Raw genomic sequence first — 72,089 nt, forward strand, 5'->3', positions numbered from 1 at the left:
GGAAAGGTTGAAGGAGGTATTCGAAGGTGGTTATGTATAGCGTGTGCAAGGGGGCTAAGCCCAAAGTAAACTTTTTAAAGCTATTAATTTTAAATTTTAAAAAAAACGTGTTGCAGTTGCTGTAGTCGACGAGGAGTGCATAGGGAAAGGAAGACCAGGTGTTGGCACCATGCAGAGGGTGGCGGGCTAGTTTTGGAAGGCCAGTGAATAGGATGAGGAGAAGCCACCACTTAGGCGTGCATGAGGACGAGAGGGATACAAAGGGGTGGCCAGTTGCATTAAGCCGGGGGTCGGGCCAGTTGAGAGGAGAAGCGACCAATAGCGAGGTCGCTATTGGCCAGAGCTGCAGAGGGAGCAGGAGGAGACAAGCCACGAGGTGGCGCAGCTGTGGCAAAGACAAGGAGGGGCGGCACTGAGTGGAGCTGGGTGGCCGACCACAGGGGAGAGCCGCCAAAAGGCAGCACTGCAGTTGGTGGTGAGGAGAGAAGGGTTGCAAGGGTGTTGGGGGCTGCAGTTAAGAGGCAAGCCGCCTTGGTTGGAAGGGATGAATCCGTAAGCAGGAAGGGGAGGTTTGTTAAAGCCTAGCCAGGCTTGGTGAGGGGCGTAGAGGGCTGGACTGCAGAGGAGAGAAGGGTCTCTCACCATACGAAGAACCGCCATGTGCAGTAGGGGTTGGCCATCGGTCGACGAGGAGTTGCACTTGGAGGATGGAGGCTTGAGGAGCATCACAGGGGCGTGGGATGTAGTTTAGGTCGGTTGTCGGGCCGGAGTTGAGGAAAAGAGAGTCGAAGGGAGTGGGCAAGAAAGAAGGTCAAGGGGAAAGTGGCCTCCAAGGCTCCTCAAAGAAGGATATCAGAGCTGCAAGTAAAAACAGAGGCAGGAAAGCATTGAAAGCATTGACCACTTGCCGTTTTGTTCTTCTTGTTACCTACCACGGACTGGCCAAATGTTGCATTAAAGGAAATTTTTTATACGTTTCCATCATTGTACACCCTCCTTGGGAGCTTTTGTCTACCTGATATAGGTTACATCTATCCGTGAATTTATCACTCTTTTTTCTCTCTCTCTCTCTCTTATCTATTGGTCCAGTGTATGTGAAGGCGATGGTGCATATGTGCTTTCTATATGGATGTTGGTGTGTACAAGTCTGCAAGCTTGAAGATAGACGGGTATATGTCAAGGATTGGGTAGGAATTTGAGTGTCGATTGTTATTGGACTGCCTATATGTCACATGGTACTCTACAGTGTTATAGATGGAGGCTATCTGAACTACTTTGCAATCGGATCTATCTAGTCAGGGTTGGTCGGGATTGGGCTTGGACAATAGCTGTTTGCAGATTGTGTATTTGGATGTGTGTTTGCTAGGGGATAGGGGTGTTGTGAGATCACTGATCTATATAGAGGCATCGAGTTTATGCGCTGGTGGTTTTCCCATTTCCCCCTTTCCAACGAGTGTTTGAAGGGGTTCTCAAAGCATTGTAGCTTGGGTAGCCATGGCTTTCTCTTATCCGGAGTTTCATGGAAGAAGTGATGAAGATGTTGAAGACTTTTTGGAAAAGCTGGAGGTTGCCTGCATTAGCAATCAGATTCATGACCCGGCGCAGATGTTACGTCTTCTCCAAATTTGTTTCAAGAGTGATGCACGAGTTTGGTCCAAAGCATGTGAAGAGGAGTTGCGTGTGGTTGATCCACCTGTAAGATTGAGTTGGGACAATCTAAGGCATGGATTGGAAGTGGAGTTTGTGAAGATAGAAGATCCTGAAAAAGTGTGGCAAGATGTACAAGGTTTGGTGCAGAAGGAAGGTGAGCCAGTAGATGCGTACATACATAAGTTTTCATTGGCATGGGAGCGGATGTGTAAGGCCTCATCACCACAGGTACCTCCACCTGACATGATGAAGAAGGACAGATTCTTGGCTGGTCTTTGGGAGAATATACATTGGAGAGTGGAGCTAAAGAAGCCTAGGACATATGAAGATGCATCAGAGGTGGCAAGGAACAGAGAGTGGAAGCTGAGGCAAATGAGCCAGCTAGGAGTAGAGTTTTACCCATGAGGTCTGAATTTCAACCTATGGATTCTTTTCAAGGTCGCATGCCAGCGGTTCATCATGAACCAGTGGTTCCTGTTACTCCTCAGGTTATGCCAGTAGTGGTCACTACAGCAGTGCAAGATGATGGGCTAAGGCAAGACATGAGGCAAGTGGTAGATTTAATGAAGAATCTCAGCCTAAACCTGCTAGGTCAAGTGGGAAATAATCGAGGTCGAGGGAGGTTTGCAAATCAGCCAGGAGGTGAAGAAAGGCCTAGGAATGGTGTTAGACAAAGCAATGGTAGGTTTTGGAGGCAAACGCCCACATGTTATAATTGTGGAGAGTTGGGCCACATCAGCCCGCAATGTGATAAGCCACCAAGGATGGGGGGAGACATGTATCCATTGCCAAGACAAGTTTGGGTGTTGTAGATGTGTGGCACAAAAGAAAAAATTTGGGACAAGGTTATGTGGATGGTGGAGCCCAAATATGTGTCATAACACACTCATGTGTTGAGAAGATGGGTCTTCCAGTGGCTGGGGTGTCAGGCTTACGGATTAGATTGGCAAACCATCAAAAAGTAAAATGTTTGGGTGTTGTAAAGATCTTAGAAGTGGAGGCGTATGATGCAAAGGTGGTGGTTGATTTTCATGTGATGCCATCGGGGTTGGGAGCATATCCTATTATATTGGGTAGACGTGCAGTGGGAGCTGTTCAAGATTGGCGACGTGGTACGATTAGCCTCTATGGAAAGACAGGTGCCAAGAAGCTATATAATATGGACACAAGGAAACGATTGGAAGAGCTTTATGAAGATGAAAATGAGTATAGTGATGAAGACTATTCCACAGTGACTGATGAGGACAGTGAAAGTACCACCAGCAGTGATGACATACTGATGTTGCATTTCTTTTGATGGACAAAGAAATCCAGGAGTATGGTTTAGTTGCATTTGCAAATGAGGTTGAGGATGAAAGTGAAGGGCCTTATGAATTGATTGAAGGGCTAATGCAAACCAAGGTCGAATGGTCAAAGAAGCAGGAATTGATGACACAAATGATCAGTGGAGACCTCTCAGCTACGGAGAAGGAGATATATTTGCATATGCTAGCTAGTTTTCCTGATTTGTTCATCACTTTATATGAAGAGATTAGAGGGTTAAAGGGTGAAGAGATGCATATAGAGTTGAAAGAAGGTGCTAAGCCAGTGCGGCAAAGGCTAAGAAGGATGGGTCAAGAGCAGATGGAAGCCTCGCGGGAAGAGGTGGACAAGTTATTGAAGGCACGGTTCATAGTCCCAATGGAGACCACAGAATGGGTGAGTCCAGTAGTAGTCAGTCCAAAGAAGGATGGGAAGTGGAGGATTTGTGTAGATTTTAAACCCTTAAATGCAGCCACTAAGAAGAACCCATATCCTCTTCCATTCATTGATCAGATCTTGGATTCAGTGGCTGGCTATGAGAGGTACAGTGTGTGTGATGGTTTTTCAGGCTATTTTCAATTGAAGATTGCTCTTAAAGACCGAACAAAGACAACTTTTATTACGCCATGGGGCTGTTATTGCTACACAGTATTGCCATTTAGGTTGTCAAATGGACCATCCTTTTATCAAGAGAGAGCAAATTGGGTGTTGGAACCATTCATTGGTAGTTATGTTAAAGCTTTTATGGACGATTTCTGTGTCTACAGCAGTAGGGCTGAACACCATGAAAAGCTGCATATGGTATTGGCTCGATATGATGAATGTGGAGGACAACTAAATCCAAAGAAATGTCATCTAGCATAGCCAAGGGTGAAGTTATTGGGCCATATGGTGTCAAAAAATGGCATTGAGGCTGATCCAGACAAGGTTAAGTCTATTATTCTTCTTCCATCACCTACGAGTACAAAGCAATTGGCAACTTTTATACACAAACTAAAGTACGTGGCGCGGTTTATTCAATTGTCTTCACAGCTTCTTTATCCATTACAAAAAGTGGCCAAGCATGATATTGCAATGGGATGATAAGTGTGAAGAACTGTTTCAAGAGGTGAAAGAGGTGTTAGGGAGGTTGTCAGCCATGCAGGCTCTTGATTGGGAAAAAGTGTTTTATGTAAATGCATCAGTAGGGGGTGATGCCATTGGATCCATGCTATTCCAAAAGGGGAAGGGCAGCCATTATATGAGGCCAATGTATTGTGCAAGCCAAGTGAAAGCAGAGAGAAAGTTCTCGGAAGTAGAGCTAGTGATGGCCAATGTAATATTTGCTTGTCGATGATTTTGTCATTACTTGCTACCACGACCTTTTGTTTTCTTGACGAGTTATGCCTTTTTGCCACAGCTAATTAATGGCACTAACATGTCAAATGTGGTGAAGAAATGGGTAATTGAGCTGCAAGAGTTTGAGTTCTCTTTTCTAGTGGAAGACAGTACAAGGGCTACCCTAGCTGATTTGCTGACTTATAAGGAGAATCCCCTTCTTGTTAAGGAACAGGTGGTGAGAAAGGTAGTTGAGGTAGTGCCACAGATCAGCAATGCACATGTGTGTTTTTTGATGGCTCATACAAAAAGAGCCATGATGCAGCTTCGAGGGGTATAGCACTTCATGATCCAGAGGGGAAGCTAGTATGCAAGAGAGGGTTCAAATTGGATGCTCATACTAACAATGAGGCTGAATATGCTACTTTGGAATCTGATTACACATTTGTCTGAAGCATGGGATTAGAAGGTTGAGCATAAAAGGTGATGCCTTGTTAGTGGTGAAGCAAGTGTTGGGTGTGTGGAAGAGCAAGAACACCTCATTGAAGGAAATGTGTTTCAGAATTAAAGGCCTGTTAAAAAAGTTTGAAGCATGGAGCATCAGACACATAGAACGTGCTCTAAATGGAGAGGCACATGAAGCAACTCAAAGCATGATTGGGGAGCTATTTGTGTTGAGGACCAATTTACCTCTTTATCATGGCCGGGAAAGTTTGGCTCAAGAAGAGGAGTTTTTGTTAACAGGAATCATTCCAAAGGATATTCAAAAGTCCAAGAAGTATGGTTTTGTGCAAAGAGCATACACGTACAAATTGATTGGTGATGTCTTGTACATGAAAGGGGCTGATCTCGTGTTGAGACGTGTACCTTGGTGGGAGGAGCTTTACAGAGTATTGGAAGAGAATCATGAAGGCGCATGTGGCGGGCATTTTGCTCTAAAGATCACCTTGCATAAGATCTTGCAATAGGGGTATGTATGGCAAAAGGCTATAGATGGGCAGAGGCTATAGCAGTAAAATAGATCACCGCAAAGGATGTGGCAAAAATTTTGTATGATGAAATATGTTGCAAGTTTGGGGTGCCACTAGAGCTACTTTCAGATAAGGGGCCAGGCTTTAGAGCTAAACTGCTACACTTTTTATGCGCGAAGAAGATGAAGATTAGGCATCAGCATACCACTCCTTATTACCCGCACTATAATGGCTTAAATGAAAGATTCAATGGTGAGTTGGTACGAATTCTTTCGAAAGTGACAGAGCATCAAGGAAAGAATTAGGACTTGGAATTGCCTAGTGCATTATGGTCTTACCGTACTTCGGTGAAGACAAGGACAGGGTTTACTCCATTTCATTTGGTGTATGGAAAGGAAGCACTATTTCCTATGGAAGTAGATTTTCCTGCAATAAAGATGTTAGAGAAGTTGCTTGGGCCACCTAGTGATGCATTCAAAGAGAGGCTCTTATAGTTACAAGAGGTTCAACTGGATAGGATGAGTGCATTGAAACATTATGGACAGATGCAGGATAAGGCTTTGACAAAGATAAATGAAAAGGTCAAAAGTAAGCGTATCAAGAATCATGACTTGGTTTTGCGCTACAACAGTAAGCTGGACAACACCTTCCAAAAGAAGTTTCAAATTAAGTGGGAAGGCCCTTTCAAGGTAGTGGAGTGTTTTTCGAATGGTACATATCAATTGGATAACCTGGATGGAGTTCTACATAAGTCAAGGGTAAATGGATTGCATCTTAAATTGTATCATGCTAGGTTAATGATGGTGGAGCAAGATGAGCTGTCTATGGAGCAAGTAATGTATGTGAAGGATGAGGAGACCTGTGACGCGGCCAGTCTCATATCTCTTTTTGCTGCTGCTGATCATGAATGATCTAACATGCTAGGGCATGGGCAAACTATGTCAGTATTTTTTTGGAGCAAGTGATTGCGCATATATACATACCTATGCATGATGCATTGAATAAAGGGTTGCCCATTTTCCAGAGCCAGGTGGTTACGTGGGGCCCACATGTGTACAGGTAGGACAGCGTGTACATAGTGCATCGATTTTCATCGTCACCAGTACCAATGTGTTTTTTCTATAATAATGAGGAGTTCATAGCGCGTAAAACTTCTCGAGGAAGCTATCCGTGGGCCGACGACATGAGGTAAGCAGGTGCGTCAGATGGCATCCAGTGGCATCAAGAGGTCGAATGGGGTCAATACATGCACGTGGATGGGTACGGGCACAACGTGTATGTTTTCTTGTGATAATTATGTAAAGAGGTCATCATGAGGACCATCTTTTGGGGCCACTTCAGGTGGTTGCGGGATGCATTATTGAAAAAAGCTGAGTGCCAGGTGTGCGGATGATGCAAAATGGTGACAACTATGCACTGCGAGGCCTTTTTTTGGCCTGTTCGGGATCCGTTTGAGGTCAACTAAAAGGCCAAAGGTTCCCAAGTAATAAAGCTAAGTGTGAGAACTGAAAAACAAGAGAGAAGACCAGAAAAAGAGTGGAGAGAAGAGGAGGAACAGCCGCAACTGTGTTTTTGCTGTTTTTGGAGCCTGTTTTGGCCGTAAACTGCTCATCCAAGGTCGGATTTGAGTACTTTGACATTGTAGACTGGGGTTTTGGGCCGTTCCGAACGTGATGGCACTATAAATTTTTCCAAATTCATCACTGTTTTTCTGCTTTTTTGGCTGTGTAAGTTTCTCCTATGAGCAAAGCTTCTGCTCCTATTTGTGATTGTATTTGACATATTTTACCCATTTTGTGTGAGCTATTTACCCCATTGGTGTTGGCCCAAGCTTAATTGTATCTAAACATCAGAAATTATCCTCTTTTGAGATGAGTTTTTTGGGTGTGTGTATGTGTGTGTCTCTCTGTGTGGAGTGGATAAATGGGTAGTCTCTCTCCTCTCACTCCATAGGTGTGTTCTCTGTCTCGGCTAGGTGGTTGTGTAAGCCGCGTGGTGCCCCATAGTGTGTGTGTCTATCATCCCAAGAGTGTGTGTCGGGTCATTATAGAGGCATTCTGTGTATTTCCATCCCGCCCACAAGGCCCATCACTCTAGGGCTATCGATCTTTCCATTGCACACTAAGTAATACACTCTCTATTGTGCCTTGAGCTTCCTTCGTCTAATTCCAACAAAAAGGTTCCAAAGTTAAAGACACAAAGAAGAGCATCTTCGAGCAGGGAACCTAACACAAGATGGATTTGGAGAAAAAAGGAGCACTTATCTTCTCCACAAACTGTAAAATTGATGAAGCAGTGGAGAGTTAAGTCTCAAAACACTCAACCACAATAGTTTATCAATGAAAAACCAAGATACCAATGGTGAGTTAAATCTCAACAACCGTCATCATTGATACCGACAGCTCAGGAATTCAATGTGCCAAAGCATCCTGACGGTACAATAAAGCAAAGAGCACACAAGCTACAAGATTTACTCATTGGGAAATAGCAACACGAAACCTCGACCACAGAAACCCTTGAGTTGATTACTCAAGACCCAACTCTTGCACAACATAATGGTTTAAATTGCATTGATCTTTGAAGCATAGTAGAGCCAACCAAGGCTATGCATGGACACGATTGTTCAACCCATACACACAGTCGTCCCGAAGTACTCCATCTAGGAGGGGTGGAAGAGAACTTCACTAATTAAGGGCAATTTTGAAGAGGGAGAAAAAAGTTAGATGTTAACGTGTGATATTTTGCAAAATTACCTAATAATGCCCTTAAAAAATCATCCTCAGGGGAATTTTAAATTATAACATGTCCTCGATGAGTGTAAATAGTGTATATAGTATCATAACATACATCAAAAATTAGCATTTTTTGCTTATTTTCATCATTTTTCTTGATATTGGAGTTTAAAAATGAAGAAATCCACCAAAAAATAATAAAATAGTATTCTTTAATGGATTTTCTTAATTATTGATTTTCACTTTGCTTTTTTAATGCATTTTATTATTTTCTTTGATTTTTTCAATAAACAGGTCAAAAAATAATAATAAATAGCAATTGAGCTCATCTTCAGAAGTTGAAGATACGCTGATGATCAGAAGAACAAGGCGGACAGGCACAAAAAAGTTCAATCAAAACGACAGATGGAAACGGGAAGCCTAAATTAGGCCGCCAAGGCCTACTTTTGCAAACTCTTGCAGAATGAGCTAACGGAATCGGATTGAAGAAATTTTTGAGTCTAACGTAGATTTCACGGCCTAGTAGGACTAATAGGGGAATATGGGAAAAATTAGTTTGGGAAGTCCGAGTAAAGATATCCAAAGTAGCCCAAAATCACCTCATTTCCATTAGTCACTCTTCGAGGAGAGAGCTTTCTGTCTTCTTCCCGCGCGATTTCTGGAGTCTACAGTCATCTATTTACAGCGTCGTCTCACACGAGACATGAGGGATAATTTTTAAACTTGTCAATGAACATTTCTATATAGCCGGGTAGCAAGTCTACGCTCGGAAAAAAACCCTAGAAACCCAATTGTGCACAAAGTCCTACAACAAAAAACTGACGATAGCAGCCTGTCCGCTCAAACGAATTGGACGAGACTTGAACTGTAGCATGTCCCTAGATAATAGAACATTTTCATATCATTAGATGACCATTTGGCAGGGGTCGAGGGGGTCCCAAGTAAATAATTTAAGTTTTTGCCACATGCTAGAATTGAATTCTGACTCCAAGGACAGCTTATAGATGAGGTCTATACAGAATATACCTAAATGGTTTCATGAAAACAGTCAAGGCAAGCTCTCAAACATCAGAATACATCTCAAAGGCTACAAAGCATCAAATTTGACATATGAAGTCAAACTGACTCCGAATGGGCCAAAACTGGATGAGTAGCATCAGGACTATGTAGCGGACAAGTTCATAGCTTCAAAAGTGACTAACCAACTCTACATGCCAAGTAGTCACAAAAGTTGGTGATTTCAGAGTCGACGAGAGCACGAAGTGATTCCAACATGACCAAACTTTACCAAATTCAATTTAGGACTTGTTTTAGATGTATTAAAGATGTTTAGATCATCAAATTGTCAATTCTTGCAAAAAAAAAGTGACTACTATAAATAATTACAATTATTTACTTTTATGCTTGTTTAGATTGAAAATGATCTCTTCACTTCACCTATCACTTGTACACATCTATTACATGCCACATGTCAAGTATGAGCCAAAATGATCAAGAAAAACTTTGAATTTGTCAAAAAACGCACTTAAGTCTTTTCAATCCAATTTTTGAGTTAAATGTCACATTTTTTTTATCCAAATCATCCCATATCTCACACAAGACTCTACATCATGCCTGAAACAAGTTGCAACAAAAAATGTACAAATAGATGAAAAAGTTAATAATCGCGATTATTTACTTTTTTACCAAAATGGATGCAATTTGCAACTTTGCCCTATGGGATCAAAAAACATGATGTCCCAAGCCCACTAATCAAGTTTGAGCGAGTTTGGATCTCAAAAACTCAAAATCTCTTTATATCTACTGTTCAGAGTCTAAAAGCCTAGATCTAGAACCATATCCACCCAGTGCACTCAAATGAACCCACATTTCACTCAGAGTACCTAAATGCCATATGTTTCAAGCATGTGATGTCAAAAATGCAAAAAGTTGAAAAAAAATCCTAGCCGTAAATAATCGCGATTATTTACTTTCGTTGCAAATTTTGCCTGGACTATATGATTTTGATCTCTACATGTTTTTATGCATCTATGCATGCTCCAAAATTGATTTGAAGCAGAATGGAAATCATTTACCAACCATTCAGACTCAGGGCATTTCAGAGCGAAATTCGCAGAATTTTCTAACTTTGACACTGTATTCACCTAACAAGAGCAATGCAAGCGGCTGAGAAGGCAAGGAAAAGGGTGTCTCAGAAAGATAAGCTACAAGATCTGCCACCGTACCAGTTAGGTCCAAGCTCAGTAAAAACGGAAAAGGCAACCTACTTGTCCAAAGAGCAGCTCGAAGAAAACAACACCACGGTCTTCACTGGCAGATTCAAGAGTGAAGAAGGACACCGGGTAGAATTGCAAATGCTACCTAAGGAGGTTTATGATGTATCTGCAAAGCCAGACACCAAAGAAGCCAACAGAAGTCTGGGGCTTTGAGATCTCTACGACCAGGAACCATGCGGAGTGGATTTCCAGAAAGCATATGAATTGCTATCCACGATCAAAGAAGATGGATTGGTCCAAATCACAGATCAAGAAGGGCAAAAGGTTGAAGTGGTGATCACTAAATATATAGTGGCCGAGGCACTGAAGCTACCAATAGAAGGAATGACAATGCGGGCCACGGATAGAAAGACAATAGGTACTTTTACCAAGGATACTACTGCTGCCACATTTTTTTATCTCATCCAAAGACAAGTGAAGGATCCACATCGCCTCTACCATCAACATTTCCACTTCCTCTCAAAGAGACCGCCACAGTACGCAACTCCAAATCGTGTAGTTGTGACTACTTTCACTCAAGTATTGAAGTCGACAACCAGGCAAGCAATAGATCATGCATAGTACATGCTTACAACACTGAAGGGCACGAAGAAAGAGAGAAAGATGACATATTTGGGCGCTCCAGAAGTGCTAACAAGAATAGCATGTCATGCTATTGGAACGGCCGACAACTTGACGCCAGCCCCAGATCAAAACACATGGATCATTTCAGCTCAACCTTCTCTGCGGATCGCTTGATCAACAAAAAGAGTATATAAATCAGATGAGGAATCTTCACAAAGTTCCCATGAAGCCCACAACATTGAAAGCTCTGACAATGAAGAAACCAGTGCAAGGAGGGAAGCAATGAAAAAGAAAGCAGTGGCAGCTCACCGAGAGGAACCGCAGCAAAAAAGGGCTAGATTTGAAAGAGAAAAGCAAACATAGGAAAGGAGCCGCCAAGATACAGGTGAAGACCCCGAAAAATGGAGTCCAAGGGAGGTCAAGGGACCAAGAACCAAGAACCCTGCAAAGAAGGTTCCAGAGGATCCCAAAGATTTACTCGAGCGGATGTATGCAGAAGCAAAAGCTTTAAAGATTAAAGAAGCTCTCGAAGCTCAAAGAAAATCAATGGAAGAAGCGGCTAAGCAGCAAAGACAAGCAAAAGCTGCACAACAAAGCGAGTTACATCCTGATCAAGCAGAGATGTCTCCAACACCCTCTTCACCAACTACGGAACAAGAAGATTAGTCCATGTAGAGTCCAAGGCCTTCACCAACAGATAAATCTAATGAAGGCGACGCAGCAAAGGAAAAAGAACCTGAGCAATAGGAAGAAGCTAATTTCCAACAACCCAAGGAAGCCAAAACAGCTAAAGTAGGACCTTCCTCTACAACAGCTCAAGCGAAAACACCTGAGGCATGCACGAAACCTAAAGAAAAAGCGGCTACACCTGCAAGCTAAGTGCTATGTGAGCAAATGGGTGGAGGCTAAAGCACTTCTAGATAACACTGCTAGGTCTACTGACTTATTTATTTATGAGAATATCATTTGCCACTACGGTTGTCCTATTGAAATAGTGTCATACCATGGCACTCATTACATTAATGATATGATGGAAATCCTCATGGAGATGTTTTGAGTCAAACACAAGAAATTAACACCATATTATCCCGGATGAAATGGCTAGACTGAGAGCAGTAAAAACCATCAAAACCATCCTCACTAAGATTGTTCAGAAGGAACCACGTCAATGGGATGCTAGACTTCAGACAACATTATGGACATATTGCACTGCTTACAGAGTCACTATAGGAATGAATCCATTTAAATTGGTTTATGGAACAAAAGTAGTAGTGCCCATGGAATTTATAATTCCAAGTTTACACCTGCTAGTTGAGTAGGAGATGGATTTTAACGAGAACCTAAAGCAACGATTGGATGATCTGCTACAGTTAAATGAGATTAGACAGAGGGCTTTATTGAAACCAGAAGTGGTGCAACAAAGAAGGAAGAATTGGCATGACAGTAGGATCAAAATGAGAGAGTTCTAGTGAGATGACTTGGTATTGCTATACCAGTCCAAAGTGGGACCAAAGAAGTCGAATCTAAAAATAACTTGGTCATGGCCCTATGAGGTAGATTGGGTATTCTCAAACGGGACAGTGAGACTTAGAGATTTGTCAGGTCTACTATTGCCTGGAGTGTACAATGGGATCAAGATTAAGTTATATTATTCCAAAATAGAGGAGGTTCCAGCTAAACTAGAACCAGAACCAGAACCTCAAGGGAAACTACTAGATTTGCTCTATGTCAATTCAATTATGCATCCAGTCAAGGAGTCAGCTTGAATACCAATTTTGGCCTTTTAGTCAGAGTCTGTAGCTCTAGCACGAGTGCAAATTTCAATCATCCAATCAGTCCAATTAGGGACAACCGACCCATTCAACGCTAACCAATTGCAAGTGGCAAATGCAAAAAAACAACAAGGATCTTGACTTGGTCATTGAAATAGAGCATGTACATAATATAGGATTTATTTTCTACTGATGAGGACGAGTCATAAATAAGTTTTGAAGCATCAAAATTGCTAATACATCAAAGGACAAGAGAGCTGGAAACAGAAAGAGGTTCAAAAGCAATTTCAAGCCCTTGGGAGACGATTAAGGCATGTATCAAAAAAGTGAGGGATTGGTTGTAAAGAGGTAACTAGTTTGAATAAGTGGTCTTCTTTTTTAACTTTTCTATACATAAAAGGCCTAATTCTAGGGGAACGGGATTTATGTAAAGGGTGATCCTTTAAATATTTTAGAATACTTTTCATGAGTTTTGAGTGTTTCTTAGGGTCGTGGATAACCCTCATATGAGAAATTCGTTAAAAAGTAGTATCTTCCTGAAAAACAAGATTAATCAAGGGTGAGTGAACTTGGATTAACCTGCAACCCTAAAACCAACAGAGGCAACAGACTACAATAGCAGTGAGAATGAATCCGTTCTATAGTAAAAGACAAACCACCTAATTATAGACAATGGGTCACCCAAAACACTATAGACCAAAAATGTTCTAAAGCCAATGTGTCAGTCCGTCAGTAACTTGTGAGAGCCTTGTGTTTAGCACGTGTGTTCCTGTATTAAACTTAATACATATACACAAAGAACATAATCGTTCAAAAGACAGCTGGCTTTAGAGAAAAGAACAGAGATTAACACAAAAATGACTCAGTTTTAGATTCATTTTTGTACACTACAGTAAGAATGAAGCATCATTCTAGTATTTTTATACAAGAATTTGTTGAGTTCTAAAGGTCATATAGGTATGAGCAGCCAGGATCTTCAATGCCAGACACAGTAAAGCCAAGATACTCTCAAGAAAAGATAATATTCTCACGTGCATCCATATAACCAAAACAATAGATCCCTTAGCTTTGAATACGTTTATAGGTGTCAATGAACCTATCAATTGTTATCCTTGTTCTAGTTAAATTTTTTTAAACTTAAACTACTATCTCAAAAAAATTTATTTGTGTGTGGATTGTGTAATCATCAGAAGGCCATCATGCCATAACCTTGTCCCATTATCTTGCCAAACCATCAATATTGAAAAGAACGTAATGATTTAGTAATACCCATGAGTCAAAAGCTAAATGAAGGCATCATTCAATGATCACTGTAAAGCTACATCTAAGTATGCCCATTTTCCATCAAGTCCATAATCATAGAGGATCAAAACTCCCAACATGAAACCATCCAAGGATGATCCAGCACAAAGCATTTAATGTTACTTTTCAAAGCAAACCATCATCTTGGGGGCTCAAGGATTCTATCAAAAGATCAAGCTAGACTAATATGTTAAAAACAAATACCATAAGTGCCACATATGTATAGCAATACCATAGGAGAAGTATGATCCAAAGACCGGTATGTAATGCAATATGATTTTTTTCTTAAACAAATAGAATGCATAGAAGTATCACATTAGAGCAACATCAATAGTCCATTCAGAATTCAGTCAATCATCCAAAATTTTATATCTACTGTTCCCAGGCAAGAAACCAAAGCAGTTTTCACATTCTTCGGATCGGCAATCTAAAAACCACTATCCTCGGAAAGAGTTTTTAAGAACATGACTTCCACTAATCCTCACACTAGGTGTACCATCATGGTAGCTATCACAAAGTTACATGTTACACTTAATGTAGGTCGGGCATCGAATCCCTTACCTGTTGAAATATGTTTGCAGGAGGTTTCCATCATCATCCCTCGATATTTGCATTGAGATCAACCTAGCTAGCTACAGATCTGCACCATATCTTAATATGCAAGAGTGAGGAGTCTACAAACTCCAAAGGGTTGCTTAGTAGCCAAGGCTTCATGCCTCTACAAGGAGAGAGAGAGAGAGAGAGAGAGAGAGAGAGAGAGAGAGAGAGAGAGAGAGAGAGTAGGTAGATAGTGAGAAACCATAATAGGAAAGGATCTGCTGTCGATGTCGCGAATGCAAAGGGTCTCAGGTAAATTCTAACGTAGGGGGAGAGGGAAAAAAAATTTAATGCAGAAGATGGGATGCAGCAACCAGGACACACTTTTAATAGTGGTAGCTAGTGAGGAAGTTCCCACCATAATATCATAGGAGGTCAACTTAAAAAAATGTGTGCCCACTAAAAGTGGGTAAATAACATCATTAAAAAACCACTGGAATGATCAACAAATTGAATCCCTAGTCTTACATTCAAAAAAAGGCATCACAACATCCAGAGTCAGTAAGTATGGCCCAAGACTTTAGATTGAATGAGAGCTAGGAGCTAGTAGGGACATTCATCCCAAGGTGGAGACTTCAGCAATATGATTAGAGCTTAGTAAACTGCTTTGGATTTCCTATGAAATGAAAGTTTCAACAAAAAAGCCCTCAAGGGGTATCGATGACAAGTGTGTGTTTGTGTGTGTGAGAGAGAGATGAAATGAAGTGTTATGTTAAACATCTTCAAAAGGCCAAAATGACCTATGAAACCCAAAAGGTTACAATTTTTGAGAATCTAATAAAATATAAAATTGTAGGACACTATGGGAGGAGCGGACTACGAGCTCTCTAGCAAAAAAAAAAGGTACAATTTTACGAGAGATCAAGAGTGTAAAAAACATCATCATCATTGTCGGGATTGGCGAGATATAATTTCATGATAGTCGTTGTTGAATCTCGCCAATGGGTCCTCCATGGTAAGTACTTTGATTAGGAGTCTCCTATGCTACAGTAGAGTAGTCCTTATCTTCTACTGTAGACTCCAGCGATGACGTGATGCTCCTGGTATTCATGGGCGTTTGGATCTCCTGAGCTCAAGGGCTTGGTCAATCAATGTAGCTGTGGTACAGATGGACTCCAAATTCTATTGTGGTGGTTGCTCCTCTGGCTGCATACTAGCCCATAGTAGTTCGTTTAACGAAGTCTGTGGTTTGTCTCTAGGACCGTCTCTCTTTGGCAGGCTATGTGGCAGCAGCCATTGCCATTAAAAAGCTCAACATTTTTTAAATCAACGATGATTTCTAGTGCCACGTAGGGCACTAGCGCTCGAAATTTAACTGTGGGTCTCTCTTCATCGAATACACTCAATAGACCCTCTCTGTGTCTGTGAAACTCTACAAACCACGGCATCTCTAATCCTAGTATCTCATAACTCTAGGCATTGCTCCAAAACCCTCTCTCAAAGAACAGTGAATACGTTGAGTATCTCATAGTCCATCGAAAAATGGCATATATAATACAACTCTATCATAGGCTCCATATAACATAAATGACATGTCCTAATTGACTCGAGCATATGTCTGACAATGGCATATATAATGCAACTCTATCTGTGGCTCCATATCACATATTTGACATGTCCTAGCCCCATTAATATTCCTCTAAATCTATCAATCTCAATCTCAAGATTATGTGAAGATGTGCACATCTTACCATTAGCACATCTTATCCCATGAGGTAAATGGGTGTCCATGTAGCTAGGTCTGGTCACAAAACCATCCTTCATAGAATGGTGAAGGTGCTCATTGTAGAAAGCCCCACCTCATGTGCCGGCTCTATCGATGTGAAACTGGTGTCTAATTGATTCAATCTTGACTCTGGCAAATATCTGTTCGTGTGACAAAATGAAATGTAATAGCGTCTTCTAAAGGCCAACATGACCTATCTCATCAGAGTTACATCACGGTGAATCTCATACAAGGTCTTAAAGAAACTAACTAGACAAAAGCACTACTACAATTATAAAAGGTGGGTATCAAGAGGCTGAGAGGTACATATACAAAAGGTGGACGTATATCTCACGGAACAGATACGAGATGTTGAATATGTATATGTCAAAAATGGAAATGGCTTGCATTGGTCAGTGCATGACTCCTCCCAAGTGAGGGTTTGCGCAGAGCGTAGATACACAAGGGACAAAAACACAAATTACACCATAGAAAAATATTAAATGCACTAAAACAATAGGTGTTGCTTGGAAAAGGATGGCTGTAGAGGCAATTGGCAAGGTATTGATACAAAGTGTATATCCTTTCCTTTGCAACAAAGGAATTAAAAGATTCAAAAGTGAAAAAATTTACTTAGATGTGCTTGATCTTTGGCAACAGAAAGGAGCTGATAATGTATATATAGGAGACCTCTAGGGATGCTCAATAGAGCGTATTTCCTAGAGGAAGGACAATATTGCTAAGATATGAAGACCACGAATACTGAGTGATTAATTTGGCACAAGAATTTGTGCCAATTAATAGATTATGATCTAGTAGTCAAAAGGGCATACTCAGATGGAACCCTAGTGATGGCGTAGGCTCTAGCAGCACCCACCCAAGGACTATCGCGCCTCATTAACTTCCCACTCCCGGCTAGATGAGATAGCCTCCCAGGTCATCTCACCCTCTCTAGGCCAGGACAATAGGGCACCCAACATTTGGGCCTCGGGAGCATTACCTCATCATTCCCTCGTTCACAACAACTCCCCCCCCTTTCTGCATGCATTCGGCCCAAGCGCACTGCACCATCTGCATTGTCTCCACGAGTCTGAAGGATTGTTCTCCGAGTTCGTGCTACCTCCTGATAGCATAGACCGCCTGATAAATATTCACCATGAGGCCGGGTTCTTCACGCAACCCCCCTCCCTGCGCACCAACAAGGGTATCTGCTGGGGGTGTTGAAGGCTATGCCACTGCAACCGCCCCTCAACCTACCAGAGACGATCAACATTCTCGAGGCAGAAGCCCTGCTCCAGCAAGCCATCAACAGACTTCAGGAGGTAAGCCTGTCGTCATCTTACTTGTTGTTCAAATCTGTAAAACACTCCCAAGGAGACGATGCAAGGAAAGCAAGGTTGGACAGGTGCTATATAAGTTTGGGCGTAGCCAAAGTCTACAATAGAGTCAAAGCAAAGCCGAGGCTCACCTCTTGTGCCTCGGACCACTACCCTTTAGTCATAACCCTAGATGATAAGCATTCCAAAATATCAGGAACCACTGGTTTCATACAGATTCCTCTCTCTTCCAGCTAGAAGAAGTTCAAAACAATGTTAAGGCCATGTGGGTTAATGCTTTCTCAAAGGGAGACTTGCCTGCTAGATCTTGGTCCAAGGCTGTAGCCAACACTCAGAAAATTCTAATGTCATTCCGAAAGAGGGTCACTGAAATAAGACAACATAGGAAAGATCAGGTATACATTCAACTCATAGTGTTGGAAGCCTTCTCCAACGAGCAGTCGGAGATACAAGACAAAATTAGTACTCTTCGTCACCAGTTAAGAATGGAGGAGGACCTCACCCTTCTTCACACAGCGGCCTTGTTTAGGGATTGGTGGGCAAGCCAGTTGGATAAGCCCACTAAAGCAATGTTTAAATCCCTCAGAAAAAAACGCCAAAGAGACATGATTTCGTTGCTTGCTACTGAAACAAGCCTGGGCCACCACCCAGGAGGAGAACATCCTGCTAGTCCACACTCATTTCTCTAATCTTTTCAGTGCGATGGAGTGCTTCAACCAGGCCAAAACTAGAGCTAGAGAGTAGATCCAAAAGAGTAGGAAGCGGGTTATCCCCCCCCTCACCTCACAGGAAATCAAGAGGGCTATCGATGCCCTCAAGGTTAAGAAAACTCCAGGAATCTAGCAAGCCTTCAAAGACATGATTGCACCAATGCTGAAGATGGTCTGGGAGGAGGCTGTCAGATTTTCAGCTCTCCCAACCATCATCAACACTGGTATTATCAAGCTTCTTCATAAAAAAGGCCCCAAGGAACAACTGGCCAATTGGAGGCCCCTCACTATGTTAGCGTCTGCGTACAAAATCTTTGTGAAAGCCATTGCTAGCAAAATTACTTCGGCCTTGACAGAATGGCTCTGTGCTGAGCAGAAAGGGTTTATCAAAGGAAGAAGGATCATGGAGGCAGTTATCTCCATGTGGGAGGGGATTGAGCACGCTGAAGCCTCTGGACAGGATTTTATATTTGTCAAAGTCGACTTAGCTAGAATGGTCGTTTCTCATCCAGAGTCTGGTCACTATGGGGTTTGGACCTATGTTGGTAAGGTTTCTCCGCACCCTCAGGGGAATGCAGTTGCTAGGGTCGCCCTCAACAATTCACTTTCTGACCCCTTCCCTCTACATCAATCGGTAAGACAGGGGTGCCCCTTCGCCCCTCTTTTGTTTGCTATTTCTGCAGACGCCCTCAACTGGATAGTCAAAGCCAAAATGACTAGTGGTAATCTCAAAGGTGTGTAACTACCCAATGGCCAGCAACAATGTGTCTCACAATTTGCTGACGACACCAATGGTCTTCCTCAAAACGATGATCAATCTCTAGCGTTATTCTGGGAATGCTTGGATGTCTTCTGCGAGGCCTCGGGCTCCCGTATCAATCATAGCAATTCAATCCTCTCTCTCACCTCTCCCGAAATGGATTGTCGACCAAGGGTGCAAGATTCTGCAAGATGGAGTGATATTCAGACTTCTAGGCATCCCGTTTGGCTTCAAAGTTACTCTTGGACAAAGATGGCAATGGGTCGTTGAGAGATTCTCCACTAAGCTTAATAGATGGGGCTGGGGTTTCAATCTAACATAGCAAGTCGTTCTATAGTTATCAAGCACTTTCTATGTAGTTATGTGGTCTTCTTCCTCTCTTGTTGGCGTACCCCCAACTCCCACTTGAAGAGCATCATCAAAGTCTGCCGCAACTTCCTATGGTCATGTGATCCCCTTAAAACAGGAATGGCTAAGGTTCAGTGGAACATATGTTGCCTCCCGAAGGAGGAAGAGGGGCTAGGCCTTACGAACATCACGGCTTGGGCTGACAAACTTGTTGTCAAACTAGTCATCAGATATTGAGCAAAGGGAAGAAGAGTGGGCAGTTCTTCTGTTCAAAAACCTTCATCAGTTTAAGATAAGTAAACCGAATGGCTGGGATTGCCTCCCTTGGGTCACTATCTTCTTCAGCACAAAAGAAGTTACTACTGGTGGTTCGGATCTTCTCAAGTCACTGTGGAACGCGTGGAACCGGTACAGAGGCCACATCATAATCAACTGGGAATCCAAGCATAGTTTCCCACTCACAGGAAAGGAATCGCTATGGTGGTTTCCCCCCCCTCTTCCCCCTCTTAACCCACAACAACTCAGAACTGCAAGGAGAATTCACCGCAAAGGCCTCGTGAAATGGCAAGACCTCTGGCACAAGACGGAATACAGGTGGCTCAACGACATAGAGCTCATCCACAAGGCTCGCCTCCAACCATGGGAACTAAATCTAGTCCAAACTAGAAGGTCTAGTTTCCTGAAGACATCTGAATGGATGTTGGCCCTTAGTTCCTCACCCTCAACTAAGGCCATCTACTGGCAACAGGGGAGTATGCTCTCCCACCCACCTTCTCTGCCCCCTACTTTGCCTACCTCTGTGCATGTCCTTCTTAATGCTCGCTGGAATGTTTCTATGGACAAGAAGCAATGGCACTTCAAATTAAAAACGGAGTAAATAGAGGAATACCTGCTAAACATTCAGTTCTGCTTTGGCTAATTTTGCATAGCGCTGTTTGGGCAGGCAATCGCTTTTAGTCAGCAAGGTTAGGGCCGGGCTTGTGTGTCAACTGACAAAGGGAAGTGGAGGATATCCCCCACCTGTTTAAAGATTGTACTAAAATTCAAAATATTCTTGCTCCGCTCTATGCTGCTCTGGACTTTTGCCTAAACTGGAAGCAGTTGCTAATGGGAGACTCGGTCTCCATCTTCTCAATCTTCTCAGTAGTTTGGAACAGAATTAGGGGTGAATTTTTATGGATCATTTGGAAGGAGAGGAATAACAAGTTATTTGATGACTCTTACCAAGCTAGAAGTCTGAGTACTGTGTTTGCTAATGTCAACTTGCAGATTAATCAGCTTTAGTTGGACCAATGCCGCCTCTACCAAGCTAATCTCAAGGTGCTAACCGACTGCATGGGATTCTACAATAGGTCAAATATAAACAAACAGGAGGTACTGCTGGACGGATCTTATACTCACCTCCAAAGGATGACCGATGAATACAAGAATGAAGGAGAAAAGCTCCAAAGGTAGTACAACAATGGAATCCGGCTACTACAACACATACAAAAAAATTCTGAATGAGACACTAAATATTTTTGTAGCTATCCTCCTAAATAGTTCTATATTTCAAGGAATCATGGCAACCAAAGATGCATATGGCCTTTGCACTACTGTCTCCGAGCCTACCTCTGAACCTATCTTGTAATTTTGCCTATCATGTAATTTTGACCTTCTAATTTAATTCACAAGCGCCCCCCTTTATGGAACAAAACAAAATAGATTCTGGTCAACATGTAGGACCAAACGGATTTGAATGCAAGAGGTATCAATTGTCATTTGAACGGGATTAGACAAGTTATCTTATTAACACTAGGTTAGTGACCTAACAGGACATAAAAGTGTCATTTCAGGGGTTTGAAAAAAACCTCCAAAACCATAGTAGATCCACTCATTTTGTAAAATCCTTTCATGAGGTTATAGTTCAAGACCTACTACACATGGAAAAAATAAGAAACTTGTAAAATTTCTCATCTTTTGGTCACACGAAGCCTCCAAACTTGATGGACCAGTACATTTTCATCAAAACTGTCATTTCTTACGTTTTATTGCATAAAAATAAGATTAGGGATTTTTGTAGGACTTGAGATAAATTCCGTAGTTAACTTCAATGGGTTGGTGATCTGAACATATGATTGCTTCTCACTCACTATTTTTTGTTTTGCCAAAAGAAATAGGTACAAAAAAGTTGAATTTTTATCATTCTGCAAACCTATCATCAAAGTTTCTATAGCCACGCTCAATACATATAATATATGCATGTTTTCTTAGTTCCCTATTGTCCTTTACGTTCATAAGGAGCCATTGAGCATGTCAAAAGAATAATACATCTCTTACAAGGGGAATCTTGGGGACAAAGATGAAGTGCTAAATACAGCAAACATGAAAAAGCAAACATGAAAAAACTGGATTCAACATTATGAGTTATAGAATCCCATAGAAACTATTCAATATCTAGCCAAATTTGATCCTTACGACTAGATATGGTTACTACCTACAAAATACATGTAGTTGTCAGAAGAAACTAACAATATTGAAAAAGCTATACTTGATATACTAGAATGTTTCGTTTTCTTCTGTAATTGAAAAAATCAACCATCGTTGTCTACTATGCAAAATAGAGTATTAGGTGCCCCAAAACTCAAGGAATATTAGCTTTATGTTACAATATGCGACATAGAAAATCAAAATTACATTTGGATATCATGAAAGCCACCAAAAAAATCATAGAAGAGCTAAAATTGGTTAAAAAACAGGATTTGACAATTTTTGTAATTTGGTCATAACTTACAACTTTAACATTTATTTCTCCCTAGAAGCATCGGAACATGTTGAGGACTACTAAAGATAGTTCTCTAACATTATAGACCTCACAAACATGAATTCTAGAGTGGTATAGTTGCATAAAGTTTAAAATAGCCAAAAACAAGACCCGTTTTTTCACACAGTTTAGGTTGTGAAATGTTGTGCAAAGACAAGGTTAGAGATGGAATTGATATTCCAAAAAAATGTCGAGTTTTTTTCAACTCATGAGACAACTTTTCTAGACAGATAGCACCTCAAAATTCATTTTGAAACTCTTGACATAATTCAAGGAAAATGATCACTTAACAGGTCGTAAAAGTGTCCCATTACCAACCTAGTGTTAAGGAACTGAAATAAGCGTAGTTCCTTGCCTGGCACTGATGAGTTGGTATTAGGAACTATGCTGTGAAGGCTTTTATGTTGAGATTAAACTTATTTTGATCACGAGCGGTTTCAAAACTGAGGTGATAATGGGAAAGTCCCAAGACTTTCCTTCCTATGTCCACGATCATGCCTTCTACAAGTACGATTGCCTTGATGAGCTTGCCCACTCCAGCTCTAGTCCACAAATGCATGACAACTCTGGAATTTCAAACAAACCTGAACTATACTGAATTATGAAGGATGATATCTCACCTAAAACCCTCATGATGCTAGACATTCTTTTGCGCATGACATGCTGTCCAGTGGCGGAGAGTGAAGAGAGGATATTTTTGTTGATCCTCAAGAATCAAGTGATGCCAGGATCAAATATACTTTCTCAGAAACTTGTGCATTAAGAATGTTTGAAACCAGTCATCTGTATCTTGCTGACAACCGACATTACGCTACGCAAGTGACTTAAAAACCATTGAACTCTTGATGCTTCTCAATCAGTTTTAACATCCCTCATTAATGAACACTTGTTATGGTGGTTAAGCTCGTCGCATGAGACACCCTACTGAGAAAAATCAAGCATTGAGGATCTGAATACGAAGTACGCATGAACTGTGTCCCTGCCTACCAAGGTCAGCTTACACGAATGGACAAATTAGCACAAACTTGTTGTACAGAGCTTCTCAAGCACCGAATTTTAGAGAAACTTCAGACAGTAAGCAAACGGACACACATTGCAGCCTTAATGAGAGTGGCTACACAACAGAATTTGAGTTAGCCGCCTTCCAATGTGGGATAGAGAGGCAAAGCGCCAATGCACCTTCGCTGTGTTACAAATGTGGAAGTTAGAGATGGATATGAGCCATGAGAGATTGATTAGATTTGAGCCCTTTAGCAGCAGCATCGCTGAGACTACATCATTCCACGCCTTTTGATGAAGCCTCCATTGCCCCGGGCACTGAAGAATGACTACCCACCTCGCGTTCTGCAACATAAAACGCCACCAGACGAAGAGAACAGAGATTCATAAAAATTATCTACAATAGGAGTCACATCAACACCCACTCCCACACACACATATCTTTACACAAGGTCTGCATACTAGGTATCTCACATAAAGATAGTAGATAGCTCTAGCATACCTTTAGGTGAAGATCCAATTTGAGGACTGTCTCGCGGACTTTCTTCCCATCCTTCCGTCATTAGATTAAGACCTGAACTTTTACCCGCTCTGGGTGTACTGGATTGAAGAACCTCCGCTAACGGACCACCTACAGGGGTCTCCCAGGCGATAGGTATCCAATTGGCTTGTTGCTGGCGGTGGCGATCTTCATTGATACCCAGGCCCATCCCAACTCCAAGCTCAACCCCCAGTGGAATGTCGTCCTCTCCTGCCCTAGACATGGAAAGCTTCAGAGGAGACAGCTTTAGCTTGCCAGGAGGTGAGCTGGTTGTGTTGAAGTCGGATGAAGACACAGGTATAGATATAGAGAGCTGTGTCGTCGATGAATTTCGATGAGGTTTTTCATCTTCCACATCAGACCAAGAGAGAGTGGAGGCATCCTTCGATCGTGGCCAATCATCAAAAAAATGGCGAAGAGGCTGGCTTTCCGGTTCCCGACCCACGTTACTAACAGCTTCAGCGGACCCAAAACCACCTCCCAGGAACGAGTGTTGATGATGCTGATTATGTTGGGCAATAGACTGTAAACTAACCGAGTTAGCTTCAGCGGAGAGTGGGCTGAAATCCTGGCCTAGAAGCGTCCGAATCTGCGGTGAGCTATATTGCATCATGGAAGGGCTGCTGGATTTCAAGGGTTGCTGTGAAGGACTCGGTGAAGGAGCCCGAGATTGTTGCATTGATGCTGTGCGCCAAGAGTTGTTGATGGAGGAAAGCATAGTTAGCCCTTGCTGATTCATTGACTGGAAATCTTGGCCACCGATCCCTCTTGAGCTGCCGGAGGCTTCTGCAAACAGCATCTGCTCAGCACAAAGATCGAGGTCACTCCTCGACATCCCAGTCATGTACCTGCATATCACAACCAATTTGATGTATATTGTCTCTAAGAATCCATTAATATGCATCTAAGAAAAACCATTTTCTCAACCATACATAATGCCTATTTATTATATCTTCAAATGGAAATTTTCAAAACTTTATTGTCACAAGAATTCATAGATTATTCCTATTTACCATATCTCCAAACGGAATTTGGAAATTTTGAGCTAGTATTTTTGCACTGTTCTACTCAAAATATAGACTGAATTTTTTTTTTCTCTCTTTGTGCAGCAAAGAGCAGAGCAGAGAAGAGCATCGATGATTCATACTAACCGATAGTCTTTGGAGGATAGTGCGGCCGTTCCAGCGGAGGAGTGCAAAGATGAAAGCTGGTTATATTGCGACGCAGTGAGAGAGGATCCCACAGATAAACCAGAGGCACTTGGGGAGTTGGTATTGGAGTACTGGCGAATGCCAAGGCTCGAGCTTAGCTGTTGTGGCGGCTGCTGCGTCACTGGAGAAACTGTAGACAGGATACCAGCAGGTGCCCTGGTGGCAGCAAGGGTAACAGAGGAAGCCACACTAGCTCCACTGGACGCAGAGACTGCGGAAACACCTGGCGATGTGCCGGTTTGTGCCTGCTGGTTGTCTGTGGGCTTTCTGGCCCTGTGCCTACCTCTGTGGATATGCCTCTCACAGTACTTTTGATCAGGCACCACATCCCTGGAGCATCGCCACTTCTTGCCGTCGGTTCTCCTGCACCTTCCGGGCTCTGGATCAGCATTGGCCCCAAACCCCAACCTGTAACCACCCCATGGCACTGCAATAACAAGTCGGACAAATAAACCATTCCACTTCTTCAGAGACAACTTGGAAAAATAATTTCTTAGGCCTACAGTATCCATCTCTCTCTCTCTCTCTCTCTCTCTCTCTCTCTCTCACTCACACACACACACACAATATATCATTTTCAGTCAGTATTAGGTCTCCCCAATCTCTGGTCTCCCCAATCTCTGAACATTAACAAGGTGAAGAAGCACAAAGGCTTCCTAAGTTAAGGGGGACGAAGAAGAGTAAGTTTAAATAAGTGCCTGCAATCATATAGAATTTTTCTTGTGTTTGAATATTAAATTGTATTATCTATTTTTGAGAGTGGTTCCTATTGGCTCGCCTAAAATAAAATACATTAATTGAGAGATGCATTCAATAATCTCTCTGTCCTCATCGCGTAACCCTCACCTACTGTTTGTGTCACCAAAAACTTCTTTCACCTATGTGTTGTCATTCGCTACCTCTCGACGTATCACTGCGAGCCTACAATCCACCTTCCTTGTGCACTTACACCTAAGCTTTCCCTACCATTCATGAACTTGCACCTACGGGGAAATGTCCCCACGTCATCTCCACTATGCCTATATCGAGGAAGGAAGCAAGAGAGAGAGAGAGAGAGAGAGAGAGAGAGAGAGAGAGAGAAATGAAATGAAATGAAATGTTACATTAACGTCTTCAAAAGGCCAAAGTGACCTATGAGACCAGAAAGTTACAATGCGGTGTATCTGATACAAAGTCAGATTAACAAAATAAATTAAACTAGGATAACAAAATAAAAATACTGCGGGATCCTAAACTAAGCAGTACAATGTGAAGACAATATGGGAGGGGAGTAGAGATCCATCTTCATCTACACTCTGGACGACGAAAGAGTATGGCTTGAATCCTTTGCCATAGCCTCCTTCGAAATTGTGTAGCTCCTCTCCTCCCTCGGGGTCGTCTAGATCTCCTTAGCTCCAATGCTCGGTCTATGAGAATGCCAGTAGTTCGGGTAGACCTCTCCACCGTCGCTGGTTGCTCCTCTGTCTGTTCTTCTGGGTGTACAGTATCTAGTGTAAAGAAATCTGTGATCTGTCTCTGGGGATGTCTCTCTTCACCTCTCCTCAGTAAGGTTCCTCTATGCTTGTGTAACTCAAGTAGATAAAGCCCAAGACATCTTTGATCCTCATAACTCATGACCCTAGATAGAGCCCAAAACCTTCTCTGAATAGACAGTGAAAACGACCTCGTATCTCATAGTACACTGTGCAATGACATATGTAATGTACTTCTATCTCTGGCTCTAGATGGCATAAGCGGCATATTCTGTTATCTGCCGGTGTCCTTCTGAATCTGCCAATCTCAATCTCGAGCTGATGTGAGGACGTGCGAATCTGGCCAATGGCACACCGCAAACCATGCGAAAGATGCGTGTCCATATAGCTAGGTCGAATCACAAACCCATCCCCCGTGAGAGAGAGAGAGAGAGAGAGAGAGAGAGAGAGAGAGAGAGGATTCTATTCGCCTTGGCCTTATGAAGCCTACGAGATGCATTCAATAATCTCTCTGTCCTCATCACGTAACCCTCACCTACTGTTTGTGTCACCAAAAACTTATTTCGCCTATGTGTTATCATTCCCTACCTCTCGACGTGTCCATGCGAGCCTACAATCCACCTTCCTTGTGCGCTTGCACCTAAGCTTTCCCTACCATTCATGAACTTGCACCTACGAAGCCGTGCCCCCACGTCATCTCCACTATGCCTATGTCGAGGAAGGAAGCAAGAGCTGGAGAGAGAGAGAGAGAGAGAGAGAGAGGATTATATTCGCCTTGGCCTTATGAAGCCTACTTCCTACCTCTGCTCTGCACAAAGAGAGAGAGAGAGAGAGAGAGAGATGCCTCCGCTCTGCAATGCACGCACGAGGGGAGAGATATCCCTAATTGGGAAGCATGGCCTCCACATGGCTTGCCTCTCCCGTCTCACTCCTCTACCTCTAAATCTCCTCGTGCATCTTATCGTTATCTCCACTAGTGGACCATTTTTTTATTTTTTTTCAACAATACCTCTACTCACAAATGGTTTATATATTACGAAAGGCCCCACTTAAATAGTAAGGTAAACGGTGTACATTGTTCATCAGCATTTTGAAACAAAATAAAATAAAAAAGAAGTAAAGTAAAAGACACATTAAAAATCAAAACAAAAAGAATATTTTAATGCTTTAGTTTTATAAGAAAAGATAGGCATATAATATTAAAACAATTAAGTGAAATGAATTTTTTTTAAATCCTTAAATGAAAGGACCCTTTATCAATATATCAATTTTGTCCTCATATATAGGATCAAACTCCTATGACTATATTGTTTATCTCTAGAGAGTCTTTTTCAAGCATGTCAAAAGAGTAAATGCAATTTTGGAGAATAGCTTTCTGGCCCTGCTCGTTGTTATCGATTTTATTAACCAAAATCTTTTGAGATTCTCTCACTCCTCCCATTGTGCTTTCTCTTACATCAAATTCCCACGCTCAGGTCGTGCTCCATGGCTCTCCCACTTCCCCATCTCGTGTCTGCATGGTGCTTCGTTCTCTTGCACGGAGCTACTACCACCATCCTTCCCTGGTCCTACCCACTAGAAAGCTCCCCATGCAGAGACCCTCTCGCACCGATAGAAAATCCCCATCATGCAACTTGCACACTACCTTGCCTTGCACATATCGGCAAAAGCATGTATGAGAGAGAGAGAGAGAGAGAGAGAGAGAGAGAGAGAGAGAGGTAAAAGGAGGCTCTAGGCTCCACACACAGCTCTTGATCACCATGCGTGGGTACTCTAGGTAAAAAGAAAATACGTCCCCTACCCTCCTATTCCATTCTAGGACAAATCAATCGCCCCCTCTTTATGCACACAAGCTGATGCAAGTCATCCGTCTCTCTCTATCTCCCTCTCTCGTCAACGTGCCTCCTGGCCCCTGGGTCTCCATGTTTCGGTAGCAGACACATTCCACTCAATCCGCTTTGACTTGCCACCACTGCCCTGCTCTGTGCACTACCTCACCATTGAGCGACCTTACATGCACCCTCGTTCCCTACATCTGTAGCATTTGCATCCACCATTGACATCTTCAACAGTGGGATATGCAATGCGGGGAGAGAGAGAGAGAGAGAGAGAGAGAGAGAGAGAGAACTGGCGAGAGACAAATACAAATATCTCAGTTGAGAGACAGAGAGAGAGTGACACTAGCTAGAGAGAGAGAGAGAGAGAGAGAGAGAGAGAGAGAGAGAGAGAGAGAGAGAGAGGTGGGAAGAAGGCATTTTTCGCAATCGAAGAAAATAAGGGTTTTAGGTGAAAATTTGAAGCTTTTGCCAGTATTTACACTAAAACTCGTGGAGATTTCCCACGGCCCCTTGATCTGTCGTCTACCACCCATCATCTCCCGCTCGTTGCCTGACCACAATCATTCATACGCCTTTGTACCTACCTCGTGCATCTCCTGCCCTGTGCACTCCGGCCCTAATTGCCTCATGCATCGAGCTCATATTGTTGAAGGAGTGTGTCTCTAGATGCCTAAACAAGCAACTTGGGACTATTGGGGTGCATGTGATACATGCCTTACTATGTGGAGAGAAAGAATGGAGAAAATTTAATTTGTAGGTACAATCTCAATAAACTTGACTAATCTTTCCAACAAGTCTTGGGACACACGACCATAGACCCTAGACCCAAGATGGGGATGAGAGAGAGAGAGAGAGAGAGAAATTTCCCTACTCTCCTTGACATGTGCAATATCACCCCATAGCAAATTTCACATGCTTTCCTCTCCAAGTTTTGCTCAAGTATATCAGGGCTCAACATTAACACGTGTACTTAGCATTTCAGGTGAATGGTCGCCTAGGGAGGTCTATCTATTGGCACTTGAGATGCCCAAACCAACCATAATCCTACTTGTCAATGATGCACCTTCCAATCGGCTGAGTGATTGCCACATTGCTTTTGAGTACATAAAATAGTGTTTGTTTTGTTTTATGGAGCCATCAAACTTGCCAATTTTTATTTTGCTCTCTCTCTCTCTCTCTCTCTCTCTCTCATACACACACGCACGCATGCACAACATAAAAGACATGTAATTGTAGGCCCAATTATTTATTCTTATTGAAACTACCTTTTCATGTGAAAGTACCTTCATTTCATGGCATTATACTAATCTCTTTTTCAATTTTTACAATTTAATTTATTAGCTTTTTCACTAAAACGAGCCTTAATGAAGAAAGAAGTTAGGCATACATTTGATGTGAAGTGTTATACTAAAATTTTATTTCATATTTAGTGTGTAAAAAGTTGTTTCATTTAGGAGCCTCATATCAATCCATCCCATTATATTGTTTAAGAATACCAATGTCTGTTCACTTCGTTTTGGAATTCTAGCATGAACCTTCAGCTTGTGTGTTAATTCGTGTGCGTGTGTGTGGGTGGATGGTGGGTATCAATGTATGTGTGTGTGTATATGAGTGTCATAGAATCTACTATCTAACCAACCCAAAAGATTTTCTCATATTAAATTGATCATTTAATGTCGAAGAATAGACGAGAACAAGGGTTAGAATATAGACATGTGTTTACAGGTCTAACTTACCACGGGGCTAATGGTAAAGGGGTCCAAATGAGACATCTTTGTTAAAGAGCAACGCTAGCCATTGTAGCTTAAAGACCTTAGGGTTAGCTTCATTGAATACCTCGTAAGGTTAGTGTTAGAATTCCTTTGACCTTAGGTAAGCTAGGGCCGAGCTTGAGGTAGGAACTCTACCCAAGCTTGAGGTTCTTTGTTATGTTTGTGTCTCATAAGTCAAAGGCATCCCTAAAAAGGAGAGAGCGAGCCCCAAAGCTAGGGGCATGAGAGAGAAAACACACACACACACACACACACACACACACACACACAAGGTAAGAACAAGCAGCAAGGACACATGTCAAGCCCCTACCCATGTTGCTCTCATGTGTGCCTAAAGCCTATCGGTTAGCCTCCCAAGGTATCCAATGATATTTTAGTTGATTTAATTAATTATTTTTGCATTTATCAAGTCCTCTCTCTCAAAGGAAAAAGGGGGACACTTATCCCAAGACTACCCTTGTTGCTTGATATGCATTCTGCATGTGATTGGCCACGCTTGCAAGGGTCCAATGAGCTTCCAAGTTGAGGTAGAAGAAAGGGTGGGGGTCGACCAAAGCAAGAAGGGGGGTTGCTAGGGGGGTATACTCTCCCACACACACTCTCGTTGTGTGAAGTGCAAAGTGCAAGAGCTCCATATCCTTCTCCAAGCTAGCAGAGAAGTTGAGAGCCTACACTAACACTCTTGGCTATGGAATGCAAATCCAACCAAGAGCCATGCTTCAATCCTTAAGCTTGCCATCTTCTCCATTATCATTACTATGCTATTATGTATCCTAGCAAGAAGAGTGATGATAAGTGAGAGACTATTTCTTTCTCCTATAAATGTTTCTTCTTCCCCTTGCCTACCCTCATTCTCCGCTAACTCTCTCCACCTCTGAAGGTGTTTGAGGCCTTGGGACTGAGACTTGGGATAGTTAATGCTTTTTACAGAGTCTATGTTATGTTCGTGATGCATGAAGCTTTCCATCTTCATTGCATCACATATGTCACAAGGAACACAAAGATTGTATTGTACCAAGTCTCTCTTTATGGGAGAATCTATAATACAAATGCCTATTAGAGGGGGGACCGGCTCCACATAAATTCGGTCTTCAATTGTTGTCAAGTTCTCTAAACTCTCTCTTGCAAAAGTGTTATTCATGTCAAGTTAATTAAGTACTATGATTATGTTGCTACCATCAATTAAGTTTACCCTCTATGTTCTCAAAGTAGTCTCACAAAAATGTTCTCTCTAATTATCTTAATTTCGCTATCTCAAAGTACATAGGCCATTTTCATTACAGAGTATGTGTGCATATATAGGTGCCTCTATGTTTATCTATCCACTCCCAATCTTGAGGATGCTATTGAAGTGCCTCAACATATGATGAACCCTTTTCATTGTGACAAATGACCTATATGTTAGGGAAGACCCAACTCAAACAACAAAGTGAAGGGTTCACATTGCCATTCTAAAACAAGAAAATGAGAAGGAAATAACCTAACAAAGAGACGCGTTGACAAACCAAAGCACCAAAATATTTTTCTACTTCCATAATTCCATAAGAGAAGATAGGTCTAATACGCATAGGACATAGTAAACAATTTAATAAAATAGACCTTCATGAGGCCCTTAAACTAAATGACGCTTTCACAAATTGAAATATTAAGGAAATTTTCAATGGTCAATATTTCACATCATGGAAACAAATTCTTATGAATGCACCCCTGAATCTCTACTCTAATGCTTTTCTATATAGAGACATGGTATGGAGAACAAGATCGAGATTGGGACAACAAAAGTTAGAAGAGAATGAAATCAAGACTCAAAATTTATTTTTTTTCTCGATTTTTTGAGCAACACGCATGTACTATATTGCTAAGAACACTTTAATTATTGAGCTACACTAAAAAAACAAGAAACATGACTCATAATGCAAAATATGCCAATAAAACATCAATGGTGTGATGGAAAATACAAATAGATAAATGCATGCCTCAAGGGCTCAAAATGGCAAGTGACGAAGAGGCATAAAAAAAAGCTAAAGCCTAACAAGGGAGGGGGTGAGCGCACAATGGCACATCAAACCCCGGAAGTGCTTGCCTCATGAGAGTAGATAGAAAGGCTGAGAGAGAGAGAGAGAGAGAGAGAGAGAGAGAGAGAGAGAGAGAGAGAGAGAGGGGCTTGATTATCCATAGAAATTCGAGACTCGAAAGACTAGAGTAGATAGACTCTAGACTATAAAGGAAGCTCGACGGAGTAGAGGGGGCTTGAGCCTTGAAGCTTGAGAGCTTGATGCTTGAGAGAGTAGAGGAAACTTGAGAGCTTGCCACCAAGGCCCAAGTGAGCTTGCAAGAGAGGCTTGAGATAAAGCATAATGATAAGTTACTTCATACATTGATAGTAGCACTCTTGCTGACATGGTGTTTTTCCATTTTAACCCTAAAAGACTTTAGCGTTTCGTCTTCGTTTCTTATTACTTTCTGTTTTTGTGTTTCCATTTCCCACAACGTCCAGCATAAAGGAAAACCATGCAACATAGACACAAAAGAGGGCATCATTGCAATATGATATTCTCTATGACACATCAAACTCTTGGAAAGAAATGCAATAGCAACTGACTTGTACATTCGTGAAAGGTAGATATGCAAATCTATATAGCCATAGAATACAAAAAGCGGTTCTAGATTTGCAAATAATATCGACAATAGCTTCTTAATTTGAAGTTAAGAGGGCCGTCTCTCGCCTTTTCAAGAGCCTCTTAAAATAACATGAATCAATATCGATACCGCATCAAACCCACACTAGCTACTAGTTATAGCCTTTCTAATTTACTCTATTTCTAGGAGCCCATCCCTTCTGATCAAGTGTAGCCCTTCCCACAGATGTTGCCTTTGATGTGGGAGATGGTTGAGACACCCCCTACCTAAATTGTCGCAATGACTAGAGGCTACCTCCTATTTCCTTCGTGAGGGTTCCACAAAAGTAAGCAAAGGCATGGGGCACACAAATTTGTTTTTAAAAATCCTCCACAAATCTTTTTACAGGGCCTATGGGAGAGCCCTCAAGAGAGCAAGGCATAAGAAAGGTGTGATTTAAAAGAAAAGTAAATGATAGAAACGACAAACACATGCAAAATCAATATTTAATCATGTTCAATCGTGCGCATTCTAAGTCAGTGGGTTGTTTAAAACAAGGGTTGTTTAAAACAATATACAGATAGGCATCAAAATCTTAAAGTGCTCAAAAGCTATTTCCTTCATGTAGATATTCTTATTTAGCTTCAAAATAAAGAAGATCCTTTAGTTTTGTGAGAGACTTGGAAAACAATACAAAAGTTATCATGAGGTTTCTAGTATTGTATGTAAGTGCCTTAAGATGCCTCCACTACTATAATGCTGACTAAATAGAATATAATATCTATATTGTATTCTTTTCAAAACAAGCTCCTACAAGCACATAATTTTTTTGCATTACATATCTATCCTTGAGTTATTGATAACTAGCTGAACAAGAATAGCTTTGGAAAACTAATGCTCCTTGTACAAGATCCAACATCAAAAAACTTGAAAGTAATATTTTAGTAGTTATTCATCTTCTTACTATCAACTACGTCACAAAAAGCTACATTCTTATGTCGTTCGAAGCTACCAAACCATTATTGGTGGAACTAAACATACCGATCGAAGTAACATCGACTATCTTAAAGCCTACGTTCAGCTAGGCAATAGGGAGTCTCATTGCACAAAGTGAATAATTAAACTAGAGGACACCATTCAATGATCAAAAACTCCGTTACTAGCAAGATTGACAACATGAGCATTAAATATAAACAATCTTGTTACATGGAGTGTAGATTGACATCTCCACACGTCTTCAATAGAAATCGGGTGTTGACACAAATCGGGGGACATGATCTATTTCTATTAATGAACGTGTGTAACAAAAGCAAAGCAAATTACATTTTGTAAACTTTCATTTATCTACTAGAGAGACATCATATATTTATCCTTGAGGCTCCCTTTTGACTCTCTTGTATGAGGGACAATAGTAGCCCCTTTCTTAGGCTTATCGTTACAAAAAGAAAATGATTTACCTCTTATCTTGAATCCTTTGAGCCTAGTCATCATTATGTCATAACTTACTCTCCTGTACTTATAACACTAGCCGATCAACAAGCATATGCTCTATCAATCAAAGTTTCATAGCTTCTTGATACCCTGGACAATGACTCTTAATAAGTTGCCTCAAACATGAATCTTGAGACACTATTAAATGGAGTAATGAAGTTTTTGTGTCTATTGGTCTCATACATAAATCTAGTTTGGCCAGCATTATGTAGATCACTCGTCATGTATCCAAAGATAGAATTATTCTTTGATGAATAAACACGAAATTTGAAATATCCACCATTACTATAAGTGGTCCCCATTGCATAGCAAAAAACAAGCGTCAAGATTATTTACAACAAATGCTACTATAGAAAATAGGGAGAAAAAGAGCTACATGACAATTACCATAAAACATTTCAAATGCCACCTATTTGCATACTAGGATTTTCTCAAAACGCGAGGGATTATACGACCTACGAGATTCTTGACCCTTGATACTCTAACGGGAGGCCATATCTAGGCCTATGATTTACGAGGGGATACCTACTAGTTCTATGATAAAAAGATAACTTCATTAGCTTAGAGATCCGCACTCAATCAAAGTAAGATTTTTCAATAGCAATAATCGCATTCAGGTCACTCATTATCTTTATTGCAATAGCTTGGTCTTGCAACATCTCTACCATAGCGAAAGGCGGGCAGAGAGAGAGAGAGAGAGAGAGAGAGAGAGAGAGAGACGTGGCTAGAGATGGAGAGAGACAATATTAAACCACCCTACATTGCAATCTCCATTGATTCCATTGGAAAGTATCACTTACTTGCACCGACTTTTCAATTGAGAAAGAGAGAGAAAGAGAAAGAGAGACGTGGCTAAAGATGGAGAGAGACAATATTAACCCACCCTGCATTGCAATCTCCATTGATTCCATTGGGAAGGACTACCACCTACTTGCACCAACTTTCAATTGACACAAACCTAATAATTTTAGCCGGAGGGCACAATTTTGAGTTACTCTTTCGTCCTTCCACTAATTGCACCCTAGAAGGATAAAGTACGATTTTTCTTACCTTGTCTTTCCTTCATCCTAATATGAAAGTGTGAGGGATATCACATCATTAACAAGGTTGCATACCAAACTCGTATTTATTATTCTTCCCATACCATTCAATGTGCATATTGGTATTGGTACTTAAGGTACTAGTTGTTACTTATACACTCATCAAAACACATATATGCATGTATATAAGGTTGTAAACATGTATGTATATATGCATCCGTGTGCATGTATGTCAGAGTGTATGCATGCATATTTACAAGTATGCAACCATGCCTAAGTAGACATATACACCTATTTATAATCATTACTTAACATGCATATTGTTTTCAATATTGGTAGTGATTACCCATATTGTACAACATTTTTTATCGTTTTTTTTGTACCACATTTATTGTACCTATCCACCTTGATCATTAGCCACAAATGTTTTGTGTTACCATTGACTCCTCTCGTGTTGAGGGTACCTTAAGAGTAGCACAATTACGACATCCATGCAATTATCAAAGACACAAGAATGAAGAGCTTACATTAGGACCTTGCACAAACTAATCTATTGTTATGAGGTACTAAATAATGCCACTCGCTTATAATTAGTTACTCTTATTTTTAATATTCAGTAAATAGAATCACTATTGAATATATTTGAGAAACTCGGACTTCTATGAGAGCATAATATTCAAGCCATATTATAATAGGAGTTCATATACTCATTTTTGAATTATCTCTTAAAGAACCCACATCAATAGGATTGCATACATGTGATGCCTAAATCTGCATGTGAGCCACTCTAAAGGCTTTGAGGAAAAACCTTTTTGATTGTAAAATGTGTAGAGATAGGTATGGCTCTATTAATCCTTGGCTATTTTAACTCATGAGTAGCAATAATCTACTAGCAACATTGAATGGGGAAGATCTCTATGCAAAATAGTCAATAAAACACACAAATGAGGCACTTTTAATATGAGCTACACATTTTTAACCATACTTCTAGCATTCCTAGCCTGGAGTGTATGGCCTGCAAGTAGAGCACCTAGCATGCAACCCTGTAGAAAAGGTTCCCAACTAGCAAACTCCAAATTTAACTTATTTGTTAGATTGCTAATTCACATGTCGATCATAAACAAGAAACATATGTGAATCTTCCTACCAAAACACACATTATAACAAAAGAGACTTGTGACCTAGATCTACAGAGAGAACTCTCAACACAACACTTGCTTTCAAAAACATTAAAATTGAGAATGCATGCATACAATTATATCTATATCTAGGTAGTGTTGTTTTGAAAATATATCTTTTGTCATAGTCTTCTTGCAAGTTAGACTTATGAGAGTGCCTCCTTCTTTACGTCCTTTTCGTTAAGCTAGTACGATGGGACCTAGCTAGTACAATGGGACCTTGTTACAAGATAGTAGATAGTAACATCCAAGATTAGTCTTATGCCTAGCTACTTTGCTACAAGCCCCCTTTCTATACACACAATAGGTAGACATTGAATACCACACACAATCAAGTACTCGAGCTTGGAAGAACCCTTTCTTTTTAAACTATTCTTAAACAAAATATAACTTCTTTGGTTAAATCTTTGCATACCTTCTATAAATAACACCCTTCTCTTCTATAAGTAACTATGTAATAAATGTGAAAAAGAGAAATTTTGTTCAACAAGTAAAGCTTTGAGACATAGTTCATAAATAACCACCCTAAATTTGTTTAAAGGCTCTGTAGATTTAATTAGAAGTCTGCACAAAAAAGATGATACTTCTCACATTCCTCTAGAGTCTAGACAAAGCTCTCATCCTTGTGCAAGTCGACCTTCTTGCTTGCTAAGTGTGTCGTGTATCTATATAAGAAAGATGTACCTTTGAAACTCATTGTTACTTTTGAAGTTACACCCTAAAAGAAACTGAATACTATCTCTCTTGGTGGCTTCCAAAAGAAAATTAAAATACATACATTTGATGAAGTGCAAGGGAACTCCAAAGGAGAAGAGACAAAGGTTAAATACACATTGTAAGGGCTAGATCGCTTGCAGACAGCGCTCCAATCTCTCGTAAACCTGCGAAGCAAGCCGGTTACCAACCGATGGCCTTGACACCATGATGGCTATCAAAATGCGAGTCAAAAGCTCCAAAAACAAACTATGAAATGGGTGCAGTGTTAAGGACCGGGCGGTTGCCATGCTTTACTCCATAGTTATCCAGAACGAGAACGGGGAATGGGAACGGGGGGCTCTAGGACGTTTCCAAAACAAGGGGCGCTCTAGGTGGCGGAACGGGAACGGGGGCCAGAACGGTAGCCTTGAGGGAAAGGGAGAGGGAGAGGGAGAAAGAGCCTTGAGGGAGAGGGTGAGGTAGAGAGCTTGAGAGAAAGAGGGTTTAAATCCCTTCTTTATATAGGAGAGGTTGGAAATAACACCCCCCCCCCCCCCCCCCCCCCCTAAAAGTTCAAAAAAACTATCCCACTGCCATTTTTAAAACTTTGGTGTTCCGGATTTGCCGTTCCACGTTCCGGATGTCGTTCCGAGCCCCGTTCCGACTGCGATTCCGGTTATGCCTAGGAAGGGAACGGCATTCCGGTCCCGTTTCCGTTTCGAGGAGGCGTCGAGCTTGCGAACGCGTTCCGGGAATGGGAGGGCTCCGTTCCGCCCATTCCTCATTACCCTGCTTTACTCGCAAAACAACAACCCATGCACATCTTTTTAAAACGTTTGTGAGCATTTAACTTCGAAACGATATCAAGTTGCCGATGAAGGCTGCCGGGCAAATCGCGCGAGAGTCCACGCGACCTAGCCCAAAGCATGCTAGACACCCTCTTTACATTGAGAGAGCAAAGTCTTTTTTCTTCCAAATTCCTACACCTTAGCCTAGCAACATGACAATCAAATCAAGAAGACCATGACAAATGTTTCTACATCTAGGCATTTAGTTTGATAGGTGAAGTGAACAAATCACCGCCGTATGAATCGTCCGTGAATCAAGAGCATAGATTAAGTTTTAAGACTCGCGCACCCATGTGCCAATCGACCTATTGAGCTATTTGTAATCAGCACATGCACAGTATAGTCGAGGAAAAGTTATCATGGCCTCCCTTGCATTCGATGCCGGAATGTGATCTGCGAAGAACCATCGCACGTGACTAATTCAAGCGTCCTTGCAAGCCCGATACAAGGGAAAACACTCTTGGGTTGTAGAGACCCACCCTCTTTTTACGTATCATACGTTTGGTGAGGTTTCTAAGGGTTAGTCCTAGAAGCATTCAAAGAATTGTCGATATTAGTGCACAATGGTCTGGATCTAGTTAAAACAACAGCCAATGACGACAAATGGGTTTCCAGCGACAGCTGAAGTACGTAGCTTCCGCAAGCATAGAGCATTTATCCAAAACACAGGAGAGCTACCGCCGTCAGTTCCGGTAAACTTAACCAAGGCACTTGACTCTCTCTCTATCTCTCTCTCTCTCTCTCAAAATAGAATAGGAAGCTTACAATTGGCAAGGTGAGCGGTAGCCGGAGAGAGGCCGGAAAGGCTAGCGCGAATTGGGGTGACGAGATCTTGGGGCACGTTCACACCGTTTATGATGTACTTGAGAACCAGTGCTTGATGCTGCAACTCGCGCAGCTGGCCTGGGGTAAAGGCCCTGCCCATGCGTCCTGCCTGCAACATGCTCATCACCACCTCCTGCTCTGTCAGACCCTGCATGGCGCCGCTGTTTCCACTCATCCCAAGCGGCAGAGCTGCGGGGAAAACAAAATTTGTCAACCCTCAGATTGTATTTATATTAATTAGAGACTGAAAACTCAATTTTAAGAACCCCCTGGATAGGCACAACAAAATAACTACACGTGCAATTTCCATGACTGATATTGGCGGAACGCTAGAGAGCTGTGCTTCGAGGGTCATCTAGAAAAGTTGCAGGAAAGGACGAGGGCCGCCGAATTAGGGTATGCCATGTGTTCAGCGCTAGCTGAGTAGCTTTGTATGCTGCAGGAGAGGCCATTGGGCAAAGGGAGTGCAGGGTGAAGGGGACTGTATGCATGCCAGAGGGAGAGAGAGAGAGAGAGAGAGAGAGAGAGAGAGAGAGGGGGAGACACACACACACACACACACACGCAGCCTGAGAATAATTGAACGGAACAAAAAGAGAGAATTGAGTCCATCATGGGACAGCTACACAAGCTGCAGCACGCCTGATCTGGACGTGCTCCCTCCTCCCTTTTAATCGGGCCTCCGTCCTTCTCTAAGGCGTATGTTGTGCAGTGCAGCAGCTCTTCATCGACCAGCCACGTCTTCGCAGACCCCTACCCTAGTGAGGTTGATATTATGCGTAGTGAACAATGACCTCCAGGCTCTCCTCCCTTTCGTGTCGTCCTCGCTTCGTTCCATTCAATAAACCTACTTCCCTCTCGTTTTCTGCGTACGCAAAAGCCGAACCCAGGGGCCAGGACGACGCAAAATACGTGAAGGAAAATCACCAAGATGCTGCTGCAGAACGCGGCCTATTACTTACTCGTGCATTAATTAGAATAAATGCAACTCCCAAATACCATAATAGAGACGGGCCGAACTTTCCTTTAATAATATAAACGGGTTCCGTTCTCTGTAACACATTGGTCCCCCCAAGAATGTAACACTCTCTGAAAGCGAATGGCTTTGGACAGAGAAAAAATAGAACCATACCCCTACACAAGCTGCACTCTGCATGCATGGCTATGGACTACTGTGCTATTGCACAAACTGCAGGATGATTCCTCAGACGAGAGCTATGGCTGGGGGAGAGAATCCTAACAGCTGAGCTTCGGAAAGACTCCCGTCGATAAAAGACGCAGCAAAATAGCAGCGGTAGTTGAATGAAAATCTGGGCATTCCCAAGGTTCGAATCCTACCCACTCCACAATCATGAGCAGCACAAATAAAATAAGCACAGCACAATCTAGCTCGCAAAAGAGCGCAGCATGCAATCAAGAGCTCGCGTTGCCTCACTCTACTCGAGTTACATTCATTGCAAGCTACAGAGAAGCCTTGCTGTGAGGTTCAAGTCAAGTCAAGCTACAGTAACAGCGTAAAGCGAAGGTAGAGAGGGGCTCTGCTCATGATGATAGCAGCATGTTGTGTATGGACAATGCATCTCGCTGGAAAGGTACTCAACTCTCCTTCAGCGCCCTACAGTGCCATGCCTCCTTGCAGCCTACATAAAGCAAGCGTGCCCTTGCAATCTACCACCACCACCCCAAAAACACACACATGCCTGCCTCACTAAGACTGCCTCGTACAAACCCATCTTCTTTTCCTGAAAAGTCCGCTCGATCAACAAGCTTCAAGTCCATCTCTTAACCTTTACCCTTATTGATCACCTTGGCCACCTGTTTGTTTCCCTTTAGGTGGTATTCCCTTTCAAATGGTACACCTTCAAAAGTATTGTTAGTGTTCCCCCACCTGTTACCAATAGTATTTCACCCTCACAAACAACTCCTTATACACCGATATCCTTCCACTCTCCTCGCTCCACAGTGCCATATCTACATTCAAAGCTTGGTTTCAGGACCCTTCCGAATAACGAGACAAAGTACCTGCTGGATGAGCTTGTAGAGAGCTATAGGCAGAGTGAGGATGATGGTAAGCAGACCGCACCGACATGTTATCATACATCGCGGCAACTGACTCGGGCCGAACACCCATGCGCAGATGATCTGCAGACATCAGAAGTGCTGAGGAGACATTCTCATGGATGGGTGCCAGGAGGGCAGCGCTGTCTGAAGCATTGGAATCTGTGGGTGAGCAATTGAGGCGACCGTCAGAGAGAATAGAATTACTGCGAACAAGTGAGCCGAGGGAACCGAGTGCGGTGGGGCCGGTGCCGGCACATGCACTGCCCATCTGCAGCATGCGAAGGGTAGTCTCTGCATGTTCAGGCTGGCTGCCGCTGCTGCTACTCATGAAAAGGGTAGACGAGTCTCCAGTTCTGGCTATTTTGGACATGAGGCTGCCTCTGTCGTCAACGTCCATGCTATCACAGCTGGGCCTGCATTGCTGCTGCGGGGGCTGCTGCTGCTGAGACTGCGCTTGCTTGAGGGCTGTAGTATTGGAATTGTTGAAAGCAGAGAACATTCTGCTTTGCATATACTTTATGCAGGCTAAAAAAAAGGGGGAATGCGAAATTCAAAGCAGAGGAAATGGCAGGGAATTTTTCCTGGCAGAGGTGGAAGGCAGCAGCCAGAAGCCAGCAGCTTGCGCAAAGGAGACAATAAACCACGCACGCAATTAAACCTAAAAATGAGGTGGTAATTAAACTCTCTTCCCTACGAGTAGCTCTGCTGGAAAGCCCCCTAATTTGACCTTAGGACTGTCCCTGGCTCGGAAAGAGCAGCTAGTAGTAGTAGTATGTTGAAGAGGGAGAATCTTGAAAGGTACAGGAGCTGGGCAGTGGGCAGAGAGAGAGAGGCATGGGACCTCAAGAGAGAGAAGATGGGTGATGTTACAAGGATTGGAAAGCTGAAGTGTATGGGTGCAACAGAGAGGGGAAAGCTAGGGACAACAAGGGGGAAGGGTCGGTGTACAGATTTCGTGTGTGGCGATAATGTAGTGTGTGTGTTAATGCTTGACTCTCCTTGCAGGGATATGGTGCTAATGAGGCCCCCCTTGCAGTGCAGGTAGTAGGGGCAGAAACCAAGGACATGTACCAGAGGAGCGCAGGTACATGAAGGTAAGGTTTGAGTAGACAGCAGTTGCTCCAGCTCCTAACACATCCGCTCGGCGCTAGGAGAGAGAAGATGAGAGAAAGAGAGAGTGACTGTGAATACAGTGTGTGTCACAGTGTGTACACGCAGAGCTTTTGCAAGAGAGCTTTTGCGAGAGAGTGAGCTTTCAGTGCAATTGTGTCACAAAGGAGAACACCCAGGTCCCAACACACAGCAGAGAGAGACAAACGGAGAGAGAGAAAGAGACAGACACTTCATTGAGAGTTAGAGAGAGGGAGAGAGAGAATTTACTGCCACGGAGCTGAAAGAGAATAGACGGGGGAGAAAAAAACAAGAAGGCGGTAAAAATAGCTGGAAAAGTCCAGGACAACAAATGGTGAGCAAGCGAGGAGACACAAGCTTTGCAGTAGGGAATCGGGATGAAGAAGCGTCGGGGCGGTCACTGTTACCTGGCGGCGCCCCTTTTATGAGAGCTCTCCTCCAGGCTCCTGTTAGAATGCTTCCCCCGTCCGGCTCAAGATGCTTGTCACACCAGACCGCCTCACTCATTCTGGAGCCGCTTTTCCCATAATCCCATCACAAGCGGTGGGGGTCATTGGTCAGGGGGTCATTGGTCAAACCCCACCTTGGCACATTACCCCTCACTGCTCCAATCTCCATGTTGTGTTGCTTCATGCAACTTGTTTCTTATTGGCCCCAAAACTCATTGCAACCACTTAAATATTTAATTTTTCTACAATCTGTAACAAGGGGCAATATTTCTATCGACAAGGAAGAACAAAGCTTCACCAAGATAGAAACACCTCAAGTGTAACGGGCTTCGAAAACTTATAAAGTCTCTCCTTTGAGGAATGGACTCGCGGATATAGTGTTAGACAGAGATAGAAAGTTCAATAATCATTTTTGGAAGGAAGTCTTCAAAAAGCTAGATATCACTTTGAGCATGAGTACAACATTTCATCCACAATCTGATGGTCAAACCGAACAAAAGAGTTAACCAAATCTTAGAGAACATGTTGTGTTCTTTAGAGAGTAAGAAGCAACCTAGCTAGAAAGAGTACTTATCCATTTTGGAATTCGCTTACAATAGTTCCAAACATTTAGCACTTGGATTCACACCATTCAGATTGATATATGGTTCCATTTGAGATCTCCTATGGTTGTAGGCCTATCTACAGAAGGAGAAGAGTCGATCCCTCAAGGATTTCCTTGAAGATATCATTTATATGTTGAAGGGAGAAAATCAGAGCATTCGTAGTGCACAGGATCGTGCTAAGACGTATGCTAATAAAAAACAAAAACAAAGTAACCTTTGTAGAAGGTGCCTTTGTATTCCTAAACATTTCTGCGAAGTTAGAAACCATGAAAACGAAAAGTATGACAAACTATCTCTTAGATATTGTAGTCCCTTTAAAGTCCCAAAATAGGTTGAGAGAATAGCATATAAACATGAGTTATCGCGGACAATTCTTAGGTTCAGCTTGTCTTCCATGTTAGTAAACTAAAGAGATCAGTGCATAAAGCTCCACCCATCGAACTCGTTTCGTAAGCCAACTAACTTTATAAATAAGACTCCTTTCTATTTATGCACATCCTAGTATAGGATAACCCTTTTCTCTTTTAGGATATAGCCTATTCTCGTAGGATAGGTTATAAGACTCCTTTCTATTTATGCACATCCTAGTATAGGATAACCCTTATCACTTTTAGGATATAACCTATTCTCTTAGGTTCCTAGCCGCTAAACTCTTAGCCCATAGGCTTCTAGCCAATCAGAGGTTCTCACAGATACTTTTGGGAACTAGATGCCCTAAAAACAATTTCAAGATTGCCTTTCGATTGTCCAAGAAGCTCCTGCAAGTAAGAATCTTCATTATAATGAAAAAAAATCATTCCAACATGTCGATATAATATTATGGGACCAACATGGGTTTAAAATGACTCCTGAACCATGATTTTTGTGTCCCTACATCAAGAGAACAATTGCAGTTGGTCAGTTCCTATATCATCTCAGTGATATAAGGAAGGAGGAAAGCTTGCGTCAGTATGAATGTTAATTTTAATGTCTTTCAAGTTGGAGATTAGGTAATGCTATACAATTCCAGGCTAGGACCACATCCAGTTAAGGCTCACATCAAGGTATAAAGGTCCATACCAGATTGTGCAAGATTTGGGCCAAGGAACATTTATTGTGGCTGATGTTTTTCGTACCATAGTAGAGAAGCCTGTTAATGGTTTTAGGTTGAAAAAGTTTCAAGGTAAGCCACCTCATCTAAACTAGCCAATAACAGGTTTGTTGGAGCCAAAAAAGTTTGCACAAAGTCGGAAAATCAGAGTTTGCTCTCAACAGCAGTGTAATGTGTAGGAGATAATGGAGAAGAGTGTTGTTCCATATAACCCAATACAAGAACAAGGGATTAGTAGTGCACATGTGTTGGGTTTCAGGTGCTATTGAGACAACTTGATGCCATCCAAGGCAGCATCTGTCTAAGTTGCTAAATTAACAGGTCCAAACCCTACTTAGTCGGAGTTGGTCACATTAGATTCTATTGGGTCAGTCGTACCCACAGGGTTTCTCTCAATACAACATCCTTGCCTCGCCTTTCTCACTTGCATGCATGCAAGCCCGTGCATGAACTCATGCATGTGCAAGCAGAGCTCCACAATCCACTTTTCCCAAGAATGTGAACCACTCTAATACCACTGAAATGCCAAGGGAAGACTGGGAAAACTCTTGTGCCTTGCATCCTACCTCTTCTCTATACATAGGTTTGAGCCCCTGTGCCATGTTCTCATTGGTCCCTGCATGGAGCTACCCTTGGTCTTACACATACATGGGTATCTCTCGTCACTAATTGACACGTCCCTAGGGAGTGGGATCAATGGCCCACATTAGGCGTCGTGAGGCACGTGCAATCCAAGCCGTTCGATCACCATTTGAACTAGGTGTGAACTAAGAGTGAACTCAGGAGGTATGTGCACCACACACGAAGTCGGTGTGAACTCAGCCTGAACTAAGTGTGAGGTTGGTGTGAACTTGGGAGGGTATTTACACCACACCAAATTCGGTGTGAATTCAATCTGAACTTGGTGTGAAGTAGGTGCGAACTAGATGTAAACTTGTTCGCAATGCCGTGATCTATAAACTTATCACACATGTACCTTTCAACGGAGGTTCGATAGCTTAGCTCGGTTAGAGTCAATCCCAAGAGGGAGAGAGTAGCGAGATCAAGCCCCGAATCTGGGAAAGTGGGAATCTTTTGCATTCTCTAGGTAATTCAACAGTCACAATCAATCGGTGATCGTGAGCCATTGATCCCACCTCCCAAAAGGAGATGTCAACTAGTGATGAGGTTGGGTATCTGCTACTTCTAAAAGCACTCATGCTATTCTTGGGAGAAAAACAGTAGGGAAAATCTAGACTCTCCAAAGACCTAGGAAAAGTGCTTTCAATTTAGTAGCATAATTTGCTTCAGTTGCACATGGATTTCTTTCAATGTAGATGGTTGTTATAGTACTATGTGACTCGCCAACAACATTTCCAATGCGCTCAATTTATCTCCCAGTAAGAACTCCAGATTGCAATGGTAGCTTTAACCTGATATCAATTTCTACTTGCTTTGGCTTGCCCACCACAACAAGAGCATTTGGTTGCTTGTTTTAGCCTGAAAGTCCTAAATTTTTTCCAACATAGGGGATTGGGAGACACTACATTTTATCAACCAAGGCTTTGCTGATAACATACCCTACAATCAATTACTCATTCGGAGGGACCATAAGCTCTTCAAAAATCTTTCGTGCTTTTTGAAGTGCACCACATGTGGCTTACATATCAACTAATGCATCATCTGTCTCTGACAGCCGTTGATTAAAAAAAGCAACTCAAAGCTTCCTTGCCACTGCCATGTTGGGCATATTGATATACTCTAAGTGATAGTATTTTGAGAACTTTTCTCCTCGAGCACTTTTGTGCTTTCTGAAGTGCACCAAATTTGCCATACATATCTACCAAAGCATCACCAAGCACAATATTTGGCATACATATCTTCCAAAGCATCTCCAAGCCTAACATTTGGCATACATATCAACTAAAACATTGCAAAGCACATCATTTCTTCCCAATACCCACTATGGGATTGGCCATATCCTTCAATCACCATATTCTAAGAATAAATTTTTCTAGCAGAAATTATGTAACCGACTCAAAACTAAGCCGCAATGCACTTTTCCTAAATACTTATCCAAACCCTATTTTATTCTCTTTTGCCATGGTGGATGTGGAGCATCACGACATCCACCCCCTATGAACTTGCACATCCTCGAATATGTGTCAATTGTCTTCAATCTCTTAATATTCATAATGAAGGAGGGCATCATTGGAAGCATATAATGATGCATATATCTCATCATCCTCAACAATTCTTTTGAGACTTTATCATCATAAACCACTTGTCCATCCCGCTTCTTAAATAGTGTGATTCTCTTTCGTGCCATCAAGTTCACTAAGCTTGTATGTCCCATTATCATAAACATGCATCACAACATAAGTTCCAAGCCATTGCTTGACCATTTTATGCATTATACAATATTGATTTTCCAAGCTACTATTATAACAAGTACCCAATTGCCATCCTTAACAGCATGAGGACTCAACCTATGCTTCTCATCAAATGCCACTTTGCTCTTAAGACGTGCCTCCTTGAGATTTTCCTTTGCCTGATCAATGTCTCATTCTCGGGGGGGTCACTATATGTAAAACCTATATATCACATGTGTTCAAGGACTATTTATAAAACCCCTTACTTGTGAATTTTCACCAATAAAAAGAACCCTTTTCCTATTCAATATATATATATATATATATATATATATATATATAATTTGAGATCATTTTTTCAACACCCTTATGTATGTAAATCTATGAAAAAATATAGAATAAAATAATCCCTATTGTTGAACCCATGTGATAGGAATTTTTTTATTATAGTGACCCCCAAAGGTCTCCTTGGGATCTCTCAACTTGACAAATACATAAAGCAAAGAAATCTTCAATCAACATACCTATTTTCCATGGTCACAATGTCCAGAAAATAATTGCCTCCTTTGTAGGCATGATTGGTTTACATAAGCTCAAATGGAATACACGACATAACTGCACTATGTGTAGTTTGATCAACCCACACAGCAAAAGGTAAAATTTTAGACCAATCACCAATAAGCCTTGATATGCCTTCGCCAAGCTTTAACAATAGGTGGATGTCCTCGTTCACTTTTTCCATTACCTTCTTAATTGTAAGTTGTAGTAAGAGCCGATTTGATTCCCAACCAATCAAAAAAATCATGATCTTCATATCGATCTAGCTCTCCTTTATCACCAACAATCTTTCCAACACAACCATATCTGCTAATCACATCTTTAAGCAAAAACTTGCATACAAAACTTGTACCTTCAGTAAAGCTTTGTCGTCAACTTGGTTAGTGAGATCTTCTCTAACAAGAACAATACATCTCATTTTCCAAACACCCATTGGCATAATAATTAAATCTAAAACCCACTTACAATGCATAGCCAATGGATAAGTAGGATGTAGTTCATCTCAAAGTTGCACATTTGAATATTGCTGACATAATGTCACCCAAACACCTCTATGCCGTGCCCATAAGATCTCATGAAACTCTTTAAGCACCTACTACTATGTTGCTTTATCGCACACAACCCATTGTGGTACTCCTCTTGGATGCTTTGGTTGCTTCCACAAATGTCCATCTTCAAGAAAGTTTCCATAAGCCTTTTTCCTGATCCTCTTGTACTCTAGATCACTCCATCCCTCTTGTCTGGTAAGAGTGCTAAGATACCAACATATCAAAAGCCATTCTCCATCATACATCTCTTCAAAAAAACTTCAAAAACACAAACAATAGTACTACAACTTGCATGTAAATGAGAAGAAGTGTAAAACTTTAAGCCCACATCATCAATTGTGGTAATCATCTCCTCTTCAGCTTCATACCCTACCCTTGACAACATACCTACTATACTAGGCTATCTCTATTTGCAATATGACAAAACTCTGGGTTAAGAGACTTAATGAAATTTATCCATCGCAATATAGCAATGTTCACAATGAAGCAGTTTGCAATCATTGGTAAACAATATGTCTCTATCGAGTCTCCACCACAATCGAAGGCCCAATAAAATATTCTTTGTTAGACTTTAGGGTAGTATCAACACCCCAAACTTCTCTCTTAACCTGCGGGTAACCTCATTGATGAGTATTAAGCACTTTTTCTCCATAATCGAACTACGTATATGTGACCTTCTTCATCATTTTGACCTATAGCCCACCCAAGTCCTATCGGGATAGTGTCAAATATCAAAATCACCATTCTATAGTCAATGTTTCTCAAGGTAGGAGCCTCAAGAAGCATCTTCTTTAGTTTCTTGATGGCCTTCGTATGAACTTCTTCCCATACAAACATTTTTGCTTCCCTTAATAACTGGTAAAGGATGTTGGAAACGTGAGAAAAGTGTGGCAGCTAGATAAGGTAAAACATTCATGCACCCAAAAATCGATAAGCTTCAATAACGGATGTGCATGAATCCATCTTTTGTATAGATTCAATTTTAACTAGATTTGGTCATCTTCCATTTGGACCACACATATGCCGTTCAATCAATATCTCCTTGGCACCAATACCAAATTTTGACTTGAAAGTGTCAAATTTACCTATTCTAACTTGAATAGAATAGCATCACAATTTGCAATGTGCTCGGTAACAAATCTTTTGCACCCCCTCTAATCTTTCACCTCATCTTTTAAACCTTCTTCACAACCCTTGATCGGAAAATCATTAATAAAGGGCATAGTAACATGAGGAATAAACTCTCTTAATAGTTTATTCATACCATTCATCATATGAGCAACATAATTAGTCACACCTTGCGGTAGATTGCACATCCTTACCAACCCAAGAGGTGCATGCATAGTAGTAAGACCCTTGCTTTCCAAAGCAAGCTGAAACTAATCATAGTTGGAGTAGAGATCACTCGTAGAGTAGATAGCCCTACCTACAAAGGATTCAAGAAATTCATCCACAATTAGACCTTTGTCCACATTTTGAAGTGTTACCTTATTTTCCAGCTACATGTCCTGTATAAATCGCTAAGCACCATTCTTCGTCGGAATGATAAACCACCGATTAGAATATGGTGCACATGATGGCTCCAAAATACCCATACATATCTTCTCGTTGAGCAAATCATTAAGCTATGGCAAATGAGCTTTAGGAATGAAAATAGGATATAAACTCCATGGCATATGGAGAACGGTAAAAATAACCATAGGTGCAACAATAACATAGGTTTCTTTTTCTTTAGCAATGCATGATCTCATCAGTTATTTTTATTTCTGACATGGTCAATACACATAGTCAAAAAATGGACAACTCTTATACCATCTTTACTTTGGATTCTCACATAAGTTGAACCATCATCCACACCTTTGTTTCCATACACACCTCTGTGATATATGGTTGTCCCAAAATGAGTGAATAGGATTTCTTCTAATTCTCATCTATTTGGTTGGCAAGGAGATTGGCCATTACTTTTTATAACAATTTCTTCTCTTTGTTCTCATAACTCAATTTGTCAAATTTATTTGTTAAATTTAATTGAACATTTTTAAAATTTTAAATAGTTTTAAGGGATTCTATTCTATGTATAGTTCAAATCAAGGAAAATAAATTTAATTTAAACACACAAATGTACATATTGATTACTCATTTGAATATACATTTGTAGGAATAGAGAGAGAAAAATATAAGAAAAAGAATTTTTAGAGTTAGAGAAACAATCCCAAGAAACCTCAATGCTCTAACTAGATTGGTGTTTTGTGGGGTTTTAGGGTTTTTTTTTGGGAGGGGGCTTTCTATTATCCAGCTTGTGCTTTATAAAACCATCCAAAGCGCAATGGTTTTGGAAAACTGCTTAATTGAGTGCACTTCCTTGTTGGAATTAGGGTTCCACAGATGCACACATTGTTAAAGTTTTGGCATCTCAAGTGAATTGCCCAATGTGATCCCATTATTTAGTGTGGCTTTTAGGTATTTATTTTACTTATTTGTCAAAGTATTGGGTAGGGAAATTTATTGGGATTGCTACATAAGCAACCCCTTGCCTCCATTGTATACACATTTAGTTACTCATTGCCAAGGTTGATTGGTTCAAGAGACTCTCTCTCTCTCTCTCTCTCTCTCTCTCTCTCTCTCTCTCTCTCTCTCTCTCTCTCTCTCTCTCTCTCTCTCTCTCTCTCTCTCTAAGGACTAGGGAAAGCTAGACAAAGGATCCTCCTTCCAACCCCCCATAATATAGGCGGGCTCCTAGCCCCTTGCCCCAGACGGATCCCCTGTCCACACTGTTTAGCCCGGCCCCTGGCCAAAGTCCATGACCACCCTAGTCCTTAGGTTTGACCCTTGTCCTGACATTACTCCCCCCTTAAGGAAGAGTTTTCGTCCTCGAAAACACAAGTAGTAATATCTTCTTAAGAATACAGATGTTTTCCTTATTGACGTCCCATACGTGGGCTAGTTGTCTGTATGTCCGATAATTGGTGCAGTGAGGAGGTTCAATGAAACCAAGAGCAATATCTTGATTTTCAACATTGTTGTCCTTTTGCAACCACTTTTATCGAATTGGTAACTCAATTTGTAACTTACTTGAGTACTTGAAAGGAGTAACCACAACTAAGAGTTATCCAAAAGCATAACCAGTTTTCAGATCTTCTAAAGGTACTGGAATAATGCAAGAAAAACTTGGCGTAACGATCCATGCAGTTGTGAGCCAGATTTCCTACTCGCGTGAGTATCTTGAAAAGTTCATAGCTATTGAGGGATAGAATAGGGAGTGTCCTCTTGTCAGACTTTTGAATAGTTTGGAACACAAAGAACTACATGTTCATCCCTAATGAAGGTTACTTGACAACATACTTTGTCACCACACCTGGTAAGTCCTTGACTTATGAAACTATTGAAACAATATCCAACCTCACCACAACAAGTGTTCAAAGTTGAAAACCTTACTTAAGCAAATTCTAGAATAGGGAGAAAATCATCTATGCAGAAATGTGTTGTGCTAACGTATTCTCTCAGCAGATCCTTTAGCAAAATAAATATTTGTAAGCTGCCCATCCAACACGAGCAGCAGTAAGAGTGAGGTGCTTTTCCCCAACCACTTACAGACAGTCTTCCACGACTGTCGATAAACGAGGACTCAATCATTGAGTATCCAACCATATATTTGATATGGAGTGGAGAGAACCAACTAGGTTGAAAGCTGTTTGGAGTGGAATAAGCTCATAGAGTTTAAACCAACCAACTACAGACACCCATACGTAGCCGTTACCTTGTATGGTAGGGTGTAAACTCATAAATCTGTGTGAAAAGTTGCACTTGAAGTGCAAAAAATTGCAGAAACAAAAAAGTCCATGAATTAGCATTCCTCTCCAAATAAATCAGTGTTAAACACTAGGGCCCATAACACCTAGTGTGCATGCATTTAACACAAATATATCCGAACCGTAATTTCATGATGAGACTTTCCACGATACATACGTGAAAGTCTTGCAACAAAAGTTGGACCATAATAGAATGTGACAACCCGATCACACCTAGGTACCAACCATTAGGCATTCTCATGAACATAGCATACTTTGCTATATGTAGAAACGACCCTCCGTTAAGGTGGTTTCATAGCACTTGTAATCACAACAAGTCTGTACTTAGTACCCGACAATTTCTGGCCACTGAAATTGTTCCTGATACGGTGTGGTCCAAATGGTCTAATAAATGGATGCGACCATCACGTAAGGACTTCGTCGCGACACATCATTAAAAATCGGGCGCCAATGTCAGTCCCAGAGAATCATATTCTCCACATGTGGAATATGTGTCAAATAAGGATGGCCGAAAAAGCGACATCCATCAGGTACAAGATGTACTTGTGTGTGGAGGAAACTATGAATACTCCGCGACGCGAGTGAGAGGGACCCTCATTATCATTGCTCCACACTAGCTAAACCGAACTCCTTGAGTTCCTAGACCATGTTGTATCCCGTGTGACAACATTTGCCAAATTGAACCCTACAAGTAGGTTCGTAACAGCATAAGGCAGAAAGATAGATTGGACACTTGGCCCAAAATACTGTGTGCCGACATGCCCTTGGCATGGCTTTGTAACATTCAAGCGTACTTATACGTCTTGAAAAACCAAGAAAAGCATACTAAAATGGAATAACACCAAATCAATAGATGCGTACCTGGAGATTTGAACGTAATGTTCACTTACCCGTATTCAAGTGGAGAGGAGCACGTCCCCTACCTGAAAAAACAAACAACATTGCAGTAGGAACCCTGGGTGTTGCCTTTGCAATCCAAGCCCGTGGATTAGAATCTACGTAGTCAAACCCCTTGGTAAGACTCTTTGTAGAAACTGCTCAACTAGTAGGTAACAGTCACCAACGTAGTCAACCGTGTTGTACAGAATGATTGGAATAAATTGGAGAGGTTGAATTCGTATGCTACCGCATGCTATATTGCGGGCTTCTTTCCTTGAAAGTATAACGAGAGTAGATCAAACTGTGATCCTCAATGCCTATGGGGAGATGTAGCAATCACTGGCCGGGTCTTACCCCAAAACAGTATGTCCATAGGCAATCTGTAGTGCTATAGAGGGAGCCGGATATCCACACAAGTGAAATGGCTAGCTCTTATGGATAGACATGTTGTCTCAACCTATTGCTGTGTCTATACTCCGTGGTAGAGATGAGTTGATGGGAGTTAAAGGTTATCTAAAACTCAACTCGAGCACCACACTGAAAACATGTAGTGCAAAATGATACTCTAAACATTCGTAATGACAGGACTCTTCCTTGCCAATTAACGTCAATGTATACTCCACTTTGTAGAGCTCTTCGATCTTGAGAATAATCATCCAAGAAATACCAACAACTGGGTCTTACCCTAGATTTAACAATGGCTCTTAGCCAGTGTGTGTGGCTCATAGCCCTCATGGCAATTAGTGTTCAACCGTCGAACCGATGAAGACTAATGTGGATGGCATCTTGCCCAATTTCTAGCTGAGAGTTAGAGCATCTTGGCTCAGGAGGACTCACTAGTGAAACATGTAGCAAAAGCTTCTTAGAAAGTATGCAGTATTCTTCGAGAAAAATAAGAAAGAGAGAGAAAGAGAGAATGCTGGGCGTAGCGTGCAGCTTATCCTATAAGCATGCAATAATATGGCTTCGAGAGATGTAACAAAAAACACAAGTCACACCTTGCTGCCCTTATCGTGTAGGGAATCGTGACTATACGAAAATGACTTAAATATGGCTTATCATTGGCCCTTGGTCCTGGCCCTTGGCCCTGGCCCTTTTACTGACTTATCTGGTATGCGGTTCTGACGACACCATTGTGACTTAATGATAGCACGTTGCCTTTGAATTAAGTCCAAGTTTTAGGTTCTTTTTAGTGGTGTTGTGTTTCGATAGCAACCTAAACAATTCAAAATGATTCATAACTAACATTGTCCTTGACAGAGTGACTGTCAGAGAGCGTACTATATATCATCTGGGTAACATGCCTTGCATACAAAAGTGGAAACCCATGGCTATCGTGACAGTCATAAACGTAAAAGTTAACACCAGAAGTGCCTTGCATCGACTGGATTGATAGGGATTCGGTGAGATGATGTCCTGATTAATGTGGATGCCCTAAGCTTGGTTGCCACTGCTCTTGACACCAAGTTAATGGTAGCATGAATTAGAAGTCGTGAGTCACGTGAAATTGGTCAACCATTTGGCTGTGCACAACAAACAATATTGTGACACGTATATCATATACACCCTAATGCACTGATCGTGTATGGATCTCATAATGTTGTCATCGTATAAGCCGAGATGATGAAACTAGTCGTACCAAAAATGATTATATCAGAAAAGAAACTGGGGCATAATACTACCCAATTCAAAAAATGAACAATGTTTTGAAAAGCCACATGCACGTATGAAGACAGATAACTACTATGCCCTGCACCAAAAACTGGAGTTTATGTCGATCACAAACTAATGCATCATTCGGACACATGGACATTGCTTTTTTTTTAATGCGTTCCTAAGCAAATAAAGCATAATTTTTGACTTTTTGCACGTCGAAAGTCGGATTGCGATAGTCGCTTCCTGACCACGTTGGTCATGACCGGATCTGTTCCTACAACTGAATTGTTTTGGGCATGTTGGACCTCGTTGGTCATAACTGGTGGGTCGACAACCCCGTGGGTTGCTGGCAAGTGGAAAGTTGATTCTGGTAGCATTTTGTAAATTAATTGCGTGAGATTTTCCACTTGCATAGCCAATATTTGGACCCGTACAACTAACTTGCGAAATCGGGCATCAAAAGTTTGCCAATTTTCCAGTCTTATCGAGTGACAAACTCCCTGGCATCTGGCAAGTTACTATCATCCTCCAGAATATCAAACACGCTCTGAGGAGGAGGTGTAGATACTCGCAGAGAGAAAGATAGACTACCTGGGTATGCATCATCCGTCCCTGTTTCCACGTGGGTACCCTCCATGAGAGTATCCGGCCACACGGCATCCACAAGTGGAGCAGACTCCAAGTTTTCGAAGTCAAACATGTGTTGATCATCAATTTCCACACTCATGGTGAAAACGTGTTGTGCAAACAAAAGAGAAAACAATACCTTGGAGTGCAAAAAGGCTTGTAGCCGTATTGAACACAGAAACTCGTAGCAGAGCCCAGTGATTAGTCATGCTAACTCCGCCTTGATTCCAAAAAATAATCCTGTAGTTGTAGTTTGCACCTTAGCCGATAATTAGCCGTGCTAATTACATTGGTCGTCAAAGCTTTACGCAACCCATAAATCCGTGATGTTGGATACTTGTTTGAAAACTTACAAGTTGTGGTCGACAAAGCTTGACATCCTGTCGAAGAAGTTCTTGGCCCTTCGGCGAAGTTATGTTGACCTTGGTGTTCAAAGCCGAAATTATTGTCGTATAATAATTAAGTGCAAAAATCTGCAGCTTAATCACTCCTGGATCGCTGAACGGTATGCCGAGAATAGAGGGCCGTGCCTCTCTTTGTATGATGCCGAAATCCGTCTGGCTTGTATGCCGTAACCCGTTCGGCTTGTATGGGTGTATGCTGAGGTGGGCATGCACCCTCATTCAATAACCAATTTTCCCAAAGGTTTTGACCTTAGGGCATCTTGTGAACAAGAAGCCACAGCGCGATGGCGTCCTGCTAAGGAGTCGTCGAGAGCGAGAGAAGCTTGCTATGCTGAGGGGAGCATTTGGTTGCGCCTGCCAACAGAGACGGTTTGTCTCTAGCATGGGCTCGTGCACCTGTCAAGGCTGAAAATGCCCCACTTTGCGCAGGTGCCACAGTTGGTCTCCCTCCTCACAAGCGGGGTTGCCCACCCCCGAGCTCTGTCGAGTTTCCTATGTAGAGAAGCGTCACACCTCATGCACATGCAAGATAAAAATAGAGGTGGCTCTCCACGCATGTGTGTCCCCCAAAAAAGAGTGGCTCTGATACCAGCATAAGGACTAGGGAAAGTTAGACATAGGATCGTCCTCCCAACCCCCCATAATATAGGCGGGCTCCTAGCCCCTTGCCCTAGACGGATCCCCTGTCCCCAACCCCTGGCCGAAGTCCATGACCACCCTAGTCCTTAGGTTTGACCCTTGTCCTGACTCTCTCTCTCTCTCTCTCTCTCTCTCTCTCTCTCTCTCTCTCTCTCTCTCTCTCTCTCTCTCTCTCTCTCTCTCTCTCTCTCTCTCTCTCTCTCATGCTCACTCCCCTTGGTCTCTACGCTTCCGCATCGTCGACTTTGACATGGTATCAGAGCACTTGGTGGAGCTCTGTGTCGGTTGAAGACCTTGAAGGAGAAGAAACTATCCCGCAAGAGAAGAGAGCCGTGTCGTCGACATTTTCTCACCCCAACCTCTATTTATAGCGTTCTAAAACGTTGGGTGATACTGGCGTCGTTCTCCCCCCCTCAAGCTCGGTGTGTGCTTTGACTGCAAGCGTTTTAAAAAATTGTACCCCTGTAGCACTGCCCACCACTTTGTTCTCTTGTATTTTGAGACGCTTCACCCAACAGCACCCTACCCCCCCCTCCTGCACATTTTGAAATGCTGCTGTGCAGCAGGCGCCCTTCCCCCTCTCATGTGGGTAGTGTTGTCTCTCTCTGCACGCTCTTTTTTGAAATGTTGGGCTAGTGGCTACACTTGGTGTAAGAAATTCATAATGAGAAGCTTGGGAAAGTGTGAACGAGGCTTACGAAGGGTAACAAAAATCTTGTTTTTGGAGCAGCTTGGAAGGCGAGGTGTGAAAGAGGATCAACTTAGTGAAGCAACTTGGGGATACTCCAGCCACCTTTGGAGTGCAAGAAGGTACAAAATTCAAACCTTGTAACCTCAACATGGCCTTCCCTTACTTGAGTGAGGGCGATGACATCGACCGAAGATAACCAAAAGCTATGCATAATGGATTGTCAACCATCCATTTAGCGGCCCATGCACCGGCACAGTTCTCAAGTAACCTGACAATTTTTTGGCTCGAGTTGGTGAAGTCAAAAGCAAGAGAATAGTGGCAAAGGTCAGTTGGACATGGATGGCAGTACCAATACGTAGTTAGCTGCCTCGGTACCCGAGAGGTACGACCATAGTCATGATTGTGATTTGACGCTTTGTTTGGCTTGAGAGTTTGAAGCCAAAGGCAAAAGCAGGAACTCACAGATAGACAAGGACAAAGGCAAGTTGGACAGAGATTACGGTAATAAAGATTTGGCAGAGGAGATCAACATGGCACTCGTGGAGGTGGCCATAGTGGCCTCGACGTCAAATTTCTAGTCTGACAGGTGTCACCACTAGCTTCAACCAGAGAGAGGCTTGTGAGTGGTAGAGAGGGGCAATGACTGCTCCCTATAATTAATTTGGACCCTTGTGTTGGAGTTCAAGTTATTCATGTTTGGACCCGTATGTCGGAGTTCAATGCACAATCATCTGGCAAGGAACCAATCAGACGTCTAAAACACTATGGATGAGTGCACCAATCTATTGTTGTTGGTCAGATTATGGACAGGATGTGTTCCAATAGTTCATTATCTTAGAGTTTTCGATTTTGGATGTGATGTGTTCACAGTTCACGAATGGGGATTATTGGACGTAATATGGTCTACATTTCAAAGTTTCTACAAAGGCAACCGATGCTCAAGATGGCAATCCTTTCAGGTACAACATTTAGGAGAGCAACACCAAGGTGTATCCAGTTGGTCGCCACTACTGGGGTGTCCATGGTAGCTTCTTCATCGACTTGGTCTCACTATTGATGTCCACTATGAGCTGCAGAGAGGGTGTTAAAGTTTTGGCATCTCAAGTGAAGTGCCAATATGATCCCATTATTTAGTTTGGCTTTTAGGTATTTATTTTACTTATTTGTCAAAGTCTTGGGTAGGGAAATTTACTGAGGTTGCTTTATAAGCAACCCCTTGCCTCCATTGTATACACATTCAGTTATTCATTTCCAAGGTTGATTCGTTCAAGAGACTATCTCTCTCTCTCTCTCTCTCTCTCTCTCTCTCTCTCTCTCTCTCTCTCTCTCTCTCTCTCACACACACACACACACACACACACACACACACACACACACACACACACACTCACACACACACACACACACACACACACACACACACACACACACACACACACACATGCTCACTCCCCTTGGTCTCTACGCTTCCGCATCATCGACTTTGGCACGCATAGCTTGGAGAAGATGAAGACGCTCAAGGCACATAACAGAGAGTGTAATGCTTAGTGCACAATAGAAAGGTAAGTTAGCCCTAGAATGATGGCATATATACAATGCACGGGGGAAAAAACTTCCTAGTGAGGAGAAAATGCCCCGGTAGTCCTCCACGTATTCACAAACAACACTACCACATATATGGTAACAAAACCCCCCGAGAGTGATGTCGTAAACAAGAGCTGTCACATAGTGTATAAGGAAGTTCCATGCCCTGAGGACATCATCAATCCACAAAAACGGAAGAAAAGCTTCAAACTTCTCATGAGGCAATGCCTTTGTAAACATATCTGCAAGGTTTTCCTATGTGGACACATAAGCCAAGTTGATCTCTCCTATTGAGAGTCTCTCTCTAACATAGTGATAATGCACCTCAATGTGCTTTGTGCGAGCATGAAAAAAGTGGATTTCTTGCAAATGTCGATGCGCTCTGACTATCAGTGTAGATGATGTTGACAATGTCATGTCCAACATCCAAATCAGCCATAAGGTGTCAAATCCATATACACTAAACCGTAGCTATGAAGACTACCCTATACTTAGCTTGCCAACTGGAAGTGGCCACAATAGGTTGCTTCTTATGCAACTGTGATATGCATGAACAGCCAAGAATGAAACAAAAACCACTTGTGGGCACTCATGTGCCATAACAACCAACCCAATCTAATTCCAAAAAAGCATGCAAAAATATGGTGACAATGATCCCTCCTTCGGATAAAACAACCCAAGTTAAAAAGTGCCACTCAAGTAGTGAAAGATCCTCTTAACAGCCTACCAATGCTTCAACCCTAGGCTATGCATAAATTTGCTAACCTGTGAGATTGCAAATTGAATATTTGACCTCATACTGCATACATAATTAAAGCATCCAAATTTTTTTTGATAAAAGAATGAAATTGGCAGGATCGCTAGAATCATGAAGACTTGATTTTAAACCTGTTTCCATTGGAGTAGAAATAGGTTTGTAGTCCTCAAGGCCAAACTTACATAGTAATGTCTCTATGTAGCTTGTTTGACACAAGGAAATACCTCCATCACACTCCTTGAACTATATGCCCAAGTAATGATGCAAAAGCCCCAAGTCTTTCTTCTTGAAAGTAGCATTCAAATTAGCCTTGAATTCAGCAATGTGTGTCCCATTCGTATTCAACAAATCATCTACATGAACGATGATGAGAAATCAATCACCCTCATGCTGGACATATAAAGTGCGTTGAGTTGGAGTGTTATGAAAGCCTCATTTAACCAAATGAGTTTTAGCTTTCTCATACCAAGCACAAGGAGATTGCTTCAACTCATACAAAGCTTTCTTACATTTGCACACTTTATTTCCTTGTCCTTCTTTGACAAAACCGCAAGGCTGCTTTACATAAACTTCCTCAAATATATCACCATTCAAGAAAGCAGTAACAATATCTGATTGATATACACCCATCCAAAATGAGCTTCCAATGCACATAGGAATTGAAGAGTAGTCATACGACAAGTGGAAGCAGAAGTTTCTTAATGATCAATGCCTTTCTGTTGTGCATAACCTTTTGCAACAAGTCTAAACTTGTAGCAATCAATTTTACCATCCAACTTGCATTTCAATTTGTAAACCCACTTCGTACCAATGGCCTTTTTTCTAGAAGGCAAATCCCATAAAGTCCATGTGTCATTTTCTATAAGTGCATCATATTCTGATTGCATGGTAGGCATCCAATTTTCTAAATTATGTGCTTCATCAAAAGAAATAGGCTACTCCTCATCACATAAACTAGAAACAACCAAAGTATAACGATCTGATGCATAAGATGCATGGCGAGAACCTAAATGAGTATGGCTACACATAAGTGCATTCAATTTATTGTCACGCAAAGTATGCACAACCATTTTGGCATACCTCTAGCCTCCGTATTCTCAATCCTTTCCACATCAAGTAATTCATGTACATCTGCATCAGTAATAGGCTAATCTGTAACATTTACAAAAACCCCTATAGGTTGTACGTTTGTCTCATTGGAATTTACATTCAAGTTTCCACCATTAAAAAAAGAAACAAAGTGTCATAAATGTCCTGCGAGCTTATATTACTATCTTTGGTACATGATAATAAAGACTAAGAATAGAATCTTTCTCAAACAGATTATCCCATGCAACCAAGTGTTAAGTATGGTGAAGGAGTACGAGCGGAAGTGCGACGCGAGAGAGAGTGCGAGAAGAAGAGCACGACGATATGGTGAAATCGCTCTACTGTAATGTGTAGAGCATAGTGAGTTCTTATTAGGTTTTTACAAAAGAATATGGTACTTTAAGTGTGAGAGAAGCTACTATACAAGCTAATATACAAGAGATGTAGAGAAGTGATGTACTACCCTACACCTAACTGCTTGCAAAAATGCGCAAAGCTCTCTGAGGGAAGTCCTTTTGTAAGTAGATCAGCAGGATTTTCTGTGGTGTGAACTTTGACAAGCTGAAGTTGCTTATCCTCGAGCATTTCCCTGATGAAATGATACTTCACATCCACATGCTTTGTCTTTGAGTGATAAACTGGATTGCGAGCCAATTGTATAGCACTTTGACTATCACAATATAACACAGGCATCTCTTCTTTGATTCCCAAATCTGTTACTAGTCGATTAAGCCAAATTGATTCTTTGCATGCCTTTGATGTTGCAACATATTCAGCCACTGTAGTAGAATGAGTAACACAATCTTGTAATCTAGAATGCCATGATACTGCTCCACTAGCCAATGTAAAGACATACCCTGACGTAGACCTTCGGTTGTCTAAGTCACCTGCATAATCTGAGTCTGTAAAACCCTTTACACTTAGCTCCTGACTCCCATAGCATATACGCATACTCTTTGTAGCTTTCAGGTATCTCAATATTCCTTTCACTGCCTCCCAATGTTTCTTGTCTGGGTTTGACATGTATCGACTTACTACTCCCACTGCAAATGCAATGTCTGGGCGAGTAGCAATCATTGCATACATCAAACTACCCACTGCAAACGCATATGGAATCTTATCCATTTCAGCCTGTTCTTCCTCAGACACTGGACAATCTTGTTTGCTAAGTTTCACATATGGTGGCAATGAAACACTCAGTGCCTTTCCCTTCTCCATATTGAAATGTTGCAAAACCTTGTCAATATACTCTGTTTGAGATAACCAAATCAACTTCTTTGATCTGTCTCTCTCAATGCGCATACCAAGTATATGACTTGCCTCACCCATGTCTTTCATGGCAAACGATTTTGCCATCTTTGACTTCAAAGCTGAAATTTCTTCCAAGTGCTTGCCAGCAATCAACATGTCATCCACATACAAAATAAGGATCATCCAACTACCATCCTTAGCCTTCTTTGTATATAGACAGTGATCGAACTCACTACGTTTGTATCCTTGAGAAAGCATAAACTTGTGGAATTTATGGTACCATGCCCTCGGTGATTGTTTTAAGCCATAAAGACTCTTTAACAACTGGCATACCCAGTCTTCCTTTCCTTTCTCAACAAACCCTTCTGGCTGCTGCATGTAAATTTCCACATCTAAATCACCATGCAAGAACGCTGTCTTGACATCCATTTGGTGCAACACCAAATCTAATATGGCAACCAATGCAAGAAAGCATCTCAATGTAGTCATCTTGACCACCGGAGAGAAGACTTCCTCAAAGTCAATGCCTTGTTCTTGCTTAAAGCCCTTGGCAACAAGCCTTGCTTTGTACTTTGGCTGACTATCATGAGCGGTGATCTTATACCTGTAAACCCATTTACAAGGTAGAGCCTTTTTGCCCCGTGGTAATTTAACTAGCTTCCATGTCTGGTTTTTATGCAGAGCTGTCATCTCTGACTGCATGGCCAATTGCCAATTCCCGGAGTCCTTCATTTGCACTGCTTCCTTGTAACATGAAGGCTCATAGCAATCAGTCAAAATGACATAGTTCATAGATGGAACAAACCTATCACGAGGTCGTGTGACACGTCCAGATCTACGCACAATAGGTGGCTTAGGCTCAGCCACAACCTGTGGTTCCACTCTATCCTGTCCTTGCTCCTCTTGAGCCCTGACATTTTGTCTTGCATGTGCAGGTCCATCTTCTTGGAAGACAACTCTTCTAATCTCCTCAACCCTCTCTGGTTTAGAATGATATTTGGATTCATTAAAGTGAACATCATTGTTGCGGACAACCTTTCTGGATTCGGGATCCCAAAGTCTGTACCCCATCTCACCAGAATTACCATAGCCTAGAAAGATGCACTTTCTACTCTTTGGCTGAAGTTTGTTCCTAAATTCCTTTGGAACGTGAGTATATGCCTCACAGCCAAAGACTCTGAGATGCTTGTATGAGGGCATTTTGCCTGACCATACCATCTCTGGCACTGAATCCTTTTGCAAATCCTTGCTAGGAGATCTATTTACAAGATGAACAGCTATTGATACAGCTTCAACCCAAAACCCATTTGGCAGCTGTGCATTAGACAACATACTTCTGACCTTCTCTTGTATGGTCCTATTCATCCTCTCAGCAACACCATTTTGAGGAGGATTGTAAGGAGCAGTAAGTTCACGTTTTATACCTTTTGACTCACAAAAGTCCTGAAAGGCCTTTGAAACATACTCTCCACCATTGTCAGTGCGTAAGCATTTAAGCTTCTTGCCACTCTGATTCTCCACAAGTGTCACAAACGTTTTGAAAACACTAAACGCTTCATCCTTGTGCTTGAGAAATTAAACCCATACTTTCCTCGAGTAATCATCTATAAATGTCATAAAGTAAGAAGCTCCCCCTAGAGATAGGTTAGGCATAGGTCCACACAAATCACTATGAACAAGTGCCAACTGTGTATCTCTTCTACTGCTTCTATGCTTATGTGGCTGCTGTGTTTGCTTACCATACAGACAATGTTCACAGAATTCAAAATCATTAAATGAAAAGCCAGGCAAATAACCAGAACGAGACAAGATTTCCATTCCCTTCTTGGACATATGTCCTAACCGGCTATGCCACAAAGAAACGTTCGGCTGCTCGGTTACATTGATTACATTTTTAGAGACATTTGATACATAAATCATGTAAAGTCCTCCAGACTTTACTCCATGTGCTACTGTCATAGAACCCTTGGATATCTTCCACATGTTCTGTCCAAAAGTGGTGACGTAGCCAGCATCATCAAGTAAACCTGTGCTGATCAAGCTCTTTGTAATTGCGGGAACATGTCTCACATTCTTCAGCGTGAAAGAAGAGCCATTCTGAAACTTCAATTGAACATCTCCAACACCTAAGATCTCACATGTCTGCCCATTGCCTAGCCGAACATGATCTTTAGTGGTCACATAAGAGGTAAACCACTCCTTGTTTGGAGACACATGAAGTGATGCCCCTGAGTCTATAATCCAGTCACTCAGTGCATTTCCATCAGATGCTGTAAGAAGAGATGAGTCCATTGTATTCTTCAAGAAGTAGATGTCTCCTGACACTAGACTGTCATCCTCTGCAACAGTGTTTGTCACATTTATTTCTTGAATCTTCACTGAGGACTTGTTCTTCTCACCATGGTCTTCAGCTTTCTCTTTGCCTTTTTCTGCTTTCCATTCTCTGCAGTCTCTTTTCATGTGACCCTTCTTGCCACAATGGTAGCATTCTATGTCACTCTTGCCTTTAGCACTGTGGGACTTGCTACGAGATTGATTCCTGTTTCCACCTTTGTACTTTTCTTTGGTCCTTCCCCTGACAACTAAGGCTGTTCCTTTGCCTTTTTCCATTGTCTTTCTATTGGTTTCTTCAGTAAGCAGGCTTCCTTCTACACCTGCTATGTTCAAACCATCTGGAGGTTCAGAATTACTCAAAGCTGTGTGAAAAGTGTCCCAACTTTCCGGCAATGTGATCAACAGGAACATAGCTCTAACAGGTTCATCAAACTTGACACCTTGAGCTGACAACTGACTATAGATTGTGTTGAATTCATTCAGATGATTGGACATAGGTGTCCCTTCTTTCATCTTCAAGTTAACAAGCTTCTTAAGCCAGTATACCTGTGAAGCTGCACTCTGCTTCTCATAAAGATCACTCAGCTTTAACCATGCTTGATAAGCCGACATCTCGTCTGCTACATTGAAGTAAACGCTTTCTGCCAAAGTCAGCATAATGGTAGAAAGTGCCAATTCATCCATTTCGCTCCATTCATCTTCGTCCATATCTTCTGGTTTTATCCCCTTGAGCTTTATAGGTTTTATCTGCTTCTTTTGTACCAACACGTGCCAAATTTGCTTCTTCCACAATGGGAAATTGGTTCCATCCAGCTTCTTGATGTTGTAAAGAGCAATGTCCTGTGATCCAGCCATAGCTACGCTTCACAGTAGTTTACTTTCCTGGGAAAAATTCGGCAGAGTTTCCCCTGTAAACTGACCTCTGAACCAATATCAACCTGTCAAATGAACCAAGAAAGCTTCAGATTCTGCATAAATTTCGGCAGAGTCTCCTTTGTAAAATGGCTTTGGTGTACTCAAAAACCAAACCAAAAAATAGCTCAAAAAACACTGTCTCTCTGACATTGTAAGCTGCGGGTAAACCTGTCCTGCACCTGTACTGTCTCTCACTGTCCTGTCACTGTCCTGTAAGCATAGACTGTGACAATGCCTCAACGGCAGTAAAGCAAAGATGCAATCCCAACTGTCTAACTCACAGTCAATACATCCTAGCTGCCTATCTAAGGGTGCTCGAGGGATCGCTCCAAGACCTGTATCACCCAAAGGATCTCAACATTCGAGAATCCCCCAACTCAATAAAACCTCACTCGACCCTCAACAAAGGCTGCAATAAATCTGACAGTACATAGACTTCCCACAAAGTCATACATCCACAAATTTCCCACTGTATGCTGTAACCGCTGCGGCGGTTGTTTGCTGCGTGACTCACAGCCAGCAAACCCTCAACAGACATACATCATCTCTGACAATACATCCCATGTGGAAGTACCTGCAATGTCAGGATGAAATCTGGAATATCAAGCAGCAAACACAAGCTACCTGATGAACTAGTGGATGTCGCCTACAGTCTGTGTGTAGATACGCCCGTGTCGTATGTGACACGTCTCCAAGAACTGTGAGCCGTCCTTCGATGTGTAGATAACCACAAATCAACACTCTGGGAGTGTCGATATCCTCAGCACCTGCAGTCGTAGGCCAAAAACCCCAAATTTGCAGAGTCGGATCTGCACCCGTCGAGACCACGTAGTCGAAAATGGCCTGCGTAGACCTTTGTCGAAGCCGAACGGTGGTCGAGATGACCTCAGAATGAAATTCTGAGAACACCAAGCCCTTCGATTTGCCCCACAAGATTTGGGGCCGTGTCTTCGCCTGTCGAATTTCACTCCAATCTAAGCTGGTGAGTCTAGCCTCCTGCAGTGCTGCCCCGAGCCTCGATCTGAGCTCTAATACCAGTTGAAGGAGTACGAGCGAAAGTGCGACGCGAGAGAGAGTGTGAGAAGAAGAGCACGACGATATGGTGAACTCGCTCTACTGTAATTTGTAGAGCATAGTGAGTTCTTATTAGGTTTTTACAAAAGAATATGTGTACATACCTAGCGGCCCGCCCACTTACCTGGGCGACCACATTGGGCTTTATACCCCAACATATGGAGCCTGATTTACACCTTGTATTTTCTATATTAAAAACGCACATTTGTAAGGCCCCCGTTATGAGGAGATTGCCATCGTGCGTGAACAAAAATCACTCGCCAGAAACCAAAATTTTCATCGGAATATCCTTTTTGCCGAAATATTATGGCCGGATGGTGGCTGGAAAGTGGTCGAAAAACGACCGGTTGGTTGGTCGGTTGGCCGGTGGCCGGTAGTCAATGGTTGGTGGCCGATGGTCGAAAGTCAATGGCGGTGGCCGAATTCAAAAGCGGACTTGTCTTCTCAAGGGCGGCCACACATGGGCGGATTGGAGGGTCCGATTTGGACTTATCTACACAAGGGCGGCTACACATGGCTGCCTCTCTCATGAGAGAGGGCAGCCCTTTTGGCCTATAAAAGGATTCCATTTCTACACATATTTCACACTGTGAAGTTGATGCAACAAGGTGGGTATGAGGTGGTGAGAGTGAAGCAAGGCGGGAGATGCAAAAGGGTATAAGCCCTTTGTAACCTACTTCTTGTTTTGCAGTACTAAATCCATTGAGTAGTAGCTTTCCCGTGGACGTAGCCCACATTGGGTAAACCACGTATATCGTGTGTACTCTCTCTCTCTCTCTCTCTACTCTATAATCTCTTGTGTGTGAAAATTATCTCTCTCCATTAAGTAATCTACTCAATTATCTACTTAGCTACATCATATTTCCTAACACCAAGATACATTTTTTTGGGGGATGGTAAAACCTATAACCTTTGCTTTCAGTACTGTAACCAACAAAAATTCATTTAACAGCCTTATCATCCAATTTTCTATGTTGCATTTGCGGCAGTAAAGCATTAGCTAAATAACAAAAAACGTGCATGTGATCAATAGATGGCTTTTTATCATGCCATGATTTATAAGGTTTCATAGACTACAAGGCTTTGGTAAGACACCTGTTAAGTACATAAGAATCACACATGATAGCCTCAAGCCAAAACGAATGTGGCAAAGCTTGACTCTTGACCATAAATCATGCAATCTCCGTAAGAGACCTATTTTTTTCTTTTAGCAACACCCCTGCAACACCATTTTGTTGAGGTGTATATGGCATTGTACATTGGTGTTTTATCCCACAATTAGCCAAAAATGCATTAAACTCATAAGACATATATATACCCCCCCGCCCGATCTGAACCGAGGGTGCTCATAATGCATTTAGAGACATTTTTAGCCATAGTTAGAAATTGCTTGAAGCACATTTTGGACTTAGCTTTAAGCAGATACACCCATGCATGCTTGGAGTAATCGTCAATGAAAGTCACAAAGTATAGGTAATTGCCTCAGGATGGAGTTTGCATAGGCCCACAAGAGTTGCAACTTGCATGTAGCCCTTATTGAAGCATCCTTCACTGTAAGAGGAGTAGTCTATAATCGCCAGTATTACTGCAGAAAAACAAAGGAAAATGGAGAGAGAAAAAATTGCGTATACGGAAATAATCACGGCATTGAACGTGGTAGTGGTTTGAAGGCAATAAGCGCGTAATATTTGTGGTAATAAGTGCACCTCTTTAGATATCATCATAGTCTCAACCGTGGTAAAACCAATGGTACATTGCAGTAATCCATACATGAGTGGATCAATGACCGCAACACCACGATTAAAAAAAGACTATACCCAAGGGGAAGCGTCTAATCTTCGGGTGCTATGCTCCCATACTTGGTGTCTTTGTTTATGCATAAACAAATATATATGTACACACAAATATATATACAATTACGTAATGTAGCCATCATTTTGAGTAGAGATAAAGAGTTATGGTTGTAAATATAGCCATCGTTTTGTGTTGTACGCAGTGCACGATTGCTCTTGGTTCTGTAGAGTGCTATAAAGAAGAGCTTCTTTATTGTGCTTCTTGCACAACATCTCTTCACAACAGCTCCTTGTTTGAGGGATTACTTTGCACATCGCACGTCTGCCTCCATTTTGAGGTACGATATTGTTAAAAGCTGTCTAACATAATGCCTATTCTGTGGGGAGAAAGAGATGAATAGGTGGGGAGAAAGAGATAGGAAGAGAGATAGAGAGAAAGATAGAGAAGTTAAGGAGAAGAGAGTAGAAAGTAATTTCCGAGGGTCCATTGATGTCACGTAAAGAAGGTCCTTTTCATAGCACTCTAGCAGCAGAAGCATAAGCGCACTGTGCACACCACAAAATGGTGCTCCGCCTACAACCATTGCTCTTTATCTCCCTATTTATTTATCTTCGTCTCTCTGCCTATCTCTTTCTCCCAATGGATATCTCTATTTCTCTCTCTCCCTCTTTCTCCCCACGGATATCTCTGTTTCTCTCTTTCCCTCTCCCTCCCTCTTTCCCTCTCTCTCTCTCTCTCTCTCTCTCTCTCTCTCTCTCTCTCTCTCTCTCTCTCTCTCTCTCTCTCTCTCTCTTTCTCTATCTCTGTCTCCCTGTTTCCTCTCTCTCTCTCTCTCTCTCTCTCTCTCTCTATATATATATATATATATATATATATATATATATATATATAATATAATATAATATATATATATATATATATTCATATCTCTCTCTCTCTCTCTCTCTATCTCTCCCCTTCTTTCCCCTCTCTATCTCTCTCCCTGTCTCTCTATTTCTCTCTCTCAAATCTAACAAATCTAAAACGAAGATACCCTAAAAATCTAACATTTGCAAACAAGCAAATATTTCCTACCACGCACGAATTAGAGACATTTCAACAACGCATCCATTTCTCAAATGAACGAGGTATATCATGATATCTCTATCTTTCTCGTCAATTTTTATGGTTTATGCATGTGTGTGTGTGTGTGTGTGCATGTTACTATGTGTGTGTTTGTGGAGTAGAAAACTGTTGGAATTAGGGTTGCAGAGAAACACACACAACTTGGATGTTACTATGTGTGTGTTTGTGGAGTAGAAAACTGTTGGAATTAGGGTTGCATAGAAACACACACAACTTGGAGAAGATGAAGGAAGCTCAAGGCACACAATAGAGAGTGTGTTACTCAGTGTGCAATGGAAAGATAGATAGCCCTAGAGTGATGGGCGTATATAAAATGCACAGGGGAAAAAACCTCCTAAAGAGGGAAAAAATGCCCCGGCGGTCCTAGTGTGTTCACACACATCACTACCACATGTATATGGTAACAGATCCCCCCTGGAGTGATGCGGTGAACGAGAGCTGGCACATGAGTAAAGGGAAGTGCCATGCCCTGAGGACAGGATCAATCCACACAGGGGAGTAAGCCCAAAGCTTTGGGGAAAGCTTCAAGCTTCTCACGAGACAATGCCTTTGTTAAAAGATCTGCAAGGTTTTCCTATGTTGGCACATAAGCCAAGCTGATCTCTCCTGCTGAGAGCCTCTCCCTGACATAGTGGTAATGCACCTAAATGTGCTTTGTGCGAGCATGAAAAACTGGGTTCCTCGCAACTGCCAATGCGCTCTGACTGTCAGTGTAGATAGTGTTGGCAGTGTCCTGTCCAACACCCAAATCAGCCATAAGGCGTCTGAGCCATACACACTCAACCGTAGCTGTGAAGACTGCCCTGTACTCAGCCTCACAACTCGAAGTGGCCACAGTAGGTTGCTTCTTGCTCAACCATGATATACATGAACTGCCAAGCATGAAACAAAAACCACTTGTGGACACTCGCGTGTCAAAACAACCAGCCCAATCTGAGTCCGAAAAAGCATGTAAGTCTGGCGGCAATGATCCCCCCTTGGGATAAAACAAGCCAAGATGTAAAGTGCCACTAAGGTAGCGGAAAATCCTCTTGACATCCTGCCAATGCTTAGACCCTGGGCTATGCATAAATCTGCTGACCTGTGAGACTGCAAACTGAATATCCGGCCTCGTGTTGCATACATAAATGAGGCAACCAACAGCAGTTTGGTAAAGAGTGACATCAGCAGGATCACCAAAATCATGTAGACTCAATTTCAAACCTGTTTCCATGGGAGTGGCAATAGGTTTGCAATCCTCAAGTCCAAACTTACATTGCAATGTCTCTATGTAACTTTTCTAACACAAGGCAATACCACCATCACACTGCTAAAACTATATACCCAAGTAATGATGCAACAGCCCCAAATCTTTCATCTTGAAAGTAGCATTCAAATCAGCCTTAAATTCAGCAATATGTCTCTCATTTGGTCCAATGATGAGCAAATCATCAACATAAAGAACCACAATGAGAAGTACATCACCCTCACGCTTTACATACAATGTGCTTTCTGTTGGACTATTACGAAAGCCTCGTTTAACCAAATGAGTGTCAGCTTTCTCATACCAAGCACGAGGAGATTGCTTCAACCCATACAAAGCCTTCTTACATCTGCACACTTTGTCCACTTGTCCTTTTATGACAAAACCCCGAGGCTGCGTTACATAAACTTCCTCAAATATGTCACCATTCCAGAAAGCAGTAACAATGTCTGATTGATGTAGATCCCAACCAAAATGATCTGCCAATGCACATAGAAAACGTACAGTAGTCATACGACAAGTGGGAGCAAAAGTCTCTTCATAATCTATGCCTTTTTGTTGTGCATAACCTTTTGCAACAAGTCGAGCCTTATGGCGATCGATCTCATCATCCGCCTTGCGTTTCAATTTGTAAACCCACTTCGTACCAATGGCGTTTTTGCCAGGAGGCAAATCACATAAATTCCATGTGTCATTTTCTATAAGTGCATCATATTCTGATTGCATGGCAACCATCCAATTTTCTGAATTCTGTGCTTCATCAAAAGACAGAGGCTCCTCAACATCATGTAAGCTACACACAGCCAAAGCATAACAATCTGATGCATAAGATGGATGGCGAGAGCCTGAAAGAGTACGACTGGACAAAGGTGCATCCAATTTACTATCACGCAAAGTGTGCACCAGCCATTTTGGCATACCTCTAGCCTCCTCATTTTCAGCCCTTTCCTCATCAAGTACATCATGTAGATCTGCATCATTAATAGGCTGATCTAAAACATTTTCAGAAACCCCCATAGGCTATACATTTGCCTCATTGGAACTTACATTCGTATTTCCACCACTGAAAAGAGGCAACAAAGTGTCATAAATATCATGTGAGCTTACATTACTGTCTCTAGTACATGACAGCAAGGGCTTGACTTTTGACCATACATCGTGCCATTTCCGTTAGTGACCTGTTTTTCCTCTCAAGAACACCATTTTGCTGAGGTGTATAAGGCACTGTACATTGGTGTTTTATCCCATGACTAGCCAGAAATGCATTAAATTCATGAGACATATACTCCCCCCCTCGATCGGAACGGAGGGTGCCCATAGTACATCTCGAGACATTTTCAGCCATAGCCAGAAATTGTTTGAAGCACATAAAAACTTCGGACTTCGCTTTAAGCGGAAATACCCATGCATGCCTGGAGTAATCATCAATGAAAGTCATGAAGTACAGGTAATTGCCCAAGGACGGAGTTTGCATGGGCCCACAAACATCACTATGCACAAGCTGCAACCTGCATGTGGCCCGAACTGAACCATCCTTTGGAAATTTAGAACGTTGTATCTTACCCAAAATACAGCCTTCACAAACATGTTTGACAGGTGCTTCAAGAGGCGGCAAAGAAGCAACCATATCAGATTTCTGCAAACGCAGCAAGCTGGCAAAATTCAGATGACCAAAACGTGCATGCCAAAATTTTGCATCTGAAATAGCCCTTGAATTTGCAATAGCATTTGCAAAATTTTGTCCACACTTGTCATACAAAGTGAGCTTATACAGCCCATGGCACAAAATCCCAGATGCAACAATTTCATCACCAAAACTGAGATCATGAACTGTACATCTGTCATCCACAAATTTGACTACAAGTCCAAATCTAGCAAGTGCGGATACAGACAAGAGATTCTTCTTGATCCCAGGTACATAAAGTGCATCAACAAGTGTGAAGGAACTGCCATTAGCAGCAGTGAGCACAATCTTTCCAACTCCCTGAACTAGATAAGAGTCGTCGTTGGCACAAGTGACTGAATTCCCATGAGGGACAGACTCGAGAGAAGTAAACAATTCACGATGTGAGGTAATCTGCTTTGTAGCACCACTATCGAAATACCACACATGTGAATCTGCAGCAACTGACAAGCATGCATCATGGACAACATGATTGTAAGTGCACTCTGCACTAAAATCCCATTCTGCATCAACATCGGCAACACAGTCTCCTTTCACAGAAGACTCAACAATGGCTGCATTTGTAGTGGAACCTGCATTTGTAGTGAAACCACCCTCTTTCTTCTTAGCCTCTTTGGCCTTCAACTTAGGACACGACTTGATCAAGTGATCATTGGCTTTACAATAATGGCAACGCATCTTCTTTTTGCCCTTATCACCAAAATTTCCAGACGAATTGCTGCCAACAGAAGCATTAGGAACAGAATTTTTGCCACTCGCTGCAGAACCATAAGAAGTGGCTGCATTGTTGTTACCACCCTTTCTTTGAGAAGCAATAAAAGCCTGTTCAACTGCACGCTGTCTAGTCCTGTTTTTTCTCAAAAGTGACTCTTACAATGACAATGTGCATAATGCATCAAACTTGACAACTTCTGGATTTCCTTGGGTCATAAGTCTCCAAGTACTAGCAAAAGTCTGGTAAGAATCTGGTAAGGCCTCAAGAACAGTCTGCACAAGGGAACTGTCCGAAATAACTTCACCTGTAGAAATAAGTTGCTCATTGATATCCTTGACACTAGGAAGGAA

The 72,089-nt window shown here is 41.9% G+C and overlaps 1 protein-coding gene across 2 annotated transcripts; it reads right to left on the reverse strand.

The window, feature by feature from the left end:
• Positions 1–22,994: 22,994 nt before the first annotated feature.
• LOC147443280 (growth-regulating factor 4-like) lies at positions 22,995–41,782 on the reverse strand. Of its 2 annotated transcripts, none has more exons than XM_086529183.1 (5): positions 40,699–41,782; positions 38,617–38,865; positions 24,838–25,324; positions 23,648–24,534; positions 22,995–23,490 (listed from the first exon to the last, which is right to left on the reverse strand). In XM_086529183.1, exons 1-5 carry the CDS (start codon positions 41,246–41,248, stop codon positions 23,423–23,425), a joined length of 2,241 nt encoding a protein of 746 aa, XP_086385309.1. In that variant the 5' UTR covers positions 41,249–41,782; the 3' UTR covers positions 22,995–23,422. The 2 variants fall into 2 exon arrangements, with proteins under 2 accessions (XP_086385309.1, XP_086385310.1); XM_086529184.1 differs by lacking the exon at positions 40,699–41,782 and adding an exon at positions 39,809–40,008.
• Positions 41,783–72,089: the final 30,307 nt, after the last annotated feature.

The sequence above is a fragment of the Adiantum capillus-veneris genome, chromosome 14 (assembly GCF_014529385.1).
Source record: "Adiantum capillus-veneris isolate H3 chromosome 14, ASM1452938v2, whole genome shotgun sequence".
Classification (NCBI taxonomy): Eukaryota; Viridiplantae; Streptophyta; class Polypodiopsida; order Polypodiales; family Pteridaceae; genus Adiantum; species Adiantum capillus-veneris.

Bases quoted from the DNA above. Each gene is read 5' to 3' on its own strand.
- LOC147443280 (XM_086529183.1), bottom strand. From the start codon at position 41,248: ATGCAAAGCAGAATGTTCTCTGCTTTCAACAATTCCAATACTACAGCC. The intron at 38,866-40,698 runs GTACTTTGTCTC...TTTTCCCCGCAG, and splicing joins TCTACAAGCTCATCCAGCAG to CTCTGCCGCTTGGGATGAGT. The intron at 25,325-38,616 runs GTAAGCTTCCTA...TTGTTATTGCAG, and splicing joins TACCGCTCACCTTGCCAATT to TGCCATGGGGTGGTTACAGG.